This window comes from Hemiscyllium ocellatum, chromosome 33 (genome assembly GCF_020745735.1).
Source record: "Hemiscyllium ocellatum isolate sHemOce1 chromosome 33, sHemOce1.pat.X.cur, whole genome shotgun sequence".
In the NCBI taxonomy this organism is placed as follows: domain Eukaryota; kingdom Metazoa; phylum Chordata; class Chondrichthyes; order Orectolobiformes; family Hemiscylliidae; genus Hemiscyllium; species Hemiscyllium ocellatum.
Window position 1 is genome coordinate 38,862,035 of NC_083433.1, and position 72,089 is coordinate 38,934,123.

Genomic DNA, 72,089 nt, shown 5'->3' on the forward strand with positions numbered 1-72,089 from the left:
CTAAATGCCCTTAAAGTTGGCGACTCCACTATTGTGGCAGGCAGGGCGTTTCATGCCCTTACTGCTGTATGAGTAAATAAACTGCCTGTGACACCTATCCTATATAGATCAACCCTCAATTAAAAGCTTGTCCCCTTTTGCTAGCCATCACCACTCGAGGAAAAAGTCTCTAACTGTCCAACTTATCTCACTCTCTGACTATCTTATATGTCAATTAAGTCACCTCTCATTTTTGTTAATGAAAACAGCTGCAAAACCCGCAGCTTTTTCTCATACGACCTTCCCTCTATACCAGGCAACATCCCAGTAAATCTCTCTGAACCATTTCCAAAGCTTCTACATCCTTCCAATTTTGTGACTAGAGGTACACTTAATACTACAAGTGTAGCCACACCAGAGTTTTTTTTTAAGAGCTGAATCACAACCTCGTGGTTCCGAAACTCAATCCCTCCCCCATATGAAAGTGAACACACCATATGCTTTATAAAACAACACAGGCAGCCCGGATGACAACTTTCAGGGATCTCTGTACATAGACAGCGAGTTCTCTCTGTTCATCTGCACTACCATGGCCATGCATTCAAGCACCCTGAGTCTTCATGCCTCATTCTTGCATAAGCCTTCTTCTTCCTCTTGAAAAGAGATTCAACTAGGATTAATTCGATATCCTAAATTAATCTAATTCCATTTGCCAGTACTTGACCCATATCCCTGTAATTGTTTTCTATTCATGTCCCCATCCAGATGCCAGTTGAATGTTGTAACTGTATCAGCCTCCACCACTTACTCGAGCAGCACATTCCATATACGCATGGCACTTTGCATTAAAATGTTGTCCCTTTTTAATCTTATCCCTCTCACCCTAAACTTATGCCATCTAGTTTTGGACATCTCCAAACTAGGAAAATGACCTTTCATATGTACTCTATCCGTGCCCCTCATGATTCTTTAAACATCCAAAAGATCACCCCTCAGCATCCGACGCTCCACGGAAAACAGACCCAGTCTATTCAGCCTCTGCTTGAAACCCTTCAACACTTGCAACATAACTGTAAATCTTTTATTAACCCTTTCAAGTTCCACAACAAACTTTCTGCAGGAAGTAGACCAGAAGTGTACATAATCTTCCAAAAGCGGGCTAACCAATGTTCTGTACAGTCATTACATGACCTTCCAACACAGATACTCAATGGTCTAACAGATTAAGGAAAGCATTCTGAAAGTCTTCTTCTCTGTCCTATCTACCTGACAGTCTAATTCAAGGAACTATGAAAGTTCACTCCAAGGTCTCTTCGTTCAGTAACATTCCCCAGGACTTGTCATTAAAAGTATATGTCCTGCCCTGATTCGCCTGTGATCTTTGACTGCCCCTTCACAGAGGGCACCAGGCAACCCAAAGGTTCTTCTCTTGAAGCTACAGTCCGTCAATTTAGTTTGGTAGAAATCACTCTAGACAAATCTACAGACATTTTTTTTCGAAGATGTAAATAATAGAAACTGTGAATGTAATCATTAGGACTTCTGCAAAAATTGCTAATGTCCCATTTAAGAGGTTAGAGTGTAAAGTGAAAGTGCCCATGATTGTTGGGAATACAATGGTGCAGATTGAGAATTAGTTAACAGACTGGAAACAGACAGGAGAAACAGAACAATAGTTTTGGGAATATAAAACTTTGACAAGTAGAGCATGGCAAAGATCAGTGCACTTGGACCCCAGCTACTTAAAGTATAGGTCACCGTTTTGGATGAGGAAATCCAATGTAATTTTTCAAAATTTGTTGACATAAAACTCAGGGGGATTGTGAGTGAGCAGGACACAGAGAAGCTTCAGGGTGAATTATGCAATTTGAGTGGCAAATGCAGAGCAGATGCAGTATCATTGTGAAGTTATCCACTTTAGTAGAAAATTCAGAATTTCAGAATTTAATTTGAATGTTCGTAGATTTGGAAACTTTGATTTCCAAGGGACCTGGGTGTGCTTGTACACCAGTCTTTGAAATCAAGCAGTTACGAAGGCAAAGGTTCCTTTGTCCTTCATTGCAAGAGGGGTTGAGTACAGAAGCAACTGTGCAGGGTTTTGTGAGGCCTTGTCTGGAGTCTGTGAGGAAGTGTAGTCTCCTTCATCAAGAAATATTATTCTTGATGCAGAAAAACAGAAATCTCTTATGTGAGTGAATGGTGGACCAAAGAAATAACTGTCCATGAATCAGCAGGAATCTCCAGCTACACTGTCCTTGTCTCAAGTCAAATTTGGAGATGACGTCTCTTTTTGACAATTCCTTAAAGCTTTGCCCATAATGTGAAGTGTGTGATGTTCCCCTCACTCTCAGTTAGTTCAAGTGTCGCAGAACAACACAGAGTCTGATGGCACTGTTTGGTTTCAACACACCCACTGCAGGCTTCACCACCCCACACCCAAACAAAGAGATGATGTTAATATAGCGGAGTAGTGTGAAATGTTAGTCAAAATAATCGTTTTGAGAGAGGAAGAATTAGTGGAGCTGGAATCATTAAAAATGGATGAGTCACCGGTGCCAGATGGATATTTTCCCAGGATGCTGAAGGAGTTCAGAGAGAAGTTGGCAGATGCTGTGAGGATTAATTTCCAGTCTTCACTCGGCACAGGTGAGGTGCCAGAGGGATAGCAGAATGTAAATGCGGTTTCGTTGATTAAAACAGATAACAAGGAAACGTGAAACAATTGTAAGCAAGTTAGTCTTACTTTGATGATAGCAAATTGCAAAAATCAATCCTGACAGTTCAGGTAAACCATCAGTTAGAAATGCATGGATTAATCATGGATAGCCAGTTTTGCCCTTCAAGGGAGTTTCATGTATAACAAATTTTATCGAATTCGTTGAGGAATTCACAAGAGGACCGTTGTGTATAGTGACGTGGATATTGTCTACATGGATTTTATTAAGACATTTGACAAGGTCACATATGGCAATCTAGTCAAAAGGAAAAGTCCATGCGATATAAGGCAATTTTTTTGAATTGGATCGTCTGTGTCTGACGTCTTTCCATTTGCAAGTTTCATTAGGAAACTGTGATATTGTAAGCAACGACGTTGTTTCAGAACCCAGCATTTTTGAGAATTCTGGAGCAAGTTTGAATTGTTAGTGTCACGTTCTGTTCTATGTGTCAGATTGTATGATCAGAGGTTAGCGTGACTCTTCTACTCAGAATCTGGATCTATGGCCATCATTGTTCTATTTTACCATTGCCCTGCCAGAGCACTTCTCTGCTATTGGCTGGTTTCATGTACCCCTTTTAGCAATCGTATTTTAGCTCGGTTTTGTATTTTACAGTCACACCTGCAAATTATGCCAAAATCAGGTTCCCATCACTGCTTATCCCCTCTGTGTTTTGCAGACTTTTCAATTTTACCTACGCATAGAATTCTTCATGGTCAGAATTTTTATTTTTGCAATGCTGTTAACTTCTACTTGGCAAATTACGTGCTTCATCCAGTTCATACTTCATAACCTGTGTTTTTGATTTTGTGGTTTCTGTTTTACTCCGTTTGTTCTGTCTAGTTTGAAACCATTTTTTTAATAAGAGTTGGCTTTTCAGTCAACACATTGATGCAAAACACTACATCAGGATCTGAAAGAGTTACCAAACGTAACACTACCGGAATATCACTGAATGTTGAACATAAATGGAGAAAGCACTGTTCCCACTGAGTAGAAATCCTGCACTGGTTGTGAGCGAGGACAAGGCTTCAACCAAAGAACTGGCCTGACAGAACATAAACGTACCGATAAGAAGCTGTGGAAATATGGTGGCTGTCGGAAAGATTTTTTTCATCCATAAAAGCTGTAAATGCATCAGTGCAGTCAAATCGGGGAAGAGGCGATTCATGTATGGTATATGGTGAGGGATTCACTCAATCGTCCACCTTGTTGATGCACCAGAGAATTCACACTGAGAAGAAACCATCCCACTGCTCTGAATCTGGAGAAGTATTTACTCAATCATCCACCTTGCTGATACACCAGAGAGTTCCCACTGGTAAGAGGCCTCCAGCTGGACATTGTTCTGCGTTGGAACAGATTTATCAGACCTGATTACGCAGCAGCGAACTCAAACTGACGATAAACAATTTAACTGCGGGAACTGTTATGAAATTATGAGGCGCTGATGTGTTCAAACTGACGAGAAAATGCGCAGGTTCTCTGACTGTAGGCCTGCATTTAGGTGATCATCTTTCCTTACCATACACCACCACCAATCACTCACTATGTTAGGGAGACGTTACTCATTTACTCTGACTGAGGGAAGGGGTTCTCTGAGTCATCGCACTTGTTGATACTCTGGTGTGTCACACTGCAGAGAAGCCATTCACCTACTCTAACTGTAAATAGGGACTCACACAGGTATCACAACTGCTGAGGCAATAGAAAGTTCACAAGTAACGACAATGATTAGACTTCTTTGTTATCACATCCAGGAGGGAATCATGTTCATTTTGGTCTGTTTCTGCTAATGCCAATAACCCCCTGCTCAGTTATATGTTAATGTTGATAATTGTTACATGAACAAGCATTGAGTAAAACGTAGCACGTATCATCATCACATTGTCTACCGCACAGATGATTGCCTTTTGAATTGCTCTCTGTTTCCCCTCCATCCTCACATTTTACAAGAAGTTTGAGAAGCGTTGTTGTCACTGAGATGGACGTCAATTCGAACAGCTGCCCCTACCTAGACTGGGAAAGGTTGTCTCGAAGTCTCAGTGATCTAATTTCCCACTAATGTGTTCACGCACAGCGGACAGAACATTCTGGGACTCTCACTGGAAGACTGTCTTCAGGAAATCACCTGCCTTCACTGTCCACTAGTGAGTTCACAAGATGGAGAAGCTGTTCACTTGCTCTGAGTGTGGGAGGATTCACTCAGACATCGCATTTTTTTACTGCAGTTAATACATTCCAGAATAGGTCTACATGTGAAATGTTCTGAATAAAATTCATACGAATTAGCCTTGTGTTAAACCCAGTGTGTTGAGTCTTTTTCATATCTCCAACACAGGCAAATCATTTTTGAAGGCGATGCTTCTTTCTTCTAATAACAAGTGTGAGCAGTTCAAGGGGTTTAGTCCCCATTAAGATTGACACAATATGATCAGCTGCCTCTGCTGCTTATTTCCATGCCACTAGCTTCTTGGGTTCAACTGCCTGTCAAGTTCCTCCTTGCCTGACCCGTGACCGCACAGTTTTCGCCAGTGTCTCTCCTGTCAGAGCCACACCTTGTCCATGAGACATACCTTTGTCCTACTGAAGTATTTTCACTGAACATGTTCGTTGATATATTGTTCACAGTTCACTTTCCCTTAAACCATCATATCTTTCATTTTTATTTATAAAATGCTTAACTCCACAATGCTTGCGAAGAGTTGCGCTCGGAGTCCCCCAAAGAGTTATCTTTTGTCCCTCCTATTTCTCATCGACACACTGTCTCTGGTTGACATTATCCAGAAGCACTGTGTTAACGATCACTGTCAACCACCAGCTCTACCTCACCACCAACCATGGCTATTCCTACGCTGCCATCAAATTATCACAAAGCTAAAACTGCATGAGGAGAAATACGGTCTAAGTAAAATGTTGCAAGGCCAGCATATTTTCTTCAGTTACAACTACACATTCCATTTTCAAATTCTGAGTCCATTCTGACAGTGAGGTTGAACCATACTGTTCATAATTTCAGTCACAGATTTAACCTCTAGATGAATTTTGAAACGCAAAACCACACCATCGAACATACCAGATAGTTACATCACCATAACATCAGCCGTCCCTTCTGCCACTCAGTTTATCTTTGCCAAAAACTTCCTCTGTGCCGGTGTTAATTTTATAATTGATTATTTCAATGCATTCCTGACGGGCCTCTCACATTCACTACAGCACCATTTGGAAATGTAAGATTTCCCACATCTCTGTTTTGCAATTCCTATTCCACATTCCCTCCAAACGGTAGGTGTACAGTCGCTCCAAGTTTTCCAGCTCGGACGGAGGCATTCACGTCCAATTTCATAACTCATAGAAACATAGAGATGTACAGCACGGAAACAGGTCCTTTGGTCCAACTCGTTCATGCTGACCACATATCTCAATCCAATCTAGTCCCACCTGCTAGTATCCGACCCATTTCCCTGCAAACCCTTCCCATTCATTTTCACATCCAAATTTATTTTAAATGTTGCGATTGTACTAGCCTCCACCACTTCCTCCAACAGCTCATTCCATTCACATACCACGCTCCGAGTGAAAAAGTTGCCCCTTAAGACTCTTTTATATCTTTCCACTATCACCCTAAACCTATGCCCTCTAGTTCTGGACTCCCAGAGACGATTAATCCTATTCATGAGCCTCATGATTTTATAAACCTCTATAATGTCAGCCCTCAGCCTCTGACGCTCCAGGGAACATAGACGTTGCCTATTCAACCTCTCCCTAAAGCTAAAATCCATTTGAGGTAATTTGTGGCAATCTTCTTCGCTGACCACTACACCTCCTAAGGTGGAAATAGCGACCACAGCAGGTTAGTGCTGAGGAGGAGTTGGCCGCAGTGCACTGCATTGTGTTGCCGGTAGCATACAGAGATGAATAACCTCTAGGTGATCACTTCGGTGTGGAAAAGACGAGGGCTCAGGTATAAAAACATTTTTATCAGCCTGGAATGCACTGTATCTTCAACAAACTTACTAACTATACCTTTTATGCTCCCTCCCAAATCGTTTGTATAATTGATGAAAAAGATTGAATCCTAAGGTGGAAATAGCGACCACAGCAGGTTAGTGCAGAGGAGGAGTTGGCCGCAGTGCAATGCATTGTGTTGCCGGTAGCATACAGAGATGAATAACCTCTAGGTGATTACTTCGGTGTGGAAAAGACGAGGGCTCAGGTATAAAAACATTTTTATCGGCCTGGAATGCACTGTATCTTCAACAAACTTACTAATTATACCTTTTATGCTCCCTCCCAAATCGTTTGTATAATTGATGAAAATTAATGGACCCCGCACCGATCCTTGTGGAAGTCAAGACAGTTTTGTGAGTTTGAGTTCTTTAATGTGAAAATTCCAGAACTTTCTTAAAGTTACATTCTCAAGTGGACTTTAATATTAGGTTCCAATGTGGCCCAGATAATGCAGTGAAGGTGTGAGGTGCCCTGTGTGTGCTGTCTATGCCCCAATGATCAGATTGATTCTAATCTGAAAGGGGAATATAGAGAATCTTACTTTCATTTAAGCATTTTTAAGCAAACAAGATGTAATTCTGAAGTAACAATTTACTCTACAAGCTTATGTGTGTGTGTGTGCATGTGAGACTGTGTGTGCGTGGAGTTATGAGTGAGAAAGTGTGAGTATGTGTATGTGTGTAACAGTGTATAAGTCTGATAAGGTGCATGTGTGAGCATAGGAGTGCATGTGTGAGCATATGAGAGAGATGTTATGTATGAGAGGATCTGCAGAGTGTATAGATCTGGAGGGGTGTGTGTGTGTGTGTGTGTGTGTGTGTGTGTGTGTGTGTGTGTGTGTGTGTGTGTGTGTGTGTGTGTGTGTGTGTGTGTGTGTGTGTGTGTGTGTGTGTGTGTCATTCGTTGCCATTTAACAGTTTTACAAGAACAATAACCATCACCAAACTAACCCCCTTCCCCTTCCGAAAAGGAGGCAGAGAATATTCCTGTGGGTTATTATCTGAAAGATTGAATCCTAAGGTGGAAATAGCGACCACAGCAGGTTAGTGCAGAGGAGGAGTTGGCCGCAGTGCACTGCATTGTGTTGCCGGTAGCATACAGAGATGAATAACCTCTAGGTGATCACTTCGGTGTGGAAAAGACGAGGGCTCAGGTATAAAAACATTTTTATCGGCTTGGAATGCACAAGGATGTGGTTAACATTTGCTGTACAAGTCATGCCTGCCAAACTGTGGGTAAGCCACAGACAGTAATAAAACCAGCACCTTTGTTGCCGATTCCCACATTCAAAGAGCTATTCCCACTCTCTGACAGACAATCAAACTAAGGCCATCACTGTGATAACACCAAAGCCTAACCACTTACCCACCAGTGAAGATAGGATGAATTAGCTTCTCGAGGCCAAGGGGAATGGAGTTGGGTTTTGAAAACTAATCAAGAGTGAAAAGGTTTCACCTGGAGCAGTTGCACCACTGACAAAGAAATTGAAACAAGTAAACAAATGTTAACGAAATACGGCAGGATAGAGTTGACAGTTGGTCTCAATGGCGAATCCAGAAAACTGTAAAGTGCCAAATTCAAAGATGCGGTGTGTAATGAGCTGAGGACAAAAACGGCAGCATCAGAGCAAGAACTTTAAAATTATGGAGAATCAGAAAAGAAGGACACGCTGCCTCAACAGGTTGTGGATCCTGTAGATACAGAGAATCAACTGAACATGTTCAAACCGGATGTTAGACTTTTGTTAAGTGCTTTAATGGATCTGGGAAAAGGGTCAGTCCTGATCGAATTAAATGCTTGAAGGGATTAAGGGACTGAGTGGCCTCCTGTTACTGATGGATATTCCTGTGATTGGAAGATGTAGGTAAAATTAATAACTGAAAAGCTTATCTTTGAGGTATATGTGTCTTTTTCTATGATCTGTCAAATAAATTTGATTGCCTCGCCACTGCCTGAGGTATTGAAACCCTACAAGGGAGAGGAGACGAGGTCTACACACATCACTCCGTTGGGCTGGACCATGAATTTCAAAAGAACTTACTCATCCTCTGACTGGTTACATTTTATTTTGACTGAAGTAAGCTGACAAGGTGAATTTTGAGCCTAATACTTAATTGAAGAAGATATCCTGGAATTAATCAAATGAATTCATTAGTCCCAGTCAGAAGCAGATGATAAAGAGCGAGCCCTGCAACAGTGAAGGACTGACAACACATTTCAAACTCAGAATGGTGCATGACTTGGATGGACGTTGCATATATTGGTGTTGCCAAGCATCTGATGCCCTTGTCTTTCTATGCGGTTGAATCATGGTTTTGGACGTGCGGCGAAGCAGTCTTGGCTATTTGCTGTGATGCATCCAGTAGTTATTATGAACTGGTGAGTCACTCGCTACCAACTTGAAAACATGTAAATTATGAAAAGTAGGCCATTCAGCCCGACTAGTCTGCTCTGCCATTCAATAAGATCAACAAAACTGACTTACTAGGCCAGCATGGAACATGAAATGATTTACTGATTACAGAAAGGACGAAATAGTTTAAGGCTTAAAATGTATTATTATGAACAATAAAGGTATTTATCTGAAAGCATAAACCAGTAACCACTTTAAAGCAGCAAACTTGTTCGTCACGCTGACATCTTGTGCTCATAATCCAAGAACGTTAGCCAGTTTCGGCTTTTTTGACGAGTATTGCCGGGAAGGAAAGCAGTTTCTGTGATCTGATCAAACTGTGATCTAGAATATACTCACTATCTAACTGTAAAACTGTCGCTCCATTCATTCTGAATCAGCATGGTGTTTTAACAAAACTGCACTTGCTACTATAATAAAAAAGTCATGCATAGACTCCCCCATATGTTTTTGTTATCAAATACTGTAATTAGAATAAGTCTTCGGACATTGGTTCCTATATGTTTATAGAACCTCTGCCCATAAATAAACAATGGCTTCGAACAATTCAAATACTTTGTTTAAGATTAATTACAGTGTGGAAACAGGCCCTTCGGCCCATCAAGTCCACCCCACCCCGCAACGCATCCAGACTCATCCCCTTACAGTTACCCCTGCCCCTAACATTACGGGCAATTTACCACGGTCAGTTCACCTAACTGCACATTTTTCGAGGGTGGGAGGAAGCCGGAGCACCCGGAGAAAACCTACGGAGACACATGGAAAATATGCAAACTCCACCCGGAATTGAACCCGGGTCTCTGGTGCTGTGAGACAGCAATAGCGCCCACTTTGCCACCGCTCCATCCACTTGTCTTAGTCTTGTTTCATCTCGGTAAAAACTTCAGCAGTTATTTTGAATGTTGCATCGAGATTGCTTGCTGTTTACAGAGAAAAAGCGTGGAACAATGTCACCCTCCAAGATGGAATCCTGAGCCGGCAAACAACACCCTCGATCGCCAATTGAATTTTGTCCTTTGATGGCATGGGATTGCTGACTATGTGCCTCTGCGAAGGTACTGCGGTCAACAAGGCTCATTTCCACGCTTCATTTACCATCTCTCCTTCGAACTGTCCCACAGATGCAGTCTGGTGAGACTTTGCTCTGGAAACAAACCAGGTCTGGTTACCATTGATAAAGAATGAGTTACATTTGTTTTGTTAGAACCGTGTACGCTTGAAGTGAACACGCTGTTTAAGAGATATGAACAGTGACTGAAAGTTTGAATGGAGATTCTGAAATGCAACTAATGTCTGGATGTCTTTTTTATTATTAGAACGTGCATGCTAGAAAGGTCCACAGCTGTTTAAGCGATTTGAGGGTTACTGAGGTTTGGAATAATGTAACTGAAGTTTTGAGAGTTTTTTTTTCACAGCCTGTCAGTAGCTGTTAAAAATATACCAACCAATGCAAATTGTTTAGCATTGTGATTTCGTTAAGCAAGTCAGCGGCTGTCAAACATATACCAAACAACAGTTAACTGCCTGCATGATAAGTATCTGTTTTTAAAGTGCTACTTTGTTGCACCCTCGATTTCAAATACTAAGTCACAGAATAGTGTTGATACATTCAGCCAGCAGCAAAACCAATATCGAGACTGTTGTCAATCTGAGTTGTTTTGTTGTCTGATACTTAAGAATTTTAAGCAATGTTAGGTACTCTCACTGGTGGGAGCGGGCAATGCAGTCTGAGAATTGAGTGGAGTTATTGGACTAAAGGATTGTATGTTTAATTGTAACTGTGATTTTTGTGAGAACTAGGGAACTAACATTTTTTAAAAAGCCGGAATTGGGATACTGAGCACAGTGTTTGAGTTGGAATCTTAGAAGTTAGTCACTCAGGAAACGAGCTGTTCGTATCCAATAAAGTTCTCAAACACCCAGACGCAGCCTGAAGTAAGAGCCCATCTGGACCAGAGGATGACCAATTAACTGGACGTCGAGACCACCAGTGGAACCCAGCAAAAATGGAACTCTGTGACGAAGGAAATTTTGCACCTCCTCAACCATGTTAAGGACGTATAGTACAAAAAAATGGAGTTGTGCCAACACCAACAAATCCCCACATAAAGATACTGAAGCCTACAAATCTGCAGCCAGACATCAAATAACCATTTAGAAAAGTGGACAAAGTAGAAGAAAGATATGCGCCAGCAATTTCCATTTGTTAGCTGCTTTAACTTTGGAAGAATATCTTATTTTGAAGAGTGTCTATTAAATAGAGACCCACTTAGTAAAAGGAATAAACAGTTAAACTGGGCAATTTTGGGAAATTGGAAAAGGGAAGCCAGAAATAGAAGGGAGAAAACTATTAAAGAAAATTATGCAGGGAAATAAAAAGAAAGAAAAGTCGCAGCAAGTAGTAGATAATAAACCACAAGTGGAATACTACAAACAAACGATGGTTAAACAGCCCGAAGAATGTAAACCAAGAACCCCTCCACGCACATAGGAGGATGCGGAGACTTTAGACAAACGGTTAAGTCAGTGTTGTTCTCCGCCGTCAGCTTATCAGGTCCCTAAACAAGATCTGTGATGGGCAACAACAATAATTACATTTGCGGTGCCACAAGATCATCAGTCAGATGCCTCCACTTGTCGCCCTGCTGACAATAACAGCTTTAAAACAGACCGTAGAAAACATTAACAAGAAGAAATGCAGAGGCAGGCTGTAATCACAGGGAAGATCAACAGTCCCAGAGCCAGGGTCGGGACAGTGGCAGAGAAAGAGCAGTACATAGGAGGCAGCAATGACACTCACAGACCCTATCCTTGGTATGTTTCTGATGCGATATTTCCCTAATCCTCGGGGAGAACAGTCAGTGCCGGTTCACTGACCCCGGGCACAGTCAAAAATTATAATTCTTATTGACTGTCTCCCCGATCCTGCCATTCAACTCGAGATGGCTTTTCATAAAATAAGTAACACTGTCTTTTCTCGTGAACTGAGCAAGATGGGCAAAGTGTCCTTCCTCAAAGGATGGCTTAAAGAGGAAAGTCACCCCGGGAGGTAACGGCTAGTTTGTCTCTGAGGCTCGCAGACAAGCAACCCGCGCCCCGCCCAAGTGAAACTTTGCAAGTTTCATGGATGATAGGTTTATAGTCAGCCGAAATACGATCATCATGTTTTTAATTTCAATTTAAGTAAATGTCTAAAATGGAAAGTAACGGCTTTAATAAACCTATAACAAGAAAAATATCGAGGAACCACTTTCACTTAACGCCATATTTAATTGTGATTGTACAAAACAATGACAGGGTTTCATATGTCAGAGAGAGAGAGAGAGAGATGAGAAAAAGACAGAATTAGAGACGCCAACTGTTGGTGCTGTGTTCACTGAACTAAATGCTAATGCTTTGTGGCGAGATTTGAGTGCGTATTTGTTTGTTAGTGACTGAACCTTTGAGTTTCCGCTCCCTGGAAATCGTGATCCAGGAATGCGTTGAATTTACTTTGCATTTTTGGAATCTACCGTGATTTGGAAGTGCAATGTGTGTCCATATCATTGTGGAACATATATGTTTAATGTTAATTCCTTTTTAAGGAACCAATGATTATGTAATGCACAATTTCTAAATAAAAAGGAATATTAATGAAGTGTTAATCCATCTACGCTTCTAGCAGATCATGACTGCCTTACTGTCAATTCCTAAATCTTCACTTTTTTGTGTTTTCATAAAAGCCAAACTTATGTAATTCCCCCATAGTTTCACTCTAAAGCTACAGATCAAATTCACCACCTTTCAAACTCAGGTGTTTGTCCAGCAAGAAAATTGACTAAAGGAAGTAAAAAATCTGTGATCCTGTAACCAAATTAGGATCAATCTGCGCTCTGCTTTCCTATCAATGTTTACTGAAGAAATTTTAGGATGTAATTAATAAATTAAATTAAGTTCAATCTTATGGTACTGTACAGTCAGATTAATATTTCAGCCTCAGGTACAGATTAATTCTGCACCAGGATAAACATGGCAGGCGTCAACTCTTTTCTTTTAAAATGAAGAGTAAGCCTAACATTGAGGAAACCGCTGTAGAGTTCAGAATTTGCTGATACAGACAAATCTGTCTCTATTTCTCTTCCTTACTGAAAATTGAAGTTTCAGTTGAACATTATTTTATAAAAAAATCTTGTAACAAACATAAGATACTACTGTTAATATCTGGGTGTCTGGATTAGTCATTATGCGTGCATAAGAAGCATTTTATTACCATGAAACGTAGCACACACACCCTGGGACACTCTGGGATTCCATCTCTCACACTCTAGGATTCTCTCTCTCACTCTATGCCACACTCTGGGATTTCCTCTGGCACACCCTGGGATTCGCTCACACTCTGGCACATTCTGGGATTCCCTCAGGCACAGCCTGACACTCTCTCACATTCTGTCACAGCCTGGCACTCTCTCACGCACACTCTGGGACACACTGGGATGCCCTTACACACTCTGGGACATTCTGTGATTCTCTCTCACACTCGGGGATTCCATTACACAGCATGGTACTCTGGATTATCTCTAACACAAACTGGGGTTCTCTCACACACTCCCTGGGACACTCTGGGATTCCCTTACATACTCTGGGATTCACACTCACACACTCTGGGACAATCTCACACACTCTGGGACATTGATTCTCTCTCACACTCTGGGACTCTCACACAACCTGGGACACTGGGACCCTCTCCCACTCACTCTGGGACCCTCTCCCACACACTCTGGGACACTGATTCCCTGACACACACTGGGATTCTCTCACACACTGGCACACTCGAGGAATCTCTCTTAAATTCGGGGATTCCCTCACACACCAGGGACTCTGGGACTCTCTCAACATCTCACTCACTCTGCGACTCTCTCTCTCTCACTGTGGGATTCTCTCGCACCCACTGGGAATTCTTTACACTGTCTGGGAGACTGTCGCAAACTCTGGGACACATTCACACACTCTGGGACATTCTGGTATTCCCTTACACACTCTGGGATTCACTCACACACTCTGGGACACTCTCACACACTCTCTAGGATTCCCTCTCACACACTCTGGGGCTCTGTTGCACACACTCTTGCACAGCCTGTGACTCCCTCACACTCACACACACGGGCACTGCCTGAGGCTCACTCACACTCACACACACGGGCACAGCCTGCTATTCACACACACACACACACACACACACACACACACACACACACACACACACACACACAGCCTGGGACCCACTCACACTCATACACTCTGGGACATTCTATCATTCTCTCTTACACTCGGGGATTCCCTTCCACAACATGGGACTCTGGGACTCTTTCACTCATTCTTGGACACTCTCTCATTCACTGTGGGATCCGTTTCACACTCTGGGATTCCCTTACACACTCTGGGTCCCTGGCAGTCTCTCACACACCATGGGACTCTCTGGAATCCCTCACACACTCTGGGATTCCCTTACACAATCTGGGACACTGGGATACTCGTCAACACACTCTGGGATTCCCTTACTCAATCTGGGACTCTGGGACTCTCACTCTTTCACACAAACTCTGAGACACTGGGATCGTCTCCCACACACTTTGGGATTCCCTTATATACTCTGGGACCCTCGCCCAAACACTCTGCGACACTCTGGGATTCCCTCACACACTCCGGGACACACTCTCACACTCTGGGACACTCTGATTCCCTTACACATCTGGGATTCGCAAACACACTCGGGGACACTCACACATTCGGGGATTCCCTTACACACTCTGGGACACTGGGACCCTCTCCCACACACTCCAAGTACCCACTCTGGGACACCCTGGCAAGCGCCCACGCACGCTGGGACACCTTGACACATGCTCCTGCCCGCCTGGGCACCGTGGCACGTGCCGGCTGAGATGCGCCCTCGCCATCTGGGACACCCTGAAAGGAGCACTCGCCCGCTGGGACACAATGGAACACGCCGTCGCCCGTTGGGGCATCTTGAGACGCGCCCACGCACTCTAGTACACACCGGCACGTGCCCTCGCACTCTGGGACACCCTGGCCCGTGTCCTCAGGCCCTGGGACGTGCCCTCCCACCTTGGGACGCGCTCTCGAACCCTGGGATACATGGCAACGGGGTTGGACGAGGTCGGGGGAGGAACGGCGTTGCACGGGGTTGAGGGTAAACGGCATTTCATGGGGTTGGGGGGAAAGCATTGCATGGGGTTGGGGGCGGACGGTGTTGCACGGGGTTGGGGGTCGGTGCTGTAGGGGATTGGGGGTATGGTATTGCAGGAGGTCTGTGGCAGGGAAACAGCATTTCACGGGGTCGGGGGAAATGGCTTCGGACGGAGTTCGGTGTGGGTGAGGGGACAGGAGACCCCTGTAAATAGAGGTGCATCCCCCCAGCCCCTCGAAGCCCCCTGTAAACGCTGACACATTTCCCCCACCCCACCTCTCCCTCGGATCCCTCTGCCAACACTGACACATTCCTCTGGTGTATTAATCCGTTCCTGAAAGTTCATTTAAAGATCCCCACAACCACGATAAATCAGCTTCTCTCAACCTACCACTCACAAGGAAAGCTATTGCCACCTTCTTCAACGGGGTGAAATGACCAATCCAAATCATACCCTTCCATTCCCTACATCAAAGCAGTGACTCCTCTACAAGCTGACAATCTGGGCCTCCAATCAAGAATTCACTGAGTAAGTATTAAAGAAGTATCCATTATGATTCTGACAGACCACTTTTCAGGGATTCCCCCGAGGGGAAATATGTTTATCTCCCTGTGTGGGAGAAAACCTTGCTATTTTGCAAGATGAACATTTTAAATTGAATATTCCCATGTATCAGAACTGCCTACAGAGTTAGCGATGAACAACGGACACCAATTTACACCCAGACATCAATGAGACACAGAAAGCGTCCTTGGTGTTTCAATAGCGCAATCACAGCGCCACAGTCAGGGAAATGAGGGGATTGTTTCTCCCCAAACAATTTTAGCAACACACACAGAACTATACCATTTAGTACCAGGAGCCTGACTGCAGCTTAATAACATTCTTTGGTCTGATTAAGAGTTTGTGGGTGGCACGGTGGCAAGCACTGCTGCCTCACAGCGCCAGAGACCCGGGTTCATTTCCCGCCTCAGGCGACTGACTGTGTGAATTTTGCACGTTCTCCCTGTGTCTGCGTGGGTTTCCTCCCACAGTCCAAAGATGTGCAGGTCGGGTGAATTGGCCATGCTGAATTGGCCGTAGTGTTTGAGGTAGGAGAATGGGTCTGTGTGGGTTGCTCTTCGATGGGTTGGTGTGGACTTATTGGTCTGAACGGCCTGTTTCCACACTCTAAGTAATCTAATCAAAGGCAAAACATTATCTCTGCTTCTCTCTCTACATTAGCTGCCAGTCTGTTTCAAATTTCCAGCAGCCACAGCATTTGTGTTCATTTTAGTAACATTATCGTTAACTTTACAAAACTCACCCAGTTTCTGCAACATCTTTTGATCCACTTAGTACTGTAAGCATTGCAAATTATTCTCTGGAATGTAGTCAGTGATTCCGTTATTGAGGTGGAAATGATCACAGATTCCCAGGTGTTTGAGTGAAGTCATTTCGCATTATCTCAGTCACTCAGGCTGCTGTCCATTTCTGAGACTGTGACCTATCAGAGTAAAAGAAGACAGCAATAACCCAGGGAAATCCTCAGCCAGAAGCAGAAAGACACAAAAGACACGAGTCACTGTTTGGGTTTGAAATTAAATTGATGTAATTTTAATAAGTGCATTATTGAAATAACGTATAGTTATAGAGCTGGAGGCAGATAATAAGCAGTGAAGAGAAAGGGGGAGCTTAGATTTATGAATAGTTGGTTAATATTCACTTTTCGAGTAAAAAAATAAATTGATGCTATTTTCTTTAAATAGTGGAATTTGAGAATTCTCGGTCACTCAGACTTTAACAGATTACATGGTGAGGTGAATTTTTCTGGGTATTTGGTTTAATTAACAGAGGGGTTCATCGTCATGTTGCAACAAAAGAAACACGACAAAGAACAGTACAGCACAGTAACAGGCCCTTCAGCCCATAATGTTGTGCTGAATGTGACACCAAATTAAACTCATCCTTTCTGCCTATCTTTGTTCCATGTCCTTGCATATTCACATGCTTACCCAAAAACCCCTTAAACACCCCTCTCATATCTGCCTCCTCCACCATCCCTGGCAGCATGTTCCAGATTCCTACCACACTCTGTGGAAAACATATTACCCCTCACATCTCCTTTGATCGCTCCCCCTCTCACCTTAAATGCACATTATCTAGTAAAGATATTTCAACTCTGGGTAAAACATTTTTACCGTCAACCCTGTGCATCTCATGATGCTGCGCTGACTGTCCCTAATTAGGTCATTCTTTTCCAAATGCGCATATATCCTATCCATAAGAATTCTGTCCAAAGCTTCCCAACCTCTGAGGTGAGACTCACCGGGCTATAATTTCCTGGATTGTCCCTATTTCTTTTTTTAAGAGAGGAATACCATCAGCTACTCACCAGTCCTCTGCAATCTTTCCAGTGGCTAGCGAGGATTCAAATATCTTGGCCAACACCGCAAAAATCTCCTGTCTTGCCTTTCTCAATAACCTGAGGTAGCTACGATCGGGCCCTCGGGATTAATCCAGTTAAATGCTCTTCAACAAATCTCACGCTTCTTTCTCGACCTCAAAAATGCTGAGCACATCAGCATGCTCCACACAAATCTCATTATCCTCTATATCCTTTATCCTGTGTGAATGCAGATGCAAAGTAATTATTTATGATCTCGTCCACTTTCACTGACTTCAAGCACAAATTCCTTCCTTTAGGCTTGGCTGGCCCGACCTTCTTCCTAGTGATGTGGAAGCTGTGGAAAGGGTTCAGAGGAGATTTACTGGGATATTGCCTGGAATGAAATGAAGGTCTTACAAGGGAAGGCTGAGGAATTGGCAGCTGTTTTAGTTGGAAAGAAGAAGGTCGAGAGGTGACTTAATTGCCTGCAACAGTAGCAGAACCGCCGACGCAATGGGCATTTAAATAGGCATTGGACATACATATGGGTAATATTGGAAGTGTGTAGCTTAGATAGGCATCAGATTTATTTCACAGGTCGGTGCAATATTGAGGGCCAAAAGGTCTGTACTGTGCTGTAACGATCCATGTTCATATCCTCTTGTGGGTGATTCTCTCCAGAACAATTTGGGATTCACTTTAACCCTAATTGCTAAGGTCATGGCCCCTCCTTGCTCTACTCATTCCCTGTTCAGGTTCCTTCCAGCTTTTGTTTTTTACATTCGTCACATGCCATGTCCAATTCGAGATTCCCAAACCTTGCATAGGTTTGTTTTTTCCCCTTTTGACTAAATTCCCAGCCTCCTTTGTTATCCAAGGAGCCCTTACATTGCCAGCCTTATCCCTCCTCTCTCCTGGAACATGCTGCTCGTGAACTCCAATCAGCAGGACTCTACCTAACTCCCACGTGTCCAATGTGGCATTGTCTGATGACAGCTCCTCCCAATTAAAACTCCCAAGCTCCTGCCTAATTTAGATTACTTACAGTGTGGAAACAGGCCCTTTGGCCCAACAAGTCCACACCGACCCGCCGAAGCGCAACCCACCCATACCCCTACACTTACCCCTTACCGAACACTGCGGGCAATTTAGCATGGCCAATTCACCTGACCTGCACATCTTTGGACTGTCGGAGGAAACCGGAGCACCCGGAGGAAACCCACGCAGACACGGGGAGAACGTGCAAACTCCACACAGTCAGTCGCCTGAGTCGGGAATTGAACCCGGGTCTCTGGTGCTGTGAGGCAGCAGTGCTAACCACTGTGCCACCGTGCCGCCCTAAAAGTGCTGCGTAAGGCGACAGGGAACACCCCACCCCATCAACTGAATGCAGATAAGCTGTTGTTGGCAAAGCAGATTAAGGACACACAAGGAAGAGTCAGACACCCCAGATGGGACTAACATACTGACATCATTTGCAATCCCACAAATTAGAAACATCCCATTTATTCGTAGCTGCCTTAAATAATTCTTAAGTTGTGATTACTGATTCCAAAATGGTCTCCCACTGAAAGGTCAGTCACCTGGCCAGGCTCTTTCAGCAATATAAGGTCCACTATGGCCCCTCCCCCTCCTTTACATTACTATTTCAAGAAAACCTTCTTGGGTGCACTTAACAAACTCTGCACTGTATCAGCCTCTTGCTCTAAAGTAGTGCCAGCAAATGGTGGGAAAGTTAAAGTCATATTGAGAACTCTGTTGTTAATGCCCCTTGCCATAATCTGCCGAGATATTTGTCCCTCGAGGTATCATTGGCAGATTGAGTATCCTATAGTATAATCCCATAAACTGCATCCTTCTTATACACGTTGCCTCAGTGGACGAGCCCCTCCAGTATGTCCTGAGTGCAGATGTAACATTCAACCTCTTTTACCCTCCTCTCCATCTTGTCTGAAACAATGAAATCCTGGAATATTGAGCAGCCAGTCCTGTCCTGCCCCAAACCCAATCTCTGGAATGGCCACAATATCGAATCTGAGCTGGTGTACCTTAGCTATGTTGCGCCTTGTGTTGAAATTAACACAATCAGCACATTCGTACTGTGGTGTTCATTTGTCTGTATTTCCTTTCTGATTGACTAGTTTACATGTTCCGACCAAGCTCCCCCCCCCCCACCCCCTACTCATATTGCTGTCCTGATGCTGTGGTTCCCAAGACTTTGTCATTCTAGGTTAATGCTGAAAATATGTTGCTGGAAAAGCGCAGCAGGTCAGGGAGGATCCAAGGAGCAGGAGAATCGACGTTTCGCGCATGAGCCGTAATTCAGGAATTCCTGAAGGAGGGCTCATGCTCGAAACGTCGATTCTCCTGCTCCTTGGATGCTGCCTGACCTGCTGCGCTTTTCCAGCAACACATTTTCAGGCCTGATCTCCAGCATCTGCAGTCCTCACTTTCTCCCATTCTAGGTTAAACCCTTCCGTTGTAGCAGGAGCGAGCCTTCCTGTGAGGATATTGGTTCCCCTCTAGTTCAGGTCACCCCTGCTCCAGAAGAGGTGCCAAAGATCCAAGATCCTGTAACCCTGCCCCTGTACCAGCTCTTCAGTCATGCATTCATCTCTGCTATTTCAATTCTTATCTCACAAGCACATGAGACTGGTGGTAATGCAGCGATTACGAGCCTCAAGGTCCTACATTTCAGTCGTTCCCTACTTCGTGTACTTACTCCTCAGGAGCTCATCCCTCTTTCTATCTGTGTTGTGGGTAGCAATGAGCACCATGACCTCTGGGCTCCCATTCTCCCAATTCAGAATTTCATGAAAATGCTCAGAGATGTCCTTGACCCAGGCATCAGGGAGACAACACCCCATCCCGGAGTCTTGGACGCAGCCACCGTAACACCTGTCTATGCCCCCAACTAATGGTTCTCCTCTCATCTTCGCTCCCTTGGATTTTGCCCGACCTTGTTCTACAGCAGGTTCAGTTATAGAGTAATAGAGTCCTACAGCACAGAGAGAGGCCCTAGGAGCAGACTGATTCCTGGCAACCATAATGTCCATCCATGGCAACCCCATTTCCCTCCCCATGCCCCATATCGTTCTAATCCTTTCCTATCCATGTATTTGTCCAAATGATTTTTAAATGTTCTTAATGTACCTGCCTCAGCCACTTCCACTGACAGCTCATTCCGTAGGCGAATCAGCATCTGTGTAAAAAAAATGCTGCTAACGTTCCCTTTTATTCTTTCCCCTCTAACCTAAAAGGGATGCCCTCTAGTCCTCGATTCTTCAACCCTGGGAAAACGACTGAATGCATTCACCCGATCCATTCCTCTCATGATCATATACATTTCTATAAGATCTCCCTTATGTCGCCTGTGCTCTGAAGAAAAATGTTCCAGCTTGTCCAACCTCTCCCGATAACTCAGGCCATTGAGTTGTGGTGCTATAGACCTGGCTACCGCTGTGCTACTCCCCTGAGAGGTTATCCCCAACAATACACCAGCTCTCTCTCCTTTAACATCCCGCAGCCAACCCCTGTATGCTCCTTAGTGGGTCCTGCTGTTACTCCAACCCAACCATGCGGACACCCACCTACCTGATGGAACCTGGATGTTTGGACAGGACAAGATCATGGGTGTATTTAAACGCAATGAATGGAAATCTGAAATTACATTTGGACTGAATGTAATGTAGAGCAGTGTGAAATGGAGGTGGATGATATACGTGACTTGCTGCAAGGATACTGACAGTAGAATCTGAGGCGATCACGAGTATATGGAGGTAGAATGTGGGAGACAAGCGGGGACTGTACTGGAATAGTCACGGTGAGAGGGAACAAAAGCTGGATGGAGAGTTTCAGCAGCTGACTTACTGACACGGAGGTGAGCCATCGGAAACTGAGCAAGTGGCCACCATCTAATAGGACAGAGAAACTGATCCATCAGCCTGAAACTGACTGACCACGTGGCTGTCAATGAATCCAATACAAGTGAATGGAAACATTGCTCAGAGCATGTTTCTGTAACATTCAACAAAACCAGGAAATGGAAAGTGAATAATGAGCTGAAAACACAGCTCTGTTAGAGTCAATATCATTCAATGTTCACTCAATGAATATCCTAACCTGCAGAAAGGAATCTCCCAGAATCACAGCAGAAAGAGAAAACAAGCTTAGCAGAGACGGAATGAAGCCACCACCTGCATCAAAACAGCTCAGAACAAAGAGGCTGAATTCTCAACAAACTGACAAGCAATCCAGATACTTTCAGAGTTACAGATCGAGTTCAGAATTATTCAGGAAACAGACTTACCAGATACACTAGTCAGTGGTGTGTGCCAAAAATGCATGTAAGGCCCCAGGTGGAATAGCATGGTGATGTGTCGTTTTTTCTTTGAGGAATGATGCTTTGTTTTCGCTCAGAAGAGCAGATGTGGAGTTCCCTGATCACTAGATTTACAGACAAAGGAAACCTGATCAAGGACTCACAGGTCAATTACACTGTTAGTGACAGCCCATCGCACACAACAACAACAGCCTGTTACACAGAGAACAAAACAGATTCTAGTTTAACAGAGACACTCTCACAATGAACATCTGCTGCTTTAATAAAAATGTTGCCTCTTTGAAGAAAAGGAACATATCACCAATGCAGCCAGACTTTTAAACTGCCCAAGAGAACTGCGGAGATTTTAAACAATTCAGTGATCACTGTTTCTATGTATTTTGAAGCTATTTTGAGCAGTGTATGTATCGTGAGTCGGTGTGGACTTGCTGGACTAAGGGCCAGTTTCCACACTGGAGGGATTCTATTCAATACAATTGTCAACCTGTCCCACTGCAGGTTGGGTAAGGCCCGAGGGGACTCTGTACCGGGCAGGGGTTGCGCCCCACAGCACGATGGGGAAAGCCCGAGGCTACTCTGTACCCGGCAGGGGCTGTGTCTCACAGCAGGATAGGTAAGGCCCGAGGGGAGTCTGTAGGGGGCAGGGGCTGTGTCCCACAGCAGGATGGGTAAGGCCCGAGGGGACTCTGTACCGGGTAGGGGTTCTGTCCCACAGTAGGATGGGTAAGGCCCGAGGGGACTCTGTACCGGGTAGGGGTTCTGTCCCACAGCAGGATGGGTAAGGCCCGAGGGGACTCTGTACCGGGCAGGGGCTGTGTCCCACATCAAGATGGGTAAGGTCCGAGGGGAGTCTGTACCGCGAGGGGCTGTGTCCCACAGCAGGATGGGTAAGGCCCAAGGGGAGTCTGTACCGGGGAGCGGTTGTGTCCAATTGCAGGGTGGGGAAGGCCCGAGGGGAGCTGAAAGTGTGTTGCTGGAAAAGCGCAACAGGTCAGGCAGCATCCAAGGAGCAGGAGATACGACGTTTTGTGCATAAGCCCTTCTTCAGGAATGAGAAAAGTGTGTCCAGCAGGCTAAGATAAAAGGTAGGGAGGAGGGACTTTGGGGAAGGGCGTTGGAGATGTGATAGGTGGAAGGAGGTCAAGGTGAGGGTGATTGGCCAGAATGCGGTGGGGGGGGAGAGGTCAGGAAGAAGATTGCAGGTTAGGAAGGCGGCGCTGTGTTCGAGGGATTTGACTGAGACAAGGTAGGGGGAGCGGAAATGAGGAAACTGGAGGGAGCCTGTACTGGGGAATGGTCGCGTCCCACAGCAGGATGGGCAAGGCCTTGGACAAGTCTGGACCCGGGAGAGGTAATGTACGAGGGAAATCTGTACAGGGGAAGCGCTGTGTCCCACATTAGGGTGGGTGAGGCCAGACGGGAATATGTACAGGGGAGAATGTGTGTCCCACAGCAAGATGGGTAAGGTCCGAGGGGAGTTTGTACTGGGGACAGGTTGTGTCCCACAGCAGGATATGTAAGGCCCCAGGAGAGATGGCACCAGGTAGGGGTTGTGTCCCACAGAAGGATGAGTAAGACCCGAGGGGACTTTGTATTCATGTTGTTGTGTCTCTCAGCAGGAATGGATAAGGCCCAAAGGTCTTCTGTACCGGGGAGGGTCTGTGTCCCTCAGCAGGATGGGTAAGGCCTGAGGTGAGTCTGTACAGGAGAGGGGTTGTGTCCCACAACAGGATGGGTAAGGCCTGAGGAGAGTTGTACCGTGGAGGGATTGTGTACCAAGCAGGATGCGTAAGGCCCGAGGGCAGATTACACCAGGGAGGGGATGAGTCCCACTGCAGGATGGCTAAGGCCCAAGGGGAGTCTGTTACTCGGAGGTTTGTGTCCCACAGCAGGACAGATAAGGCTCAAGGGTAGACTGTACCGGGGAGGGGTTGTGTCCCACTGCGGGATGGTTAAGGCCAGGTGGTAATCTGTACTGGTGAGGGTATGCATCCCAAAGCAAGATGGGTAAGGCCTGAGGGCAGTCTGTACTGGGGATAGAATGTGTTCCATTGCAGGATGGGTAAGGTCAGAGGGAAATCTGTACCCAAGTGGGGTTGTGTCCAACAGCAGGGTGGGTAAAGCTCAAGATTAGACTTTACCAGGGAGGAGTTCAGTCCCACAGCAGGATGGGTAAAGCCTCAGGGGAGTCTGTATCAGGGAGGGGCTGTGTCCCCTTGCAGAAGGGGTAAGGCCCGAGGCGACGCTGTACTGGGGAATGGTTGTGCCACAAAGCTGACCCAAATGGTTGGGTCAGGCTGGAGGGGTAGAGGGAACCGGGGAGGGGTTGTGTCCCACAGCACGATTGGTAAGACCTGAGGGGAGTCTGTGCCAAAGAGGGTCTCTGTCCAAAAGCACGATGAGTAAGGACCCACGGGAGCCTTACTGGGAAGGGGTTCGGTCCCACAGCAGGATGGGAAAGCCCCGTCAAGAGTCTGCACCAATGTGGGGTTGTGTCTCACAGTAGGATTGGTAAGGACTGAGGGGAGTCTGTACCGGGGAGGGGTTGTGTCCCACATCAGGATGGGTAAGGACCAAGGGGAGTCTGTACCGGGGTAGGGATTGTCTCCCAAAGCAGGATGGGTAAGGACCGAGGGGAGTTGTACCAAGTCGGGTCTTGTCTCTCAGCAGGATGTGTGAGGCCCAAGGGTAGTCTGTACTGGAGAAGGGATGTGTCCCACAGCAGGATGGGTAAGGGCCGAGGGGAGATTGCACCAGGGAGAGGTTGGGTACCACAGCAGGTTGGGTAAGGCCCGTTGAGAATCTGTATCGGGGAGGGGTTGTGTCCCAATCAGAATGGGTAGAGCACGAGGAGAGTCCAACCTGTGGAGGGGTTGTGTCCCACAGCAGCATGTGTCAGGCCCGAGGAGAGTCTGTACTGGGGAGGGGTTACGTCCAACAGCAGGATGGGTACGGCCCGTTGAGAGTCTGTACCCAAGTGGGGATTTGACTCACAGCAGGGTGGGTGAGGCCAGAGGCTAGTCTGTACCAGGGAGGGTATGCGTACCAAAGCAGCACGGGTAGGACTCAAGGGTAGACTGAACCGGGGAGTGTTCGGTCTCACAGCAGGATGGGCAAGGCCTGAGGACAGTCTGTACCAGGGAGGGGATGTGTCCCACAGCAAGATGGGTGAGGCCTGAGGGGAGTCTGTACCGGTGAGGGGTTGGGTCCCACAGCAGAATGGGTAAGGCTCAAGATCAGACTTTACTGGGGAGGAGTTCGGTCCAACAGCAGGATGGGTAAAGCATCAGGGAATCTGTATCATGGAGAGGATGTGTCCCACAGCAGGATGGCTAAGGCCCGAGGGGAGTCTGTACCGGGGAGGAGTTCGATCCCACAGCAGAATGGGTAAGGTCCGAGAGCTATCTGTACCGGTGAGCGATTGTGTCCTACTTCAGGATGAATAAGGGCCGAGGCGAGTCTGCACCGGGGAGGGGTTGTGTCCCACAGCAGGATGAGTAAGACCTGAAGAGTGACCATGAGCAAAGATTTACTTAGGGAGGTGAGGGGCAACATTTTCCACAGAGGACGGTTCATAGATGGAATGGACTGCCAGTGGCACATGGGAGAAACAAGAACAATTACGACATTGAAAAGACATTTGGGCAGGAATATGGAGAGGAGAAGGTTTGAAGGACCATGGGCGAAATGCAGGGAAATGCAGCTCATTCAGTTCAGGAAACCTGGTCAGCATTGATGACTGAGGCCAGAGAGTCATGCAGCACAGAAACAGACCTTAAGTCTTGGGTTATTGGTGGAGTGGACTATCGTGACAAGGCATGTTGTTGAGACTGAAGTAAGTTAGAGAGATATGGATGGCAGTCTGGACTGGAGCAGATTTCAAATGTGTGATGTGAGTGGTGAGAGGGGAGGAAAGTACAGAGATGAGAACTGTTTTTGGCATTAGAATGATTGAAGACACTATCTATGGCTTGTCTTGTGGATCAGAATGGGAGCGGGAACACAGAACAGACCATTCCCAGACAGCATTCCCACCCTCTCGTGGGAGGCCTGCTTTCCACTCTTTTATACTGATGCTCACTAAGACAGCACAGGCCTGTAGTGATAACTGTGACACTCCCGATGTTGCCTTAGTACAACAAAACTTGCAGTAAAAGCAGTGACTGAACCTGGATTGTATCTATACTGTGCTCCCCTCCAGCACGATAGCTATGTCATGTCCTATTAGCTCATGTTTGGAGTCCTCTCATTGCTCTCTGCTCTGTTCACTGAGAGTGATCTTACCTCACTGCAGGATTTATTGAAGAACCCAGATCTCCCTGCCCTGTGTCTCTCTGGCTGACAAACCATCTTTAATAAGGGATGGATGAGACACCCAGCAGCTGGGAAGTCTATTAGGTCAGGACCTTGCTGAATACCGACAGACATATAGACAAAATGGGAAATTAGACTGATGCAGTGAGGGCTACACATGTCCCACAGAAATCTGGAACATCCCAGTCTCCATCGTCTCTCTGGAGTGGAGAATTCTGTTTGCTCAGGATCTCGAGTAGCTGCAAGAGCGAGGGACACTGACAGAGGCAACAATTAGACCCACACAGTGAGGGATACCACATGGAGAGATACTGAGTGATATCACCAGAGTGCAAGATCAAACAACTGGGCAGGAAGAAAGGGTTTTGGTTCATGTTGCACTGGGATGCGCAACCTGTGAGCAGGCAAAGTGATAGCCTAGTGGTATTATGTCAGACAATTTGTCCGGAAACTCAATAAATGTGCTCTGGACATAGGTTTAAATCCCACAATTGCAAATGATTGAATGTGAATTAAATGCTTTAACAAACATGTAATTAAAACCTGTAAGTGAGTATTAAATAATTGTTGATGTCAAGAAAAATCCACCGGGTGCATTCATGTCTTTAGTGAAGTAATCCAAGGTGTGTGTTTCCTCCGATTGTCCTCGACCCCGATAGCCCCACCATCCTGCACATTGACCTTCTCAAGATGGCGGATCTGAGGCCCGCGCTCCCTCTTTCCTCAAACAAATGGCGGCCGTGACCCTGGGCCGCTTTCTTGACAGAGACTACCATCTCCTTAACCGGGCCTGGAGGGTATTTTTCTGTTTTTTTTCATCTATATCCGCGTCTTGTGAATTGTCTCCGCTCCTTTCTCCCAGCGAGTTTCCCACAGGCCGCTCTCTGAACCCGATCGTAGCCGCACCCGGAAAAAGCTACTCCATGCCTCGCTGTGTCGTGGTTAATGTGACACTGCGCATGCTCTTCATAGAAAACAAACAACGCGTGCATCGGAGATTATCAGTGAGTTTATAGAGAATATTCATGACTGCATAGAATCACGGGGGAAATATTAGACATTAACAATAGCTGTGTCGAGTTACAGTCATTGAGATGGTTAATATGCAAATAGATTGTTCCGTCCAACTTAACCATACTGGCCAGGTATGTAAATTACCAATCGTTCTGGGAGTTTGAAAATAAGTTGTTACTCGAGTTGTGTAAATCGATGGAAAATCCATCCATTGTCAGATTTACGTCTTAACTATTTCTTTAAAACCTCACATTGTTTAATGAGTGGGGTTTAATGCTCCACTATGTCATGACAATGATCAATCCTGCAAAGCAGTTTTACTTCTGACCAATCCTGAAGCGTTCACTCCCGAGAATGCATTGGCCCTGCTTCTCACTCATTCTGGTTGGAGGACCGGCCGCTGCTCGGTCCTCCAGTTCCGCCCTTTCCTCCCAATTGCAGAGTTGATTCAGGTGCGACTCAGCAGCTGAGCAACAGAAACATTCAGGGACAAGGGAAGTTGGAATCGATGCCTTGTGATGTAGGGAAAATATCCCGAAGTTTGGACGGAGAGGCCGGCATTCAGTTCACAGATGGTGCAGGTGTGTGTAAAAACAATCGAACAGGTTCATGAGGGAAATAAGGGAAGTCAGGAAACGACTAAAAACAATAGAAAACGTATGCAATGTGGTGGTGCTCTCAATACTCAGATGATTTTAGTCTTTACCAAGTATTTCAGGGTCCCAATACAGTCTGTTCCACTCCTCCTTGTGCACATATACCACGATTGTGGGGTAAAGTGTTGTGGTGGAATATAAAGGTGCTTATCCGCAACTCCCTTGGTTTTGGAGTTGAAAATGGGTGAGAAAGAGTAGGGTTTTGTATGGAGTTACCTGTTCCCCTCCTGTTGCAACATCTCATTATTGCCCTGACTATACCTCGTACATGTTTGGTAGAGATCACTGTCATTTCATAAGCCCACAATGCAAGACCAGTCATTCTGTTTAAGACAGCAGAAATCTCTTTTAGCACAATAGGCATGACATGCCTGGACCTGTTGCAATGCTTCAAACTCCACAAGGCAGCCATACTCTCTATGACAGACAGACTCATCTTGGAACCTCCTCTGTCCTTAAGACTTTATGCACTGCTTGCGATCTTCCCTTTCCCCTTTGTACGTTCCCTTTCCAACCCAACCCACCTGCATCACTCCACAGTTGGAGCTGTCAAGGGCAGATGTCTGTGAAATAGCCTCAGTAACCTTCTCTATCTTCCTTTTAAGATGTATTTTAAAGTCTTTTTCTTTAATCAATGTTTTGATTATCCATGAAGCACCTTAGGAGATTTGCCATTGTGAAATTTCCATGCAATGCAAGTAGTTGTTGTTATTGCCATACATTAGGAGAAACAGGAATGATGCAGTCAAAATAATAACGAGAAAGTCACTGTAGTGTATAGGCCACCAAATAATTACATCACATTGTCATAGGCAATGAACAAATAAATAACTAATGCCTGTAAAAATAGTAGAGATATTATCGTGAGTGATTTTAATCTACATGTATATTAGTCAAACCAGCTCAGTCAGGGTAGCCTTGAGGAGTTCATTAAATGTATCCATGATAGCTTTCTTGAACAGTATGAAATAGAACTGAAAAGGGAGCAAGATATCCAAGATCTGGCCCGGTGCAATGAGGCAGGAATAATTAATGACTTAAGAGCTCGGGATCCCCTGGGAAGAAGCGATCACCGTATGGTTGGATTAGAATACATATGGAGAGTGTGAAAATAAAATCTAATAACTGGGTCATGGGCTTGAACACTGGGAACTACAAGAGAATGAGAGAGAATCTGGATAAAGTAGACAGTAAGCAAAAAATTTATGGTGGGAAGTTGATGAGCAATTGAAGATTTTCAAAGCCATTTTACAAAGTGCTCAGCAAATGTATATTCCAGTGAAAAGGAAGGACTGCATGAAAAGGCATACTCGGCAATGGGTGTCTGAGGAAAGTGATCAAATTAGACCATAAGACATAGGAGTGGAAGTAAGGCCATTCGGCCCATCGAGTCCACTCCGCCATTTAACAATGGCTGGCGGGCATTTCAACTTCACTTACCCGCATTCTCCCTGTAGCCCTTCAATCCTTGTGGCATCAAGAATTTATCAATCTCAGCCTTGAAGATATTCAGCATCCCAGCCTCCACTGTACTCCGTGGCAATGAATTCCACAGGCCCACCACTCTCTGGCTGAAGAAATGTCTCCGCAGTTCTCTTTTGAATTTAAACACTTTAATTCTAAGGCTGTGCCCACTGGTCCTGGTCTCCTCGCCTCATGGAAACAATTTCCTAGCGTCCACGCTTTCTCTGCCATGTATTATCTTGTAAGTTTCTATTAGATTTTCCTGTAACCTTCTAAACTCCAATGAATACAATCCCAGGATCCTCAGCCATTCCTCGTAGGTTAGAACTACCATTCCAGGGATCATCCGTGTGAATCTCCGGTGGACACGGTGCAGTGCCAGTATGTCCTTCCTGACGTGTGGGGACCAAAACTGGACACAGTACTCCAAATGGGGCTTAACCAGAGCTTTTTAAAGTCTCAGTAGCACATCGCTGCTTTCATATTCCAACTATCTTGAGATAAATTGCAACATTGCATTCGCTTTCTTAATCACGGATTCAACCTGCGCTCTTACCTTGAGAGAATCCTCGACTAGCACTCCTAGATTCCTTTGTACTTTGGCTTTATGAATTTTCTCGTTAAAAAATAGTCCATGCTGGTATTCTTTTTTCCAATGTGCAAGACCTCGCATTTGCTCACAAGGAATTTCATCAGCCATTTCCTGCATCACTCTCCCGAACTGTTTAGATCCTTTTCCAGTCTCCCCACTTCCTCAGTACTACTTGTCTGTCCACCTAACTTCGTATCATCAGCAAACTTCGTTAGAATGCCCCCAGTCCCTTCAACTAGATAATTAATATATAATGTGACCATGCAGGTAACCATGCCTGGGATCCAATCAACAACAGGTCTAGCAGTAACTTCAGTGCAATTGCCGAATGGGCAGACTGTTCAAGTCCAAGGAGTTACCAAGCAGCTCAGTCCTCAGTCATACAGTCCCCTCAAGTTCAGACTGTTCGGATCTCAACTATACCTGAAAATGAGGACTCTCAGGAATCTGTGGAAAGCATGACTGACTCTCAGAAACGTAGAGAAATTCTATCAAGACGGCCTTCATACAGGAAAATCCTAAATGAACTTTCTTCTAATGCCCCCGGTCTGCCAAGAAATCGATGAGGAGAAATCAGAAGAAGAGTCTGTCTCAACCGTTACGACAATGACGATGCAGACGCCCATCTATCAGACGAGCAGTGGACAATACCTTGCTATCACACGGGGGAGGAATTCAGCTGGCCAACAATGGAACAGATGGGGTGCAATGACTCCAGACACTAACAATGACTAATGCAGCTGTAGCCAAGTTTGGAGCAGCCATTACACAGTATGCACAGAGCCCTGGTGGTCAGCAAATCTTTGTGCCGGGCAGCCAAGTGCTTGTACAAGGCGTTGCTGGAGATGTCCAAACATATCGGCACGGTGGCACAGTGGTTAGCACTGCTGCCTCACAGCGCCTGTAGACCCGGGTTCAATTCCCGCCTCAGGCGACTGACTGTGTGGAGTTTGCACGTTCTCCCCGTGTCTGCGTGGGTTTCCTCCGGGTGCTCCGGTTTCCTCCCACAGTCCAAAGATGTGCGGGTCAGGTGAATTGGCCAAGCTAAATTGCCCGTAGTGTTAGGTAAGGGGTAAATGTAGGGGTATGGGTGGGTTGCGCTTCGGCGGGTCGGTGTGGACTTGTTGGGCCGAAGGGCCTGTTTCCACACTGTAAGTCTAATCTAATCAGATCCGTACAACTCCCAACTCCACTGCTGGACAGGGAATGGTTATGTCATCTTCACCAATTCTGCAAAGCCAGCACCAGAATGCTGAAGAAACCACTCGTAAACGTGAAATTCGTCTCATGAAAAACAGTGAAGCAGCTCGAGAGTGCTGTCGCAAGAAGAAAGAGTATGTGAAATGCTTGGAGAATCGGGTTGCTGTTCTGGAAAATCAAAATGAAAGAGATGGCGTACAAAATGTCCAAAACCAGCATGATATTAGAATTGGGAAAACGTTAAAGGTCAACCGAAAGCCACAAAAGAGTTATAACGAAAAGTAATATAGAACATGAGAAAAATAAGCTAGCACAGACTATAAAGACAGAGAGCAAAAGTTTATATGAATATATATAATGAGAAAAGAATGGCTAAAGTAAATGTTGGTCCTTTGGAAAATGAGAAGAAGCATTTAATTATGGGATATCACAGTGGAAGATACTAATATCTTTCCAGTAACTAGCAAAGAGACAAAGGTAGGTGAGGATTTGGAAACTGTCATTATTACAGAACAGCTAGTTTTAGACTGTTTGGAATTAATTGAGCTAACAATAGAAAAGTCTCCTGACCTTGATGGAATGAATCATAGGTTATTAAAAGAGATGCCAGGAAAAATAGCAAATGCACTGGCAATAATTTTACAAAATTCACTGGACTCTGTGGCAGTCCCAGCAGATTGGAAAACAGCAAAAGTGACGCCACTGTTTTGAACAGGAGGTGGACAAAAATGCGGAATTATATACCAGTCAGTTTATTCTCTGTAGGGGGAAAGATGTGTGGGTCTATTATCAAGGAAGTAATAGCAGAGAAACTCGATAGAAATTGTCCCATTGTACAGACATAGCATGGGTTCATGAAGGGCAGGTCATGCTTGACCAATCTTTTTGAATTCTATGAAGACATTTCAAGCAAAGTAGACAACGGGGACCCAGTGGATGCGGTGTACCTGGATTTCCAAAATACCATCAACAAGGTGCTGTTCAGGACGCTGTTGCATAATATAAGGGTGCATGGCATTAGGGGTAGTATTAGCATGGATAGAAGATTGGTTGACTAATAGGTCGCAAAGTGTAAGATAAATGAGTATTATTCTGGCTGGCAATCATTGACAAGTAGTGTGCCTCAGGGATCGGTGTTGGGAGTGCAATTATTTAAAACTGATACAGATGATTTGGAGTTGGAACCACATGTATGGTGTCAAAGTTTGCAGGTGACACTAAGATGATTAGTGGAACAAAGTGAGCGGAGGACTGTGAAACTTTGCAGAGGAACATCGATACATTGAGTGAGTGGGTTATGGTCTGTCAAATGAAATAGAATGTTTGTAAATGTAAAGTTTATACTCTTTGGTTGTAGTAACATTTTACCAAATCGCTTGAATGTTAAAAAAGTTGCATCATTTGATCTGCAGAGGGACCTGAGCATCCTTTTGCATGAAGGTTGGTCACCAGGTACAACAATCAGTTCAGAAAGCAAATGGAATTTTGTCCTTCATTGCTGAAGGGGTTGTGTTTAAAAGCAGAGGTTATGTTCCAGCTGTATTGGGTGATGGTGAGGCCATAACTGGCGTACTTCATGTAGTTTTTGTCTGCTTACTTGAGAAAGGATGTACTGGTACGAGATGAGGTGCAGAGGAGGTTAACTGGGTTGACTCAGAAGTTGAGGGGGTTGGCTTAACAGAGACTGAGTAGATTGGGATTATATTCATTGGAATTCAGAAGAATGGGAACATATAAAATAATGAATGGAATGGATAAAACAGAAGTAGAGAGATGTTTCCATTGGCAGGTGAAGCTAGGACAAAGGGGCATCACTGCAAGGCTAGAGGCAGCAAATTTAAGACTGAATTGAGAAGGAACGTCTTGTCCTCTATGGAATTCATTGCCCAGGGAAGTAGTTGATGCTAGTTCAGAAAAAGTTTTTTAAGCTATGTTACATTTTTAAAAACGTAATTAGTTAATGGACACGGTGAGAATGCGGGTAAATGGTTTTGTGTCCACGAAATGATCAGCCATGATCTTATTGAGTGGCAGAGCAGGGTCGGAGGGCAGGACGGCCTTCAACTGTTCTTAGTTCTTATGTTATACATCCCTCCCTCATTCGTGACTTAGAGGTGTTGGTGTTGGATTGGGATACACAAAAGTAAAATTCACAAAACACCAGGTTATTGGTCAACAGGATTATTTGGAAGCACTAGTTTTGCTGCTTCTTCTTTTGAGATGGTGTTGTGTCATTTTTAACCGTTGTAACTCATGAACAGCAACAGAAGCCATGAAGCAATCCGCATGCTCCAGCCAACAATGGGTTCCGGGTGATTGATGTCAGTGGCGGACCAATGGAAAGTCAGGGACAGAACTGGAGGACCTGGCGCGTTACTTGGTCCTCCGACCAATCAACATTAATGAGGGGCGGGACTAGACTATACCACGTGATCACCCTCGTGGGCGGAGAGCTGTTGGTAAAGATAGAAATAAACAGCGGGAAGCGGGAGGGAAATGGTGCTGGTGTGGGTTGAGAGGGTTTACAGACATTTGGTGCACATCGGAAAATACAAATTTGAAACTTAGTCCCGTTTTTGCAGTAAACGGGAAAATGCCTCACCTAGCAATTGACTCAGGTAAACACCACCATCTTTATTCGGGGCAACGATGCACTGGGCACGTGCAACCTCCAGCTTTGTAGGGGACAAAGTTCAGAGGGGAGTATGTGCAGCCTTCTGTGGTAGAGAGTCATAGGCAAGATTTACAGCACACATTCAAACCCAGAGAAATGGATTTTTTTTCTGGATTTGTTTTGACATTCATTCAAATGCTTTGGATGTGAATAGAGGCGGTACAGTTAGTAAGTTTGCAGGTGACAACAAAATTGAAGGTATTGTGGCCAGTGACAAACGTTATCTCAGAATACAATGGGATATTGATCGGATGGACCAATGGGCTGGGGAGTGGCAGATCGGGTTTCATTGAGATAAATGTGAGGTGCTGCAGTTTAGAAAAGCAAATCAGAGTAGGACTCACACACTGAATTGTAAGATCTTGGAGAATCTTGCTGAACAAAGAGACTTTGGAATGCAGGTTCATACTTCCTTGAAAGTAGAGACGCAGGTAGATAGGACAGTGAAGAAGGCATTTGGTATGGTTCCCTTTATTGTTCAGAACATTGAGTAAAGGAGCTGGACAGGACATTGGTTAGGTCACTTTTGGAATATTGTGTGCAGTTCTGGTCTCCCTCCTATCAGAAGGAGGCACTGAAACTTGAAAGGTTTGAGAATTGATTTTCAAGGATGTTGCCAGGTTTGGAGGATTTGAGTTTCAGGGAGAGGCATAATAGGCTGGGATCATTTTCCCTGGAGTGTCATAGGCTGAGGTGTGATGTTATAGAGGTTTATAAAATCGTGATGGACGTGGATAGCGTAAATAGACAAGGGTTGGTGGAGCCCAGAACTAGAGGATATACGTTTAGGGTGAGGTGGTGGGGGCGGGGGGGTGAATTCAAAAGGAGCCTGAAGGGCAACTAAAATTGTAACATTTCAAAGGCGTTTGAATAGCAAGGGTTCAGAGGGATGTTGGCCAAGTGCTGGCAAATGGGAATAGATTAGGGTAGAATATCTGGTTGGCATGGATGGGTTGGATTGAAGAGTCTGTTTCTGTGCTAGTCATCTCTGACTGTGGTATCATAAAAGTGAACATTGCTCTGATTCATCTCTGGTTTCTTGATGTCCACTTGTTTGTTATCTAGCTTCCTCGGTCTCTCGTGTGTATTTATGCTATGTAGTATTTTACTATTACGTTCACAGACCTTTTCTGTAAATGAGTTGTCCACTGCTGCCCGGCCCCTGACCATATGCTCCATTATCAGGTTATTTTTTCCACAATATCTTTGACAGTCAAGAGTTCTTTTTTCCAACAAGTGAGTAGATTTTCCTTCCATTTCTGACAGTCAAATTCTGCACCATTTTCATTCCCTATAAATCATATTGCACTCTCTGAAACATGATGTATATTTCTCCTTCCACAGATACCAGTGATCAAGGCCAAAGCTCTGTTGCCTGTTGAGAAGGTCATGTTTGACTTCTTTGTACTGCTGCAGTTGGTATGGTGAAGATACTCCCACAACGTGGTTGGGTAGGAGACATTACAGATTATTCACTGAGAGATAGTGAAGAGTAGAAGATATCTGTACAAATCAACATGATTTAATTTAACAAAAATATTGAGAGCTTTTGACATAAGGCCACAAATGGAGAATACTATGTCCGGTGACCAAACCTTTTGCGAAATAAGCATTTTTTCAGGAATGACTTAAAGGAAGAAAGCAGATCTTAGAGGGTTAGGGTGGGAATTCCAAACCGTGTTGCCTTGGAATCTATAGAAACAGTCACACAACTGAACTCAAAAATTATTGAGATTTGAAAGGGTGTCTGGTGCATGGAGATAGGAATGATTACAGCCAGAAATTAAGTCAAGAGTGTGAAAGTAAATTGCTGTTGCTTATAAATGGGAGCCTTTTGATGGTTCAGCAAGTTCTGGTACAAGTGAACACTTGGGTGGTAGAGTTTTCAATATTCTGGAGATCATAGGGAGGGCGATTGTGGGATGCTGGCCAGGAGTGGGTTTAGATAATGAAATCTAGAGTTAACAAAATGAATGAATGAGAGTTTCAGTAAATGAGCTGAGATTGTGGTGAGGTCAGGTGATATCACTGAGGTGGAAATCGTGGTCTTGGAGTGGGACTAGGCTATCAACCTCACCTCACCTCTTGAATTCAGCTGTTTGTCAGTTTGTGAATCAAGTTTGTGAATCAGGTAACAAGGCCAGATTACTGAGTGGCTCTGGCAGAACCAAAACTGGGTGTCACAGAATGTTATTGCTGAGCAGCTGCTTCACAGCACTGTTGATGACACCTTCCATCACTTCACTGCTGAGCGAGTGTCGACTGATGGAGGGAAATTGGCTGGGTTGGCTCTGCCCTGCGTTTTTGTGTTGAAAATCCCTGGGAAATGTTCCACAATGTCAGTAGGTGCCATGCTGGAGGAGTAATTGTCTTGGTGGGCAGCAATTTCTGGAGCACAGCCATCAGCATTATTGCCACAATTTTGGCAGGGCCGACAGCCTTTACACTGCTTCTCCACTTCTTGATCTGATTTGAAATAAGTTTTCAACCAATTCGATTCACATCTGTGATGTCAGGGACCAATGTAGAAGGTTCATCCACTTGGCACTGCTGGCTGAAGATTGCTTCAAATGCTGTTGTCTTGTCTGTTGCATGAATGTGTGAGACTCCTCCATCAGTAAGGGTGGGGATATCTGTGATTCTTCCAGCAATGAGTTGTTTAATTGTCCATCACCATTCATGACTATGTGTGGCAGAACGGCAGAGCTCAGATCTGATCCATTGGTTGTTGGATTATATAGTTCTATTTGTTGTTGCTTGCACTGTTTGGCATGCAGGTTGGGTAGCTTCACCAGGCTGGCATCACATTTTTCGGTATGCCTGGTATTGCTCCTGGCATACTCTGCGGAACTCTCCATTGAAGTAGGGTTGATCCCTTGGATTGATGTTAATGGTTGAATGGGGGATATACCAGGCCATGAGATTTCATATTGGGCTGGAATACAGTTCTGCTGCTGTTGTTGGCCCACAGTGAGGCAGAAGTTGCAGGGTCAAGAGGGCTGATTGTGTTGTTGCATATTCCAGTGCATTGGTAGATGTAATGTGGTCCATCCAGTTTCATTCCTTTGTTGAGACAGTGCAGTGATTAAGACAATGAGTGATTTGGTGGGCCACTGTCGAAATGCAACCTTTTTAAATAAGGTTTTGTGATTTACACATGAAAGAAGTGAAACTATCATGGTATTCGAACAGATGAAAGACTCAACAGACAATCAAGGTATTTTTAAATGGATAATTTCAGTTACATCACACTATAAATTTTTGCTATAAATTCTGTGCCTTAGAATTGTGCCCTCCACAATCACCTGATGAAGGAGCGGCGCTCCGAAAGCTAGTATGCTTCCAATTAAATCTGTTGGACTATAACCAGGTGTTGTGTGATTGTTAACATAGAATATGACAGCACGACTAACGGGACTGCATGTAAACAGGCTCAGTCCAGTTAATTCATACATTCAGAAGGATTTCCTCCAAGTTTGATGATGCAATATTAATCACAACCGTCACCTTCAACCTGCAATGTTGCTCTTAACAAAACCTCAGGCTGATACAAACCCACTGCAATGTGGTAACTGGGTCCAGCCCAGGAACTGGAACTGCGACTCAAAACTGTGATTTCAAAGGAAGTGAGCAAACACAATTCTGACAGATTAGTCCTCAAAGATGAGTAGTAAGCTTGAGACAAGGCAGGTGATATGCCATCTTGCACTTAGCTTAATTGCATTTCTTATTTACAGTAGTGTTTTGCTGCTTCTCGCTCCCCAAGTCAAATTATAGGATCTATAACAAAATAATAAACTGCAGATTCTGGAGATCTAAACTCCAGAAACAAAGTGCTGATGAAACTCAGCAGTTCTGAGGGCATCGGTGAAGAGAAAAAAATGTTACATTCAAAGTCACTGACTCTTCATCTAAACGGACAAAAGGTCATGAGACTTTGAACTTACAATGTTTTATTCCCCTCAGAGATGCTGCTGGACCTGCGGTTCCCCAACATTGTACTTTTTATATTGAACGTTATTTCCAAAACAGATCGGAAAATACTAATCTGCAAAAGTGAAAGGTTCATTGTAAACATGAGCGTAGTGCCCACACATGAGTAACACAAGCATGCCTCAGTTTAAAAACAAGATTTAACTCAGTGACATTCCATCTCAAAACTAGCCAAGTTACACCAGTAATAAAGCTCAACCACCGAATGAGGCACTTCAGAACAACATCCTGCAGTGTTGCACACAGCCACCTTTACCAAAGAATGATCACATGTCACAAAATTGAAGGCCAGGAACATGTCTCTTTAAAGGATCTGAAGTCAAACTCTCATTTTTTTAAAGGATTTTTATTAAACCTGATTGAACATTTAACTCTCAGAGCATAATCTTTGCTTTTTTAAACAAAGTTTGTAGGAAAGATCCCACATCTTGCTAATGGTTCAGTTCGGTCTGATACAGAGAGCCAAAGGTCAAGCAAATATCACACTTTCCATTCACTTCTACAAATGACTGACACCACATTTCTTCAGGATTTAAAGAATATTATAAATTGTTTGTGAAATCATTTGGCACATTAAAGAACTGGATATTAAATGTTATTGTATGCAATAAGAGTGAAGCCTGTGACAGCAGATTTAGCTTTGGAGGGCAGTGTGCGCGCTTTCTAAATTGTGGGAGCACTTTGGGAGACTGCTCCCAGATGGTGATAGTGAGCATACCCGGAATGCACTGTTTAGATTTAGGAATCCTTGGGAGACAATCTGTGATTGCAGTAGTACTTGGCTTGTGTTGTTGGTGTACAGTAAGCAATTCATAAATTTACTTATGTATTGTTGTTGACTACCGGAATAGTATTCAAATCTGCCAGATTGCCTTCAAGAGTGTGAATGCATCTATTGTAAATATGTGGAATATTCCAGCAGTGTCCAGTGCTTGGCAAATTCAGGGGGTACAAAAATCATATTGAGTTCCATGAAATTAAGAATCCAAGAGGACTTAACCACTGAAGTATTCAATTCAAATAGTTAAATGGAGTGCTCACATTTAAAATACCTGTTATCCATAGGAATGGATGGACTGACAGAATTGGGACCAAATTCGTAGCTGGGGATTGTGAAATGTGCTTTGATAATGTCACCTGCGTTTACCAACAATAATTTGGCAAGCTCCGAAACGTAAAAAACAATACGAGCTTCATTGCTGCTCCAGTCGGATCCCAAGCTCTGTGAAAAAAAACAACCATGTTCAGGTTTATTGCATTCACTCTGAAACACATGTTTCTTCTACCGATCCTGCATTTTTTTCCAATGAGCATAGTCCATCCAAATGGTGTCGCTGACTTTGGCCAACTCATTTATTTCCTAGCCTCTATAGCCTGAAGATTACCAGAAGCAATACATCACATATTTGGGAACATTACCGACAAGGAGTTTTTCTTTCAGAATTGACTTCCATATATTCAGCGTCCAGAAAAGATAAATAGCTTGGTACCTTTTATAGAGCAATGATTCAGTGGGAGTAAAACGCTAACGTTTTCTTGCTTAATAATCAAGCTGCCTAAATTTTAAAAGTGAACACTTCTTAATAGTTCACTCGATCCTAACGAAATATTTTGTGTGAAACAAATCACATGATACATAGATATTCAGATATCAAAACAAGTTTGTTCATTGAGGAACCCAGAGGAAAAGGTACTGAAATAATGAGATTGATATACCTCAATCATCATTTCAAGTGCACTCTCTGCATAAATTCTGCTTTTCCTCCTCGAAGTTTCCAACTTCTTGAATAATTGAGAGAATGAAGTCACAGTTGTACAACATAAAATCAAACCCTTCAGTCCAACTTGCCCATGCTAACCAGATATCCAAAATTAATCTACTTCCATTTGCCAGCATTTGTTCCATATCCATCTTATACCCTTTCTACTCATTATCAGTTTATTTTACTTTATCAGCAATTGAGATACTGACTTTTTTTTCTCCCAACATTGGTTAAAAAAATCATAACTTCATTCATCCAAGTTAATTTTGTAATATTTCACGAAGAAACAAGTGAGAACAACATATAGCTGAGTGCATGACAAAATACTGCAGCTGCGCGATATCTGGGAACACTCTAAAGGTGAGGCATTGATAATTTGGTGTAACCTGCAGTCTGGCCAAATTGCAGCAAAAAGCTTTTCAATTTTATCTGCAAACAATTGAATGCAAAATCCTCCTTCCGCAATAATGAGGCAGCATTTTGGGATGTCATCTTTTAAATATATTATTTTCAACGTTACTCACAATTAAGAGTGATCACTTGGTCCTGTCTGCATAACGCAGTACGAAAAGGAATTAACAGAAAAAGAAACATTTTTTTCTGAGTCACGAATTCATTGATCTTGCAGGGATCCAGCATTTATAAGTAATCGATTTTAAAAATAAATACAGATACATCTACTAACTATGTTGGAGTACAGTCAAGTTTCTTACTGAACAGTGACAGGATCGGACAGTGTCCGCATGGATTAAAGAGAGGGGAATCATACTTAGCAAATCTACTGATAGAATCTACAGTCAAGTATTAAAGGAAGAAATTGCAGGACATTTAAAAAAGCTTATCGTTAAACATGGTAGACTAGGTTTTGTGAAAGAGAAACTATATTTGACAAATTTACAACAGTTCATTGAGATGACAAGCAGGGCTGATAAAGGGCAATCCAATTATTTCTGTATTTGGATTTTAAAAACGCAAATAACAAGATGCTACATAAAAGTTAATTGCACAATTTAGAAGCTCATGGTATCGGGGTAATGTATTAGCATGGATTGAGGATTGGTTAACCATACTGGCTGTTGCTGAGTCCTCACTTGCAGTGCTGTATACGATGTTAGCTCCCATATTTAATAAACGATAAACCAACATCGGAGACCATTCAAAAAAGATTCACTTAGTTGCTTCGAGGACGGAAGGGTTGACCTATCAAGAATTGATAAGCAGGGTAATGTTATGGAAGCAATATTCTGACGAGCTTGACAGGGTGGATGTTCACTAGATCTTCTAGCACCAGTGAGGTCTCAAACCAGGGGACGTTACTTTTTCTAAAATGAATGTTTACTTCTGTAAAGATTTTTCTCTCTCAGTGAATGGCTAGAATTTTCTCGCCCAAATTTTTGTTAAAGTTAAATGTGGGAGGGGAATGGTTGGGTTACTCGTTGGAGTGTTCTTCTGGCTTGTTGGCTGAAGGGCCTGTTTCCACGCAGTAAGGAACCTATGATTCTATGTGAAATTATTTTAAAATATGGCAGATAGTTTTTTGAAATATTGAGCAGTTGAGGGCTATGCGGAACAAGCATAAAAGAGGTGTTGAGGTCTGGGTTGGCCCAGCAATGATCTGATAAAATGGGGGAACAAGCTGAAAGGGATGAATTGCCTACGCCTGCTCCGATTCCTTGAGCCTCCGTTTCATGTTATTTTGTCCCCAAAGATGAGGGTGATACAATGTGCGAAAGATCTCAGATGTTGTGAAAATGGGGTGTTTATGTACTGATTCAGATGGCATTGATTCATCAATCACAGATCTGCCGCCATGAGTAGGAAATCAATTCCCTCCATGAATAAAAGACATCTACTGCAGAGCCCACACAAAGGAAATTCTTACCCTCAGTAAACTCTCCCATCACATTACCCAACATATCATCAAAAGTAGGGCACACTGCGCATGCTATAGCCAACAGTGTGACCCCGGGTGATTGATGTCAGCACGAGACCAATGAAAGGGCGGTGGGCGGAAGGTTGTTCCTCCAACCAATCAAAGTGAATGAAGGGCGGAACTAAATTAAACCATGTGATCACTTTCGTGCGCGACACAGAGTCGCTGTCATGAATGGTCTGGAAGTTATGAGCGGAGAGGTTTTGCAAACAAATTGTGCACGTCGGAAAACACAGATTTGAACATCCCAATTCCGTGCTTGCAGTAAATGGGGAATTGTCTCAGCGCGGCTGCAGGACTGAGTGAGCGCCACCATCTTTATTCGGGACAACGCTTCACTGGACACGTGCGCGGCCGCCATCTTTGTAGGGGGCAAGGTGCAGTCAGGCGCATGTGCAGCCTTTCTCTTTGGCATCATAGCAGCCAATACTGCTCTGATTCACCTCTGAGCTCCCTCATGATCATTTTATCAATATCTCGCTTCCACAGTCTCGAACCATGGGTGTATTTTTGGTCTGTTTAGTACTGCATTATTACTTTTATAGAACTTTTGTCAATGAGTTTTTCACTGCGGCCCAGCCTCTGACCATGTGCTGCTCTCTTATCAGATTAATTTCTTCTTGAATATTTTTGACAGTCAATAATTTCTTTTTTCCAATAAGCAAGTGTATTTTCCTTCCATTTCTGCCTATCAAATTCTGCACCATTTTCATTCCCTGTAATCCGTTTTGCACTCCGTCAAACATCAACTGTGTTTCTCCTTCCACAGATACCAGTGATTAATGCCAACTTTCTAGTACAGCTGCAGTTTGTGTGGTGAAGGTGCTCCCACACAATTTGTTTGGGTAAGAGACATTACAGATTATTCATTATAGCAACAGTGATTGTTTGAAAATAATGTCCAAATTAAGAACAGATTGTAGTTTTAATATCATGCTTATAATTTCAGAAAAATGCTACTGAGAACATTAGATATAAGACCAGAGATGGAGATATTAGGTCAGGTGACCAAATTCATTGCCAAAAAGCAGGTTTTGAGGTTTGTCTTAAAGGTGGAAAACAGATCTGTGAGGTTTTGTCTGCAAATTCCAGACCATGCTGTTTTAGCAACTGTAGAATCAGCCACGCAGTTGAAGTAATGAATTAGCAAGTCGTTGGGAGTCTCAAAGAAAATGGGTTGTCGAGGTCTCAAAGGATGTGTGGTGCAGGGAGCTTGGGATGATCACAGCCAGGAATCAAATCAAGAATGAGAATTTTAAATTGTTGTTTCTTATGTGGGAAATAAAAAATGTAGTTTTCTGCAGGCGATGAGAGAAATGTAATTGTTGCAAGTGCTAGTGGAATGTAATTTCTGTAGATGGGGAGGGGTGAGACATTATACAAACGGTCATGGAATTCTTATAGCATGTAGTATACTTCAGGCTAGACTTGAATGAATAAGGGGGGTCTTTAAAGAAGTAGTTTTCAAGAAAATAGTTTTAAGCTAGGAAATAACTATGGAGTGTTGTAGATGACCACAAAATAAGAAGTAAGGGTATTTTCACAATAAATCTTTTAGTACCACGACAAAAAATGCAATCATCCAAGCACACGGATAGCCTAGTACGTAGATAAGGAAAGAGAAAAACAAGTGAAGAAAATATCTTAAGGTTAGTCACAAGTAAAGGCTAAATAAGGGAATGAAATGAAATAAATGATTATGATGGGCTAAGAATAGAGAAGTGGGGGAGATGTGAGCCTGCAACACACAAACTGTATAAAAATGATTGCATAACTGATATCTTTGCACTCTTTGCCAGGCTAGCGGGGTGCCTGGAGTTGCAAGTTTGTAATAAATTGTCTTTGTTTCCATGGCTTTGTCTCAGGCTGATTTATAAGTGAGGTTTGTTTCTAACACTTATGAATAGGAGCCTTTTGATAGATGCTGAAAATGTTTCGCTGGGAAAGCGCAGCAGGCAGGTCAGGCAGCATCCATGGAGCAGGAGTATCGACGTTTCGGGCATGAGCCCTCCTTCGGGCTTATGCCAGAAACGTCGATTCTCCTGTTCCTTGGATGTTGCCTGACCTGCTGCGCTTTTCCAGCAACACATTTTCAGCTCTGATCTCCAGCATCTGCAGTCCTCACTTTCTTCTCCCTTTTGACGGATGAACATGTTTGGGGAGAAGTGAGCACGTGGGCGATACAGCTTTCAATTTTTCTTGAGATTACAGGGAGGTTGAATTTGGGAGGCTGGCCAGGAGAGTGTTTAGATAATTAAGTCTGGAGATAATACATGATGGATGAGAGTTTCAGTATATGAGCTGAGACAAGGGTGGAATCAGCTAGAAATAGTGGTGTTGGAGTGGGACTGGGCTGTCACGCTCACCTCACCTCACCTCTGGGACTCAGCTGGTTGTCAGGTTGTGAATAAGGCGGTAACACAATCGGGAGCTGAGTGGCCATCGTGGAGCCTAAAATGAGATTCGCTCAGCTGGCTGTTGCTGAGCAGCTGCTGCTTAATAGCCCTGTTGATTACATCTTTCATCACTTTACTGCTGATCGAGTGTGGACTGACAGAGGGAAATTGCCTGGATTGGATTTGCCCAGTGTTTTTGTGTTGAACATCCCTGGGCAATGTTCCACATTCTCAGTCGATGCCAGTGCTGGAGCGGTACGTGGCTTGGCAGGTGGCAAGTTCTGGAGCACAAGCTATCATATTATTGCCAGAATGTTAGCAGGACCCATAGCCTTTACACTACGCAACCATTTCTCGATATTATTCGTACTAAATTGAACTGGCTTAAAGCTCACATATGTGATGTTCGGAACCACTGGAGAAGGCTGAGATGGATCATCCCACTTTGCATCTGGCTGAAAATTGCTGCAAATGCTGTCATCTTATCTTTTGCATGGATGTGTGAAACCCCTCTATCAGTAAGGGTGGGGACATCTGTGGTGCTTCCTGCAACGAGTTGTTTAATTGTCCATCACCATTCACAACTGGCTGTGGCAGAACTGCAGAGCTCTGATCTGCTCCATTAACTTAGGGATCACTTAGCTCTGTTGCTTGCTGCTGATGCTGTTTGATATGCAGATAGTCCTGCTTGGTCGTTCCACCAGGTTGGTACTTCATTTTTAGGTATGCCTGGTGCTGCTCATGGCATGCCGTCCTTTCCTGTCCATTGTGATGGGTGAGTGCGGGATGCACAAACCCATGAGATTACAGATTGTGCTGGAGTACAGTTCTGCTGCTGTTGTTATCCTACAGTGCCTCAGAGAGATCCAGTTTGAGTTCCTACATCTGTCCCATTTAGCACGGTGATAGTACCACTCAGCACAATGGAGGTTTTGCGCAACTTTAAGGTGAGGCTTTGTCTCCAAAAATACTGTGGGATGTTCACTCTTACCGATACTGTTATGGACAGATGCATTTGCAGCTGACAGATTCACACTGAGAAGAGGGGAAAACATACTAGATCTTGCTGGTTCAGTTACCGCCTGCTGCTAACCCAGTTGAGCAGCTATGTCCTTGAGGACCTGACCAGCTCAGTCAGTAATGCTGCTGCTGAGCTACTTTTGGTAGAGGACAGTGAAATCCTGTTCCCAGAGTACGCTTGTCACCATTTCATTGCCTCAGTGCTTCCTCCAAATGTTACTCAACATGGAGGAGCACTGATTCATTAGCCGTGGGAGCATGGTACGTTGCAATTAGCAGAAGCCATGAGACTTGCTCGTGTCCAAAATCAATGCTGAGTACTCCTAGGGCAAATGGTTCCTGTATGTACACTACTGTGCCAACACCTCTGCCTCGTCTGGTGGGACAGGACCTATCCAGAGATTTCAGGAGAAAGTGAAGACTGCAGATGCTGGAGATCAGATTAGAGAATGTGGTGCTGGAAAAGCCCAGCAGGTCAGGCTGATGAAGGGCTTAGGCTCGAAACGTCGATTCTCCTGCTCCTCGGATGCTGCCTGAACTGTTGTGCTTTTCCATCATCACACTCGTGATCTAGGGATGGTGATGGTGGTATCTGGCCATTATCTCTAAGGGATTACTCTGTGAGTATGACTATGTCAGGCGGTTCCTTGACTAGTCTGTGAAACAGTTCGCCATGTTTTGGCACAAAAAAAATATGTTAGTGAGCAGGATGTTGCAGAGTCGAGAGGGCTGATTCTGTTTTTATATTTCCTAATGCCTTGTTAGTTGCCAAGTGGTCCATCCAGTTTCATTCCTTTGTTGAGATTTTGCAGTGATTAATACAGTGAGTAGATTGTTGGGCGACTGTCAGGTTGGCAGGATTTTTTTCGCCATTGACGTTGATTCCATGGAGATCAGGAGATTTCTAATTCCAGTTATTTTTTCTTGAATTCAGATTACAGCATCTGCCGAGCTGGGATTCGAACAAGGGCTTCAGTTATGCATTTTAATATTCTGTATAAAAGTTAAATACATTTGGTTTGTTCACTCATGTTAAATATCACTAAACCTGGTTTTGTTTCTTTGTAAAACACTGTCCATCATCCTGTCTCCTTCATCCTTCCCTCCAACAACAAGAGCAAGGAGCACATGGAGTTTCTCTGTCACTAAGGCTGAGACAATCCGACCAGCTGCCTCTGCTGCTTCCTTCCCTCTCTCCCACGAGCCCACCGAGACAAACTGCCTCACATGTTGTTCCTGGTTTTTTTCCCAAACTTACATCTTTATTCAGTCTCTTGTCAAGCCTTATCATAGCTCATCTTTATCTTTTACTAGTCTCGCTAAACTACAGACATTCCAACTCTGTTTCCTCCTCATCACTCCCCCTCGCCAATTCACAGGTATTGTTCCTTGTTCTGTCTGTCTGTCTTTTCTGGTTATGTCCTTCTCATCCATTCTGCAAAAAAAACCTAACATTTGACCTCACCATCATTTGTAAATCCTGCTCCATCTACACTCTCCCTTTCCTTTCTGAATTCCTTGTATTTGGTGTCCCTCAAGGATCTATCCTTGGTCCCTCCTGTTTCTCACCTATATACTGCCAGGAGGTGACTCCGTCCAAAAGCACACTGTTAGGTTTCACCTGTTCACTGACGATGCCTAGCTCTCCCTCCCCATCATCCCTCTCCATTGCTCCACTGGTACTCAGTTACCAAACTGCTGATCACATTCCCACTACTCAATTAACTGCAGTTTCCTCCAATGGTACATTTCAATGATTAAACCCGCTGCCGTCAGTTGCTATTACAAATTAATTTCCCTTACTACTGAGCCCCTCCCTCTCACTGGCTGCAGTCTGAGGTAGAACTCGACTCTTCACAACATTGCTGTCATATCTGTAACCCCAAGGTGACCTTCTGATCAGACATCGACGCAATCACAAACACCAGGAATTCCAATCTCTAAAATGTTGCTTGTCTCTCCCTCACTCCAGATTCATTGCTGCTGAAACCCCTTACCCGTGTCGGCGTTGCCTTAAACTTGATGAATCTGAAATAGAACCTTTGATTCTGTCACTGGCCCAGAATCTGTTATATTTGTGTTTCCTGCACAATTTTCCCCCGGTGTCTTTGTGGTGCAGCTTTCTAAAGTTTCCACCATGTAAATGGCACTCTGTTCTCTTATTATCCCCTCCAAAATGACCGACTTCACATTTTCCCAAATTATTGCTCCATCTGGCAACTTGTTGCCCCCTTCTCCTGTGCATCTCTCTCTCTCTTCACAATCCTCTTAGAATTTTACAGTTATGCCTTTTCTAGGAGACCCCACCCCCCACTCCCCTACAACTCCACACTCCCACCACACCACCCCCCCACACTACACCAACCCTCCACCCCCCACCCTACCACTCCCCACCACCTCCCCACCATCCCCAGGACCCCAAGACCCCCCACCCCCCACTGGGAGAATGTGCAAGTCCCAAAGAGATAGTTGTCCAAAGCTGGAATCGAACCTGGGGTCTTTGCAGCAGTGCTAATCACTGAGCGACTGTGCCACCGTAAAATTGTAATTTGATTCACAACTACCACTTCTTCTGATAGTTCATTCCACACACAAACCATTGTCTGAACAAAAACAAAAAAATCCCAACGCCTTTTTAAAGCCGTTCTGCTGTCACCTTAAAAAGTATGTACCCAGTCGAGAATCACGTCCCTTCCTGGAAAGGGCACCTGCTGTTCACATTACTGATACCACCCTTCCATGATTTGAGAAACGTCTAATAAGGTCACTCCTCAGCCTCCAGCGTGCCAGTGAAAGAAGTCGCAGCGTATCCAGCCTCTACTTATAATTCAAACTATCCATTCCCATCAACATCCTGGTAAATCTCTTCTGAATCCGCTCCTATTGCATAATGTCCTCCCGCTATCAGCATGACCAGAACTGGGCACAGAATTCCAGAAATGGCCTCCCCAACATCCAAAATAACGTCCCAACTTTTATACTCAAAGGTTTGAGCAATGAAGGCAAATTTGCCAAACACCTTTTTAACCACCCTGTCTACATGTGACACAGACTTGAAAGATTTTTTCCCCTCGGACTCTTGCATCCGTATCACTACTCGAGGCCCTGTTTTTAATTAGTCTAAGTCTGCCCTCGTTTGTTTTTTCAAGATGTAATATTTTGCATTTATTCCTATCCAAAAATCCCAAAAAAACCCTCAAGCATTAAAAACAGTAGGAGTATACTTAAGAGGGAAATCAGGAGGGCAAAAAGGGGACATGAGATATCTTTGGCAAATAAGGTTATGAATAATCACAAGGGTGTTTATAAATACATTAAGAACAAAAGGGTAACTCGTGAGAGAATATGACTCCTCAAAGATCAGCAAGGTAGCCGCAGGAGATGGGAGAGATACGAACGGAATATTTTGCATCTGTGTATACTGTGGAGAAGGACATGGGCAATATAGAATGTAGGGAAATAGATGTTGACTTGTTGAATATGTCCATCTTACAGAGGAGGACCTGCTGGGTGTCTTGTAACCCGTAAAGCTTGGTTAATCCCCAGCACCTGATCAGGTGTACCCTAGAACTCTGGGAAGCTGGAAATGTGATTGCTAGGCCTCTTGCTGAGATATTTGTATCTTCGATTATCACAGGTGCGATGCCGAAAGACTAGAGGTTGGTTAACGTTGTGCCATTACTGAAGAAAGGTGGTAAGGACAAGCCAGGGAACTATCGACCGGTGAGCCTGACATTGATGCTGGGCAAGTTGTTGGAGGGAATCCTGAGGAACAAGATGCACGTATATTCTGAAAAGCAAGGACTGATCAGTGACAGTCAGCATGACTTTGTGCGTGGGAAATCAGGTCTCACAAACTTGATTGAGTTCTTTGAAGATGTATCAAAGAGTATTGATGAGGGCAGAGAGGTGGACATGATCTGTGGAATTCAGTAAGGCGCTCGACAAGCTTTCTCATGCAAAACTGATTAGCAAGGTTAGATCATTACCATTACAATAATTGCAAAATAATTGGTCTGGGTAACAAGTATACTGAGTTTCACAATTTAATGTATTAACTATTTGAGAAATTGTACAGTATGTCCTTTTTCAGGATTCTAACATTACTTTTAAGGAATTTGCAAGACAATAATTATTATATGGTTTAGTTTAGTCTTACTAACAGCTACAGTGAAATTTATATTTGAATTAAATCCAATCTTCCCTAGTAATTTTACAATAATGTAAAAATCCATTTTATTTCCAATCAACGCACCTATAAAATAATCCATTATTTCTGATGCAACACGCACTGTTAAAAATATGACGTTTGCTCATTGAATGATCTGTGTAATCCCAGCCTTATAAATTTAGAAAAACCTAATTACTTTTCGCTGCAACAATTCCTGTTCATTTTTGCAGATAGCACAGTCAAATAGAAAGATGAAATTTATCATTATTCGTAAGTATGCTAATACAATTTTGTAAATCTATATGTTGCTAAAATATAAATGTTCATTTCCGTCCATAGAATATAGAAGAGTACAGTACAGTACAGGCCCTTTGGCCACGGTGTTGTTCTGATCGCTTATCCTACTCTGAGATCAAACTTACCAACATGCCCTTCATTTACTATCATTCATGTGCCTATCCAAGAGTCGCTTAGATGTCCCAGATGGATCTGGATCTACTACCACCACTGGAAGTGCATTCCACACACCCACCACTATCTATAAAGAGACTATCTCCGACATCTCCCCACAACGTCCCCCATTCACCTTAAAATTATGTCATTTTGTGGGGAAAAGTCTTTCATTATCCACTCTATCTATGCCTCTCATCATCTTACACAAAGCTATCAAGTAAACTCTCATCCTCTTTCACTGCAATGACCAAAGCCCCCAGCTCCCTCAACCTTTCTTCATAAGACATGCCTTCCAGTCCAGGCAGCATCTTGATAAATCTCATCCACACCTTCTTACAGCTTCCGCATCCAAAGACTAATTAGGTGATCAGAACTGAACACAATATTCCAAGTGTAGTCTCACCAGGGATCCATAGAGGTGCAGCATACCCTCGTGGCTCTTAAACTTAATCTCGCCGCTAATGAAAGCCAACACACCGTTCACCGTCTTAATAACTCTATCAACTTGAATGTCAGCTTTGAGGGATGTACGGACGTGCACCCCACGATCCCTCTGTTCCTCCACGTTGTCAAGAATCCTGCATTTAATCTGAAAATATGCATTCAAATTTGAAATTCCAAACTGAATAACTTCACATTTTCCCAGGTTGAACCCCGTCTACCACTTCTCAGCGCAGCTCTGCATCCTGTCAATGTCCTCTCAATGTCCTACGAATGCCCTCCACACTATCCACAACTCCAACAACCCTCCTAACCCACCCTTCCACTTCGTCATCCAAGTCATTTGTAAAAATCACAAAGAGCAGAGGCCCCAGAACTAGTCCATTCAGAACATCATTGGTCACCGTCCACCAAGCTGAAAACTATCTATGTAATCTCACCCTGTCTTCAATGGGCCAGAAAATTTATTATCAAAAAGGCAGGTTTCCCTGTATCCCATGCTTCATTACTTTCTAAATGAGCCTACCATGGGGAACCTTATCAAACACCTTGCTAAAATCCATATACACCACATCCACTAATCTGTCCTCACCAATGTGCTTTTCACATCCTCAAATAATTCAATAAGAATTGTGAGGCATAACCTGCCACTCACAAAGCCATGCTGACCATCTCTAATCAATCTCTACTTTTCTAAATAATTATTAATCCTGTCTCTCAGATTCCTCTCCAAAGATTTGCCCACAACTGATGTAAGACTGACTCATCAATGATTCCCAGGATTATCTCGATTGCCTTTCTGAATAACGGAAGACCGTTTGCCACCCTCCAATCATCTGGTATCACTCCAGTGAACAGTAAGGTTGCAAAGATCATTGCCAAAACACAGTCATCCCTCGCCTACGTTCCTTTAACAACCTAAGGTATATCCTTTCTGGCCCAGGGGACGTTTTTATCCCCATGATTTTTCAATATTTTCAGCACATTCTCAGACTTGACATCGACCTGTTCGAGCATATCAGCCTGTTTCACGTTGTCTTCACAAAGAACAAGGTCCCACTCATTCGGGAATACTGAAGTAAAGTACCCATTAATGACCTCCCCTACCTGCTCTGACTCCTGGCACAAGTTTGCTTTACTATAATATGTATACATATGGAATTATGTCTCAGCACTGAATTAATGGAAAGATATTCCAGTGCACAATCACTCGATTACTTTGAATATTGAACGTTATTTTAACTGAGAAAACACAGTTGACTTGATTTGATTATATTTCACTTCATGCTAACGTTTAATTTATTTAGAACCACAATAAGAGTTTCATTTTTACATATATATATAAACTTACTTAAAAATTCATTGCACGTTTATGTACAGAAAATAGAATTACCATCTGCTTGTTCCTTATTTTTTCAAGGACTGTTCATTTTGAATTTGTGGAAGATGTACAATCTTGAAAGGAAGGGAAATTGTCATCAGGTGAATATTCACATTGAATGACTGATGCATTTTTAACTCAAAGTACAATGATTGCGCAGTTTTGTCAATTTGTCTTTCAAAGAATTGTCACGAGATTACTGTTTATTTAAGACTATCATTCATTTGTTCTATTGTGATTGTAAAATATTGTTTAATTTCCAGTCCATTATACACTTAATTAATTTCCATTCAAATTACTGCAATAGACAGTTGATTAGTTTTCATTTGAGAAATCACATGAAATACAATATTGCAGTCCTGCCCGTCCTGAGTGAGAACATTATAAAAGGAGCTTGTGGAGGTTTGACAGTGTCTCTATTACTCGACCGAGGGAAGGTTTCAAATCACACCTTCAACAGAAATTTATCAAGAGCTGGTCTGAATGTTGATTAGGGGGTACCTGAGCACAGACTGAATTGTTTTTCAATCCAACATTAGATTTAATTTTATTTATTATATCAATAATCACAAAATCTGATACTTATTTGAATCAGATTACCAAGAAATGTGTATTGGAAAATTCGCTTTAGCCACTTTGCTTTTACAAAAGGCTTACATCTGTCCCTGTTTTCTCTAACTGAAAGAAATCTGAAGAGGAATTTCACTTTTAAGAAAAAGGGGGAGATGTTTCCCATATAAATTAATGCTTCTTCGATCTTTTCAGCTTATGTAAGGTTTCATAATAACGCTTTACTTTCGGATAGTGGGCATACCTGTATCTAATTCTGTCGCTTATAAGTTCCTAGAGAATATTTCAAAACGTTTCAGAATTAAATATTACGATGTCTAAGTAATGAGAGTGATCCTTTTTTTGTTCCAAAGGGGCAAGTCCAAACAATTGAAACACATTAAACATTATTATCTCGTGCTATACATTGGAAATAAAGTTGATATCTTCTTCAGTAAACTTACAAATCCTACCAGCTATTACTTGTCAGTCAGCTGGTTACCTACTTTGTAACTAAATGTTGAGATTCATCTAAATATTACTCTGTCCTTTGAATCAAAGTGAATTTGTAAATGTTGTTCAGTTTATGAATTGTCAGAAACTTGTTTTTATTTATCCATTCACCTGTTCATTTTGACCGTAAGATTGAAATGCTTTGAAAATATTGGAGTTCGTTCGTTTAAAAATAAGGTTTGCACATCTATCACATAACTTATTTCTTGTATTATGATTCAAGAATGTTTCTTGGTGGAATTCGAGTATATTCCAAATATTTGCTCACTTCAAATAAGTTCTTTAACACCCAGTTATCAATCTGTTGTTAATGTTTCAGCTGTTTACATTGACATTGATTAGGTACTCATTCAGAGAGATCAACTGGCAATTATAATCTACTTGCAGGATTATTGACTTGAAAGAAAGATACAGACGTGCAAACATTTTTTGGAAGGAATTGCGTTTTCATTCAAATGTGTAGGCTGTTCAAGAATTCTATATTGCCTTCCATTGGTTTTCTTGTCGAGACTGCAAAGTTATAACTCATGTGAATTTTAATGTTTTCTGTATTTTGAAATTTGTATCAGATTTAAGAAGAAAAAGAGGAACAATTAACATGAAAACTTCAATGAATAGAAAGCACAGTGAATTAAATTGACAGAGGAACCTTTTGGTATTATCTCTGAATATTCATTCAAATATTTCTAATGTCAAAAGAGCATGGTTTCGGAAAAGCACAGAAGGTCAGGAAGCATTCGAGAAGAATCAGAATCGACGTTTTGGGCATGAGCCCTTCATCAGGAATCTTTTCTGATGATGGTCTAATGCCCGACAGGTCGATACTCCTGCTCTTTGAATGTGCCTGCCCTTTTCCGACACCACAGCTTTCGTCAGTTTCTCCAAATACGTTGAATGGACGTGAACTGAAAATGTTAGCATCAGCAGTTGAACAAGACCAAATTAACACATTTTTGCAATATTTGTAGGGAAAACCTATTTGAGAACATGCAACAAATCAGATCGAACAACATGTCTTCCCGTTAGAAACCTTGGCCATTCATAATAAAGAATAATCATGCTTTGAACAATCAGTATGTTTATAACGAATGAACTGAAATACCAGAGGACAACGGTTGCATTTATTGGAGGAAATGATAACCAGATCCTTACTGTGATAGTGGTGATTGGTATCAGGAACAGTAAGATATTTACTGTGATTATTCCACTGAACAGTAATTAGATGGTCATGAAGATCTTTGTGTGGCTTTATGTGCAGTGATTTGTTGGAACATTGATTTCTGTAACATTGAGATATTTTACAAGATTGACAATTGACTGTTAAAGATAAGTGTTAAAGGCAACATATTTATTTTAAAAAGTGTCAGTTTTGTTTAGTGAAACACAATTCTAAGGTTACGGAATCCGTACAGTGTAGAAATAGACCATTTGGCCCAACAAGTCTACACTGACATTCCAAAGCATAATCCACTCAGCATCATTCTGCTCTCAGATTACTGGACATTTACCCCTGCCTAATGCAACTAATGTACACATCCCTGAACAAAATGTGCAGCGTAGCGTGGCCAATTTACCTAATCTGCAAATCTTTGGATTGTGGGAGAAAACCAGAACATGCAAACTCCACACAAACATGTGGCTGAGGATGGAACCAAACCCAAGTGCATAACCATGTAAGACACAAGTGCTAACCACTGATCCTCTGTTCTCAATGCCCAGCCCCCCATGCAAGAAGTGAAGTAAGTAAGAGATGTGCAAAACAAAAAAAAATCCCTAACAAATCATGAATGAACAATAATTAGAAAATTAATATGATCAAAGGAGACAACAATATCCAGTTGATTTGCATTATTTAATAACAAACTTGGGAATTGGCTAACTAATGAATAATGGGAAGTGACATTTGTTTATTTCACCGATGAAGAAATTGACTTGCGTTTCATCTTTGCAACACTACAGAATCGCGATTTATGTGCCTGAAATATTTGAATTAAGCTCTTTCCAATAAAAAAATATCAGTACAATCACATCGACTTCTTCATTCTTAAGACTCAAACATTATCAAATACTTTCCAGGAATTTCGAACCAGCAGAATTAGTTAATTTGATTTCTTGGGAACTCGAACAGAGTAAACAGCTGATTCTATGAATTAGTCATTCAATGTGATTATTCAGCTGAATACAACATCCCTTCTTTGCAAAAATGCTCAACTTCAAAAAATTCAAAATGCATTGCCATTGTTTAATGAGGTAATACAGAGACGTTAATTCTTTTTCATTTGACTTAATAAAACGCAGGAATTTTACATGATATTGTTTCATGAAAAATACTTAAAATTAGATTAGATTGCTTACAGCGTGGAAACAGGCCCCTCGGCCCAACAAGTCCACACCGACCTCGCGAAGCACAACCTACCCATTCCCCTACATTCACCACTTTACCTAACACTACGGGCCATTTAGCATTGCCAATTCACCTGACCTGCAGATCTTTGGACTGTGGGAGGAAACCAGAACACCCAGAGGAAACCCAGGCAGACACGGGGAGAATGTGCAAACTCCACACAGACAGGTAACCACTGTGCCACCGTGCCGCCCACAAATCTTATTGTGATTAGAAAGACAGTAAATGTTTGCATCAAAGTGAAATATGTTTAAATGAATTCACCTATGTTTCCGCAGGTAAAATAAGAATTAATAATAACAATGATTGAGAGATTGTACACTACAATATATTTAGTTAATCATGTAAAGAGCAATAATTCCACATTTACAGCAAATACTGGATTGAATAATTATTAGTTATGAGCAACAACTGAATTATAAATTTTGATCAATGAATTTAGAAATGATGAGAAATCTCGTTTTGCTTTGTGACTGAGGAATATGTGCAAAAAAACAGGAATTATTGCAGTTAAAAGTAAATGGAGGTCTGTGAATTTGAAGTCTGTAATTATGGAGATCATTCAAATAAGCAAACATTAGACAGTCACAATGTTGAATGGGAAGTCGTTGAATCCATTGTGTGAAACTTGACATGAAAATAAAGTTTCATATTGCAGTGTTGGTACTCAGAAACAATTGGTCAAATTAAAACGTGAATCTCACTTTACTTGTTCAACAGACTTTCTTAAATATTTATGCAATTATTATCATGACAATGACTTGATAATTAATTTTGTTATATGAGTAATTAAGATGATTCAATATTTCAAAAATATTATGTTATGTTGATTATACATTTATCAAAATTGGCAAATTGTGGAATAAAATAAACTAACTAGATTTATCAATTGAAAAAAAAGAGCCAATCAGTGATGAAAAACAATGTTTTTCTTTCTTTACTAAAAAATACAGGTAACATAAGAAATATGAATTTCTATCAAATGGTTTCCTCATAGAGACATGTTATTTTAATTTAGATGATTAATATTATGATCAGAGTTCAGAAATTTGTTTCAGAATTTGGAAGAAAGTTAATAGATAATGAAAGTGAGCATGAAAGTGAACTAACGATGCAGTCAATGACATTTGGTATATAAAGGAATTATAATAATTCTGTCATTATGGCACAGTGATGAATAATATTGGAATAGAAACGACAAAAAGAATCAACATGTTCAAAGCAATTCTTTTCTGATAATTAAATGGAACCAATGATCATTTTGCAGAGTACGTGATTTGAAAAAAAAACATTTAATGCGTTATATAAACTGAAAACTACTTCCATTTTGCAAAAATAGAGACTTTCCCAAATTCAACATTTAGGTCTGCTGAATTACAAAAACAAAAATGGTTGTAATTCGAAATATCTCTTGCACATAAACTTAAAATAAGTAAACTTAAAGATTTTTAGAATGACAAAACATTTCTTGTTTGCATGGTTGAATTACAGTCAGTATCCGTGATAAAGTAGAAGTATTGTTTTAAGCAACATAAATCATCTTTAACTACTGAACTGAAACAGAAGATATCAATTGCACTTGTTGCATGGAATAGTAACCAAATGCTTACTGTTATCATTGGTTTCAGGAGCAATAAGATATTTACTCAGGTTATTCTACTGAACAATAATCAGATGGTGATGGAAGTCTTTGTGTTGCTTTATGTATATTGTTTACTGAGAACATTGAGTTCGATAAAATTGAAATATTTGCATGAATTAGGAACACAGTGATAATTAGGTGCGAATGATCTGATTTAAAATCAGACAGTTCTTAATATTTACGAGGATTGCTGAGTGAAACATTTTTAAACCATCATGCAATCAAGGGATAAGTGAGAGATATGCAAATCGAACTTTCAAATGAACATTCCATGATATTTTCACACCATCTCAATATCACATTCAATATAAATAAGTGACTGGAAAGTTAAAGATAATTGGGCGGCACGGTCGCAAAGTGGATAGCACTGCTGCTTTACAGTGCCAGAGATCCGGGTTCGATTCCCGCCTCAGGCGACTGACTGTATGGAGTTTGCACTATCTCCCCGTATCTGTCCAGGTTTCCTCCGGGTGCTCCGGTTTCCTTCCACATTCCCGCAGGCCAGGTGAGTTGGCCATGCTAAATTGCCCGTAGTGTTAGGTATGGGGTAAACGTATGGGTGGGTTGCACTTCAATGGGTTGGTGTGGACTTTTTGGACCGAAGGGCCTGTTTCCACACTGTAAGTAATCTAATCTAAAAAAACCTCACACAATTCATAAATTAAAAATAATTGATAATTAAAATTGATAAATTTGTTTATTTTACTGAAGGAATAATTGATCGTTTCTCATATTTATAGCACTGGAACATAAAATTATATGTGTTTTAACTAATATGTACAGAACAAGTGAAAATTAATGATTATAATGGATACCTCAGCACCACACCAGACACGTGTCTGTCTCCTGAGGATGTCATTACAGTTCCATGCTGTGGCACGTCGGAACTGGCGGTCGATGAGTTGAGCATCGTATCCCGTTCTTGTGAGTGCATCCTTGAGTACTTCCACGTGTCTGTCACGTTCCTCCTCATCTGAGCAGATCCGGTGTATGCGCAGGACTTGTCCATAGGGAATGGCTGTTTTAATATGTTTTGGGTGGAAGCTGGAGAAGTGTAGCATTGTGAGGTTGTCTGTCGGTTTGCAGTAGAGTGTGGTGCTGAGGTATCCATCCTTGATGGAGACGCACGTGTCCAAGCATGAGACAGAGAGTTGAGAGTAGTCCATGGTGAGTTTGATGGTGGGATGAAACTTGTTGATGTCACTGTGTCCAGAGGAAGAAAATGTCATCAATGTACCTGGTGTACAATGTTCGTTGGAGATCCTGCATAGAGAAGAAATATTGTTCGAACATGTGCATAAAAATGTTGACATATAGGGGTGCACACCTGGTCCCCATGGCTGTTCCGTGTATCTGAATGAAGAATTGGTTGTCAAAGGTGAAGACATTATGATCGAGGATAAAGCGGCTGAGGTGTAGGATGGTGTTTGGAGATTGGCAGTTATTGGTGTTGAGTACTGAGGTTGTTGCCGCGATACCATCCTTGTAGGGGATGCTGGTGTCGAGTGCGGAAACTTCCCTTGTGACAAGGAATGTTCCCGGTTCGACTGGTCCGTGGGTACTGAGTTTCTGTAACATATCCGTCGTGTTGTGACAGAAGCTGTAGATCCCTGTACAATAGGTTTCAAGATGCCTTCCACATAGCAAGAGAGATTCTTGCATTAGGTCCTATTGACCGACACAGTGGGACGTCCCGGTGTGTTGGCTTTGTGTACTTTTGGAAGGCAGTAGAAGTTGCCTACACGAGAAGTACGTGGGATGAGGGCTAGTAGGGAACTCCGAAGGACTGGATACGAAGTTATAATCAGTGTGCTTCATTCTCAGGTGTGTTCTTTGGTCGGATCAGCTGTTTTTTGCCTGTAGTGTTCCTGGTTGTTCAGTTGTCGCTCCACTTCCTTGCAGTAATCTGTTCTATTCTGAATGACAATGGCTCCTCCTTTATCTGCTGGTTTGATGAAATGTTGTGATTGGTTTTGAGAGCCTGGATGGTATTGTGCTGTGAACGAGTGATGTTTTGCTCTACATTGTGGGTACGGCTGATGAATCCGGCATTTATATATTTCCTGACAGTTTGAGCATACATGTCAAGCCTAGGGCAGCGGCCCTCCGGTGGAGTCCACGTTGACACCTTCTTTGGCTGCTCCTCTACAGATCCCTGTGACGACTGTTCTAGTTCATCAGTGGGCTCAGTGGGATCACTGCCAGCATCTTGAAAGAATTCCCGGAATCTCATTCGTCTGATGAACTCCGCTGTGTCTGCTGCCAGAAAGATTTTGGTGGTGTGGCAGACGTTGAGACCCCTACTCAGGATTTCAATCTCTTCCGGTTAAAGGGCGTCGTCCGATAAGTTGACAATAGACATCCCCTTAGTGATAATGTTGTCTACTGTTCTTCCAGGGCGGGCTTTGATATTCCTGCTAAGAATGCCAAGCTTCTCCAGTTTTTTGTTCTGGGCGTGCATGTACGTAGTGTAGTTTTGTGGCTTGTCTGGTTGGCAACATCACGTAATTGTACTGACGTATCCTGTGTGCAGGGCGTGAGTGTGAATTTCAAGGTTGTGGCGCCTGCCATAGAGTTGGTGCACGAGATGATTGAGAAGTTTATGAGAGGTGCGGTGGCAACGTCTCTCTGCGTAGTCTGTGTTGTAGGGCAACCTAAGTGGGTTCGTGATCCGTAATCCTTTCGGGATCTTTCCTGCTTACTTGCATTCCTGTAGGAACTTGTTGTCTGTGTCGATATGTGCAATTTTCTCGGAGATCCTCTCCACTTTATGCCGACGGTTAGGGGTGTCGATAGTAGTCATCCTTTGGAGATGCCGGTGTTGGACTGGGATTAACAAAGTTAAAAATCACGCAACATCAGGTTATTGTCCAACAGGTTTAATTGGAAGCACACTAGCTTTCGGAGCGATACTCCTTCATTAGGTGATTGTGGAGGGCTTGATCGTCACACAGAATTTATTGCAAAAATTTGCAGTCTGATGTAATTGAAATTATACATTGAAAAATTGATTGTCTGTTAAGGCTTTCATCTGTTAGAATACAGTGATTGTTTCAATTCTTTCATGTGTAAATCACAAAAAACTTCTTTTTAAAGTTGCATTGGCAGGCTAGGTGTTAATATGGTGATCGCTAGACAATATGTTGAAGGTGTTAGCCCCCTGTGTTCTCTGTCTATGTCCTGATGTTTAGGTTGATTCTAATCTAATAAGTGAGATAACAGAGTTTTACATAAATTCCTGCAGTTTTTGAGCTCGGAGTTCTACATGAATGTATGCAGTTTATGAGCAAATTCCAATGTAACTGTGCAGTCTGATGGGCATTTCAACTTCAATTACCAGCATTCTCCCCGTAGCCCTTAATTCCTTGTGACATCAAGAATTTATCAATATCTGCCTTGAAGACATTTAGCGTCCCGGCCTCCACTGCACTCTTCGTCAATGACTTCCACAGGCCCACCACTCTCTGGCTGAAGAAATGTCTCCGCATTTCTGCTCTGAATTGACCACCTCTAATTCTAAGGCTGTGTCCACGGGTCCCCGTCTCCTCGCCTAACGGAAAAAAAATTCCTAGCATCCACCCTTTCCAAGCCATGTATTATCTTGTAAGTTTCTGTTAAATCTCCCCTTAATCTTCTAAACTCCAATGAATACAATCCCAGGATCCTCAGCCATTCCTCGTATGTTAGACCAACCATTCCAGGGATCATCTGTGTGAATCTCTGCTGGACACGTTCCAGTGCCAGTATGTCTTTCCTGAGGTGTGGGGACCAAAACTGGACACAGTACTCCAAATGGGGTCTGACCAGAGCTTTTTAAAGTCTCAGTAGCACAACGGTGCGATTATATTCTAACCCTCTTGAGTTAAATGACAACATTACATTCGCTTTCTGAATCACGGACTCAACCTGCAGGTTTACCATGAGAGAATCCTCAACTAGCACTCCGAGATGCCTTTGTACTTTGGCTTTACGAATTTTCTCACCGTTTAGAAAGTAGTCTTTGCTTTTATTCTTTTTTCCAAAGTGCAAGACCTCGCATTTGCTCACGTTAGATTCCATCAGCCATTTCCTGGACCACTCTCCCAAACTGTCTAGATCCTTCTGCAGCCTCCCCACTTCCTCAGTACTACCTGCCTGTCCACCTAACTTCGTATCATCGGCAAACTTCGCTAGAATTCCTCCAGTCCCTTCATCCAGATCATTAATATATAATGTGAACAGCTGCGGCCCCAACACTGAACCCTGCGGGACACCGTTTGTCACCAGCTGCCATTCCGAAAAAGAACCTTTTATCCCAAATCTTTGCCTTCTGTCAGACAGCCAATCCTCAATCCATACCTGAAGCTCACCTCCAACACCATGGGCCCTCACCTTGCTCAGCAGCCTCCCATGTGGCACCTTATCAAAGGCCTTTTGGAAGTCTAGATAGACCACATCCACTGGGTTTGCCTGGTCTAACCTACATGACAGCTCTTCAAAGAATTCCAACAGGTTTGTCAGACACGACCTCTCCTTACCAAATCCATGCTGGCTTGTTCTCATCAGATTCTGGATTACTGGTGCTGGCATTCGAAAAAAAGCCCTTCACCGGGAATAAATCTGGTTTTCAGCATCTGCAGTCATTGTTTTTACCCCCTTGTTCTAATCAGACTCTGCTCTTCCAAGAATTTAGAAACCTTATCCTTAATGAGGTTTGCTCTGTTGTTGATTAGATATTTATTAAGATCAGTCAACTGGGAATTTAAATGCTGGCATGATGGTTTGAAAAGACATTAGACATTCAGTGAACATTGATCAGAGTTAGTTTGTCATTCAAAATTCTCAGATCTTCAAGAATTCTACACTTGGTGTCTCTGCTTTCCTACTGGAGAAATATAATATATAATAAGAACATGTTATGTATTATATTTCATTCATGTAATTTTGCATCTCATCAATATTTAGACATTTGAGTCAGAATTACAAAGAAAATAAGTCAATAAGAAACTTTTTTTAACAGAAAAATACAGTCAACAGCATTTGTCAAGGTATTTGTTACATTATTGTCTCTGAATACACAGATGAATACATTTAATGGTGATCTGTTCACAACGTAATGAACAACAATTATATTTTTATCATAACTATTGGATTGGAAATCTATCAGAAAACTTGCCTGTAGCCAGGACTTGCTTCATCTCACTACACATTACAATTATCATCCACAGCCATAAGTAATAAAGTGTCATAATTGGTCTGGGAAAGTTATAGTGTGTAAATTATAATAAGGTGTCTCAGACATATGTTTGGATTTGATGAGAGCATTATTGCTGTGATAATTGATCCTGAGAACAATAAGGCACGTACAAAGAGTTTTTCACCGAACAGTAATTAAGTGGCCTTGAAGACGATTACGAGTACTTTGATTTCAATAATGTTGAGCTGATTTCCATGTTTTCGGAAATGTTTCACAACACTTTACCAGAATTCTGGATTCTAATCAACCAATGGGTTTCGAGTAAACACACTTCTGTTGTTGTCATTCTCAAGTGAGGTGTATAATGCTCAGTCACTGGCTGGAAGTCAAGGTGCCAGGAAGTCTGCTTCAACCTCACCAATACACAACTCTCAGGCTGGCTGTAACTGGATCTCCCGAACCTTTGTGACCAATTTGATCGGGCCTTCCACTGTTTTCTGGAGATGATTATTTTGTCTACTGTTTCCTTTAGTTTGACCTTTTCAGCTCCAATTTCTGCAGCTGTAGGAATATTTAGAATATTCACTTATGTGCCACAGGTCACTTGACCTGAGTGGATAGATAAATATGGTTCACTTATTGTTGTAATACCGAATTGAGAATGAATCTTTGCATGTTAATAAACAAAAATATTCAATATTTTTCAGCACTTTACGTTGAGATTGATTAGATAGTCATTAAGAGAGATCACCTGACAATTATAAGCTATTTGCGGGATTATTGAATTGAAAAAGGATACCGTCGGGCAGAGATTTTTAGAAGGCATTGCTTTTTCATTCAAATACATAGGCTGTTCAAGAAGTCTATGTAGCGGTTCATTGGTTCTCCTGTCCAGATACTAATTTATAATTCATATCGCTTTTATTGTGCCCAGAAATTTGAGATTTGTATCAGAGTTAAGAAGAACACGACGAGCAATTAATATCAGAACTCGAGTGAATAGAAAGCACAGTAAATTTAAAGTACAGAGGAAACAGTCAGTATTTGCTCCACATAAGCAGACAAATATTTTTAAAGTCAAGTGTGTGTTGCTGGAAAAGCACAGCAGACCAGACAACATCCATGGAGCCGAAGATTCCCTATGAAAGCCAATGCCCGAAACGTAGTTTCTCCTGCTCTTCACATGCTGCCTGACCTACTGTGCTATTCAAGCACCATACACTTCACTCTGATCTCCAACATCTGATTTCCTCACTTTTTCCAAATGTTAACATCGGCAGTTGAACGAAACCAACGTTTTTATTGCAATATTTGGACTGAAAACCTGTTTATGACCATGAAACACATCAGGAGATATGAACATTTCTTGTGTTAGAATCCTTGGCCATTCATAACAAAGAATAAACACTGCTTTGACCCACCAGTGTCGTGTGTAATTACTGAACTGAAATATCAGAGGACAACTACTGCATTTATTGGAGGGAATGATAACAGATCCTTACTGTGGCAGTTGGGATTGATCTCAGGAACAATCAGATAGTTACTCTGATTATTCCACTGAACAGTATTAGCTGGTCATGGGGACCTTTATGTGACCTCGTGTTTAGTGTTTTGTGTGAGCAATGATTTCCAAAATATTGAGCTATTTTACAAGATTTAGGAACACATTGATAATCAACTGTCGAAGACATTAACTAAAGGCAACTTCAAAAAAAATGCTAGAATTGCTTAGAGAAAAGCAATTAAACTATTGTAGAATCTGTATTAGCACAGTGTGGTTATAGGCTATTTCGTTGAATCAAATGACCCTCCAAAGAGTAACTGCCCCAAACACATTTCCCAACCTGTTCTTCGACATTTACTGCTGACTAACATACACATCCCTGAACACAATGTGAAATTTAGCATGGCCAGCTCATCTAACCTGCACATCTTTGTATTGTGAGACGAAGCCAGAGAAAAGTCACATGGACTGAAGAAATGGGCAAAGTACACAAAGACAGTCACCGAGGATGAGATCAAACCGAGGTCCCTGGCACTGTGAGGCAGCATTCTTAACGACTGAGACACTGTGCAACTATGTGCAATAAGTAAAATCAGTGAGTGGTATGGCAAGACAAATTTCAAACGAACACCCTCCAATATTGTCAAAACATGCAACATTTACATTCAAACGAATAGATGAATGGAAAACAAATGAATTTTGTTTTCCATTCAAAATGAATAGATGAATTCTTGTAGCATGTAGTATACTTAAGGCTAAGACTTTAATGAATATAGGGTGGCCTTTTAAAGAAGTAGACTTAAAGAAAATAGTTTTAAGCTAGGAAATAACTATGGAGTGTTGTAGCTGACCACAAAAGAAGAAGTAAGGCTATTTTCACAATAAAGCTTATAGTAACAAGGCAAATAATACAGCCATCCAGGAACTGCTTGATGCATAGATAAGGGAATTGAAAAAGAGGTGAGGTAACCGACTTGTGATAGGACCAATGGGAAAAGAGAGGCGTGAGCCTGCAACACACAAACTGTACAAAAATGATTGTATAACTGATATCTTTGCACTCTTTGTCGGGCTAGTGGGGTGCTCGGACTTGCAAGTTTGCAATAAATTGTCCTTGTTTCCATGGCTTTGTCTCCGGCTAATTTATAAGTGAGTTTTGTTTCTAACAATGTGGGGGCTCGTCCGGGATACAAAATTCCGACCGCTCGACATTCTTGGGGTGACGGGGGAGGTGCACCTCGCCGAGTTTCGCTATCTCGGACTCCTTTGTTTGCCATTTGCGGTTTAGGCGAGTATGATTCGGACTGAGAGACCCTGGAAACAAGAAGTGATTTTACAGTGACCATAAGAGGTGCAGTGGTTTTACAGTGACCATAAGAGCTGTAGAGGTTTTACGGTGACCATAAGAGCTGCAGTGGTTTTCCAGTGACCATAAGAGCTGTAGGGGTTTTACAGTGACCATAAGATCTGCAGTGGTTTTACAGTGACCATAAGAGCTGGAGTGGTTTTACAGTGACCATAAGAGCTGTAGGGGTTTTACAATGACCATAAGATCTGCACTGGCTTTACAGTGACCATAAGAGCTGCAGTGGTTTTACAGTGACCATAAGAGCTGCAGGGGATTGCTGCGCCGGTTAGGAGCCAGCTGCAACCAGGTAACTCTGTGCACAGTCCAAAGTATGAAAAGTGATCTTTAAGTCTTGGCTTGGTGGTCGGGACAACATTAAGTGGTTGGGAAACGTATGAGAATGATGGGGAAATTGGCGAGATCTAAATTAAAGCATATGTCAATGGAAAATAGCCCGTGTCAGAAGGGCTAGTAGCTGAAGGGCTGCTGAGGGTGGACTTTGGAATTATCTTAAGGCCAGACGTCTAGAAAAATAGCAGAAGAAAGTTAGAAGACTTGTTGTGAGATGCTCGTGTCTGTGAGGTACTGTGTGTGTGTGTGTGTGTGTGTGTGTGTGTGTGTGTGTGTGTGTGTGTCTGTGTGTTTGTGTGTGTGTGCGTGAGAGAGAGAGAAGCTGTACAGCAAGTAGAATCTTTAACCCTTTGTGATCCACTTTGAATGCACGTTTGTTTGCTGGTGATTGAATGTTAACAATTGAAGTCTCAAAAAGTTCAGAGTAATCGGACGAGTACAGTGTCTAGTCAGGACCCTGAAGGGGGTGTGGAAGAAGGTAACATCGGACCTCGTTAAGGATAATTAAATTTGCAATAATGGGAGGCACGGGGAATTGCCTGTGTAATGATCGATCTGTAAATAATGTTAAAGGGGCATATATTCCACCCGACAGTCTTCGGGGAGAATGTTGGTAATTGCGAACACCACTCCTGGACGTGGGAGAAAGACAAAACTACAATGATAAAATATTGTTGTTTCGTTTGGTCTAGAGAAAGTATTAAGGCGCCTGGGACTTTTTTTTGGCCCAAGTATGAGTCCGGTGATGATTGGCTGTGTCAAGATTTTAATATATATGTCAATCGAAAAGGATCTACAGTCAAAAAGAATCCGATTAGGCGGCTTGTTGGAAAGGGAGCGCAGGAGTAAAATAATATCCCATGAATAAGGAGGAATTAGGGAAAAACAAAAGAAAAGAATGAACAAGGGAAGCCACAATGGGATCCCTTAATGTGTTCGCCGCCCCCATATACGACTCCACGGAACGAGCCTACAGCTCCCGAAGTAGAACCGAGTCCAGAGTTAGAAAGGGGAATGGACATGAACTAAAAGATGCAGAACCTAGGGGCTCAAAATCACTCGAGCCACCACACGTAAAGGAGGGGCAGAGATAATTGAAAATGTAAAATTAAGTCCCTTAAGAGAGGTTCTGATTGGGGGAAGGTACAATCGGATATGAAAATACTCCCAACAGTGAAGTTAGGGTCTTTAAACAGGAAATGAAAAGTTTAACATAAATTCTCAAATGTTGACCACATTGGAAAAATAATGACAGAGATAATAGGGAGTCAATGCGAGATCTCAGAGAAATTGTAATATTATGAATTAAAGAGGCAGTACCTAGATCACAAAACTTTGTTAAAGCCTTTGGAGTTCGACAAGAGAAGGATGAAATCCCTTCTGCATTTCCTCAAAGGCTCAAAGAGGCCACAAGGAAGTATTCGGGAATGGAACCTGATAATCCAGTAGCACAGGGACTCTTATAGGTCCAGTTTCTAACGAAATCACAGCCGGACATACAAAAGAAATTATAGAAATTGGATGGATGGTGTGAAAGACAGATGGAAGAGCTGTTATGTGAGGCACAGAAAGTGTAAGTGGAAAGGGAAGATGAGAAGCAGAAGCAGAAAGGCAAAATGATGGTGGCAGCAGTAGAAGAAATAACAAAAAGAAGAATGAGATCAAGGGATAATAGGAACGGTAGGGGACAATAAGAAAGACAAGGGTCAGATACCCGGGAAAGGAGGCAACAGGCAGGGTGTTAGCATTGCGGGAAAGTAAGGCATTTTAAACTGAAATGCCTGGAATTAACACGAGAAAGGGGAGCCGTTTCCCTCATGACCTTAGATGAATATTAGAGGAGTCAGGGGTTCCTTCCTCTTGAGACCCACCAGGAACCTTTGGTAAATCTAAAGGTGGGACCGAAAGGGGAGGAAACAATATTTTTGGTAGATACAGGTCATCCCTAAATTTTAGACCTACTGGCGTTAAATTAACTAAACAAAGAATCAGGGTTTTTGGAGTAAAAAAATGAAGCATTTTTAGTTCCCATTTTTGAGCCAACTTTAATTAAGTGAAGTAGTGAAGAAATTACAGGACAGTTCTTATATATCCCTGACGTCGGGAGCAATCTACTGGGTAGAGATTTGATTATTAAATTAGGCCTAAAAATAGAGGAAGAAAATCGTAATGTGACTGTAAAAATGGCCATGTTAACACCGAGTGATGAAAAACAAATCCATCCTGATGTATGGGCAAAAGCTGGTAATCATAGTCAGTTAAATATTGATACGAAAAGGATTTTGCTGAAACAAGAAAATAAGATAGTTCTTGTAAAACAATATCCAATATCCCTCAACGGCTGCAGAGGTCTACGACCAGTTATAGATTCACTGATAAAAACTGGGTTATTGGAACCATGTATATCACCCTTTAATACTCTGATATTGCCTATCTACAAACCAAACGGAACCTATGGACTGGTGCAGGATCTTAGAGCAGTAAATCAATTGGTGCGAACACGGCACCCAGTAGTACCTAACCCATACACTTTGTGAGGTAAAATACCGTATGACCATCGCTGGTTTAGTGTGATAGATTTAAAAGATGCATTCTGGGCTTGTCCTCTAGCCACGGAAAGCCATGACATGTTTTCTTTCGAATGGGAGCATCCATACACGGGTAGAAAAAAGCAGCTCTGCTGGACAGTACTTTCCTAGGGATTCACGGAATCATCTAATTTATTTGGACAAGTACTGGAGCAAGTCCTTGAACAATTTACAATGCCCAAGGGGACGATACCGTTACAGTATGTGGAAGATCTACTTGCAAATGGACTAATGAGAAATGAGGTGAGCGAGGCTACCAATAGACTGTTAGATTTCCTAGGGAAACACGGTCCAAATTTATCCAAGGATAAGTTACAATATGTAGAAAAAGAGGTAAAATACTTAGGACACCTCATCAGTGACAGCACTTGGCGCATTAACCCCGAAGGGATTAACGGAATAACAAAACTATCCCTACTGACCACCAAAACAGAGTTAATGAGTTCTTGGGGCTAGTGGGCTATTGTAGATTATGGATAGAAGCATACGCCCAGAAAATGAAATGGTTATATTACAAATTAATAGAATCTGAACATGAAAAACTACGATGGACAGAAGAAGAAAAGGAGGGATTACAGGAATCAAAACGAAGCTTGATACAAGCTCCCGTGTTAGCCCTCCCTTCCCTTGAGAAACCCTTCCACCTTTTTGTGACAGTAAATAATGGAGCAGCAGTAGGAGTGCTAACTCAGAAAACAGGAGAAAAGGAAAAACAAATAGCCTTCCTGTCCAAAATCTTAGGCCCTGTCTCGAGAGGCTGACCTGAGTGCACACAGGTGGTCGTGGACACTGCCATTCTAGTAGAGGAGAGCCACAAACTAACCTTCGGAGGAGCGCCATTTGTTAACACTCCACATCCAGTCAGAACTTTGTTAAATCAAAAGGCAGGAAGGTGGTTGACGGACTCAAGAACTCTAAAATATGAGGCTATCCTTATGGAGTGGGACAACCTGGTGTTAACAACAGACGCATGTTTGAACCCAGCTACCTTCATGTGGAAGGGCGAATCCCCAGACACGCGAGAAATAGAACATGACCGTTTAGATATTATCGAGTATCAGACCAGAACAAGAGCAGACTTAAAGGATATTCCCCTATATGCAGGAGCTAGGCTGTTTATGGACTGGTCGTCAAGAGAATACAAGGAAGAAGACATAATGGATATGCAGTAGTAGACGGAAGTGAAAACCGCACAGTTGAGGCTGACCGGTTAACTAATACGTGGTCAGCCCAAACTTGCGAATTATATGCCTTAAACCAGGCCTTAAAGCGATTAGAAAATCGGGATGGGACGATTTACACTGACTCTAAATATGCCTATGGGGTTGTCCATACCTTCAGTAAAATATGGCAAGAATTTGGTCTAATCAAGAGCCGGGGAAAGGAATTAATACACGAAGGCTTCATAGGACAAACGTTGAAAAGTTTGGAATTACTCCAAGAAATAGCTATTGTCCACGTACCTGAGCGTTAGAAGGAAACACTCGAGAAACACGAGGGGAATTACCAACTGTAGAGTTCAATGATAAGCTTTTAAAGAATTATATTGTGGTGCTCGGGGATTTTTTTTTATGTCTGTCCTTAGGAAAAAGGGTCCAGACACCTCCACTTGAGTTCGCTGTACATCGAATACAGCCAGGTGAATGGGTCTTGATCAAAACCTGGAAAGATACCAAACTGCACCCAAGCTGGGAGGGACCGTCCCTCACCCTCCTGACTACTGAAACAGCCTCTCGAACTGCTGAAAAAGGGTGGAGTCATCACACTCGTGTTAAGGGCCCAACGGACGCTCCTTCCCCTTCTCCAGAGTGGCAAGCTCATCTGACAGACAAACCTCTAAATATCAGGCTGAGTAAAAAGAATGGATTGAGATAAGAGACTATTAAATACTGGTTAAAAAATTGTACCTCAAAACAATTGTAAGTGTTACGTGGACTCACTCCTCCCTGGCATACAAAGGGTTAGTGGTTAAACAAATAGGGTTGTGAGCTGAAATGATTGGTCAGCTTTATATTGTTACGATAATACTGGCGCTAGCTGCCAAGGGGGGTGGGAGAAATCATTTTACCGCATTATGTCAGAATTATGCTAAACTAAAAGGGCATACCGACTGCTGGGTATGTGCAGAGTTCCCACACGATGGCGAATCCAGAATTCCTCTCACGGTAATACCACCTACCAAAGAGGAAGTGTACAACATACAACAATTTGACTCGGGCTCAAATGATACAAAATGGGAATTTGAGAGGGGTAATTATAACTTTGCGGGATGGTTCCCTCGACCAGCTCCGAAAACTCAGAGTGCTATCGATGGCCTTAAAGTCTCCCCACTGAAAGGAGCAGTAAATACCACTTGTTTCTGTAATCAGAATGATACCGCACCCTTCCGATTAGGAAAACCATCTTGTGTCTACACTAGTCAAGCCACTGCCGCGACCATTCCCCAAATATTAAACGGAACATATTGGGTATGCGGCCTGAAGGCCGATCCATTTATTCCCGGAGAAAAATACATTTGTGTGATAGAATGTGCAACAGTACATGCATGTTATGATGTTGATCAACACTGCCTTAAAGCCAGAAAGGTTGGAGTGGGTGCTGCTACCTTGCCTACATAATTGCCCATTTGAGGCTGTTAGAGGGAGCTCCAAAAATACCTCGGAATAAATAAGGAGGAAAGCAGGTAATCCGGGAAGTAACCGAAGGGGATCGCCTCCTCTGGACTTTGATAACCATGTTGGGGACCTCTCGAGCAGCAGGAGAAATACAAAGTTGGCAGCTTCCCTGGAAGAGTTGGCCGATAATATTGCCGATGCATTGGCCAAAACCGAATCCTAAGTGGCAGCCATAGCAACCGAAATGATTGCCACTAGACTAACGACGCTTCAGAACAGGAAGGCTCTGGATTATATTCTAGCAGAGAAAGGTGGTACCTGTGCACTAATTGGAGAGGAATGTTGTACCTGAGGTGTCCTCTAACAATACTGATATCTCCAAACATGTGCGAGACAAAATCGCCAAGATAAGGGAAGCCAGAAATCGGTACCAGAACGGAAAAGGATGGGAACGGGGGAATTGGAGATTGACTGGTTGGGGAAGGTGGTTCGTCAATCTAGCTATCTATGGATTATTGATATCAGTGGGTCTGGTGGTAGGCTTCAATGTCCGAAAATGGGTACTGAGCCGACTGATGACATCCCTTGGGGAAGTAACCCAAATAAATCAACAAAATGCTTTTACAATCAGCAGGTGATATGCAACAAAGAGAACGTCAAAGAATGCTTCTAGAGTTTGAGAGACGAACAACACAGATGTAAAATGTAAGATTGTGAACCTCATCGCCAAAAGGCGTTAGAGGGCAGAAAAATAAGAAAATGGATTAAAGGACACTTAGTAAGTGGAGAAACTGCAGATTTTTTTAAAAAGGGGGAATTGTGGGAAATAAGAAATGTAGTTTGCTGCAGAAGATATGGAAATGTAATTGATGGATGTGCTAGTGGAGTGTAATTTCTGTAGATGGGGATGGTGAAACATTATACAAACGGTCATGGAATTCTTGTAGAATGTAGTATACTTAAGGCTAAGACTTTAATGAATATAGAGGGCCATTTAAAGAAGTAGTTTTAAAGAAAATAGTTTTAAGCCAGGAAGTAACTATGGAGAGTTGTAGCTGACCACAAAAGAAGGAGTAAGGGTATTTTCTCAATAAAGCTTATCGTAACAAGACAAAGAATACAGACATCCAGGAACGGGTTGGTACATAGATCAGGGAATTGAAAAACAAATAAGGTCACCGATTTGTGATAGGACCAATGGGATAAGGGAGGCGTGAGCCTGCAATACACAAACTGTACAAAAATGATTGTATAACTGATATATTTGCACTCTTTGCCAGGCCAGCGGGGTGCCTGGACGTTTTGCAATAAATTGTCCTTGTTTCCATGGCTTTGTCTCCGGCTGATTTATAAGGGAGCTTTGTTTCTAACACATGTAACCAATGCCTATTAAAATCATTAGAGAAAAGCATTTAGAAATAGATGTGAAATGAGATAGTTTTAGGAACTAGCTTCAAGATATGATGTTCACTTCCCATTAATAATAAAGTGCTGACAGTAAGAGTAGCTGTATAATTTTACACAATATAACGAAGTTTATAACACAAGTCATATTACTAATCTAATGGCAAATAAGTTCAAACGAACTGTCATGTGTATTTCTATGTGCATAAATAATTAGGACAGGAAATTAATATATTATAAACAGTAGAATTCAAAATGTCACACCAGATAAGGCATTCTGAAAGGCCCGAGGGAGTGTAGCAATAACTTTGGAATCTGAATGAATGAGATGCATGGAAAGATCCCAAGGCCGGGATATTATAGTGGTAAAAACAACGAGGTAAAAACAATGACTGCAGATGCTGGAAACCAAATTCTGGATTAGTGGTGCTGGAAGAGCACAGCAGTTCAGGCAGCATCCAAGGAGCAGCGAAATCGATGTTTCGGGCAAAAGCTCTTCATTGTGCTCTTCCAGT

The 72,089-nt window shown here is 42.7% G+C and overlaps 1 pseudogene; it reads left to right on the forward strand.

Annotated features, from left to right (window-relative positions):
- Nucleotides 1–30,316: 30,316 nt before the first annotated feature.
- Nucleotides 30,317–58,935, forward strand: LOC132831450 (cyclic AMP-responsive element-binding protein 1-like; annotated as a pseudogene).
- Nucleotides 58,936–72,089: the final 13,154 nt, after the last annotated feature.